This window comes from Prosopis cineraria, unplaced genomic scaffold (assembly GCF_029017545.1).
Source record: "Prosopis cineraria cultivar Desert tree isolate PC_DT_omini unplaced genomic scaffold, ASM2901754v1 PC7, whole genome shotgun sequence".
Lineage (NCBI taxonomy): Eukaryota > Viridiplantae > Streptophyta > Magnoliopsida > Fabales > Fabaceae > Prosopis > Prosopis cineraria.
In genome coordinates, this window is record NW_026555338.1 from 11,055,324 (window position 1) to 11,127,412 (window position 72,089).

The window sequence follows — 72,089 nt, forward strand, 5'->3', positions numbered from 1 at the left end:
GATAAGGGGAAACCATAATTTGAAAGTAGGACAAATACCTTTGGCTGGTGATTTTACCACTGAAGGTGCGCTCAAGTCAATAAGTATGTATTGGCATAATAAGAGCCTATGATTTCAATCGGGGTGATAAGAGGTTCTAATGGTAGTTGATCATGCTAGTGGTGATAATTTGTGGTGAAAAAGGATTTTGTGGAATTGTATCATATGAAATTGTATTATATACTTTATTTGATTACATATATGCTATACTTGCATATAGTTACCTGTAATAGTTAATAGTAGTGAGTTATTCTATTACTAAAATTATTATCTCAGCTTATGGTAATTTTTTTACAAGTTTTGATCTGGACAAGGAAAAGGTTCCGGACTGGCATAGTAGAGCTATCACTGTATGGTGAAGAGCATATGTAATGAATTTGTTTTGTTATGCATTTGTAAAACAAAAGTTTCCATATGAAGTCATATGCATGTTTTAGATTATGATAAGTTGTGATTCCGAAGATCTTAGCCTAATGTGTGTGAAAATGTGATACATGTAGTGAATTATGTGATATGGGTTAAGATCTGACTGAAATTATGTTGTGAATGTGTATATGAGTAGCGACTATATGGTAATATGTGAATCCTAACCCAACTATAGTTTGGGATTGGGATTGTGATGTGTAAAAGTATGTATGTTTGATTATGCTTGTAGTGATGATTTTGTGGTGAAATCATAAATCGAATGGCCTAATAGGTACTTATATATAAAGTTGTGAGAACAGCTATTTATTGAGTAAATGAATGGTTAGGTGGCCAAACCTTGATATATATATATATATATATAAGCTCGTATTGTTGGTCAATCATATATATATGGTCCTTTTGGACTTAGTTTTAGGCCTAAAACAACTTAATGAGATAAAGTGTGCGATTTGAATGCTTTGGTGCTTGAAATTTTTTAGAAAAGTCACTTTTTGCACCCCAAGTATTCAAATTTAGATCAAAATTTTGAATCATGTCTGAACTTATCTCATTAGTTAACCTATGAAACTTCATTTGGGCATTTGAATTACTTCGATCTAACGTCATATAAGGAAACGATGCATACTAAAAGTTCACCTTAGTAAATTGTCATATGAGAGTAAATTTTTGTCATTGGAGTGATGGTGCATGGCACAAACAGGTAGCTCGTGGCTTTATACCACATGTCACAGTGCTTGTGGTGCATGTCGCGGCACATGCCCCTTTTTTAAGTCTTGTTTCTTTTGTTTTAAACCATGTGTTGAGATTGATGAATGCAAGAAATTATCTTTTAATGTGTATTGTCTAATATGTGATTGATTTCATATGGTTTTAACAAAGAAGTCTTGCGTTCCCTGGCATTTTAAATAAATTTCTTTTACTCCCGTTTAGTTTATGATGTGATGATTGCATTAACCCCTTCTTATACCAAATTTGTCATTAGATTACAATTTGGTATAGGGAGAGAAGGATAAAACGATGACCATTCGAAGCCTTAGGATTAATTGGGCCAATGACATCAATGCCCCACATTGAGAATGGCCATGAGGATACTAGAATATGCATAGGAGTAAGGGGTGCATGAAGTTTGTTAACATAAATTTGGCATTTATGACATATTCTTACATATTTGATACAATCTTTCTCCATAGTTATCTTATAATAGCTATGAACACTGTATTTTATTCGAATATTTTTTTAAATTTAATAAAAATAATAATAAATAACTAAAAAATATAAAAATATAAAATGAATTTTAATCTTTTTTAGGATTATATTTTCAAAACAAAAAAATTTAATTTAATTGACAGGGTTTAATTTTATTTTAGATAATCTTTTTTTGTTAGGATTTTATTTCTTTTACTTTATTAAAATAATCAAAAAAATATAAAAATACAAAAATGAAATTTAATCTTTTTTAGGATTATATTTTCAAAATAAAAAAATTTAATTTAATTGATAGGGCTTAATTTTATTTTAGATAATCCTTTTTTGGTTAGGATTTTTTTTCTTTTAGTTCATTAAAATAATCAAAAATATAAAAATACAAAAAATTAATCCCTTTTAGGATTATATTTTAACAAAATCAAAAAAAAATCTTGTTTAAATCTTTTAAAATCTCTCTCCAAATTATCCCAATCGTTCAAAAAATTAGGAGTTAACTTTTGAGAGTTAAATTTCTCTCTTTAAATCTTATTTTTCATTTAAAAATACACACACGTGTGTGTGTTAATCTAAAAAAACAAAAATTAGAAACCAAAAAAAAAGAAGAAGAAAAAAGGCAGAACTAGACTATTATCAGCCAAAACACGCATAAAGAGCAGCCCTAAAGGGCTTCTTGATTAGATGTGTACACAGCCAGACACGAAATGGAAGACAAAGAGAGAATCGAGAAAGAACACATGAGGAAGAAGACCAAAGATGAATAAGACAAGAGATGTGTGCAGAGAGAGTAGAGAAACAGAGATGCACGTGCAGTAGTATGCACACATGAAACACATGCATGCACGCAACAAATAGAGAATGAAGCTTTACCTTTAAAAAAGAAACGCATGCATGTATGAAGAAGCAAAGAAAAATAGAGCCAAAGACACACACATGAGATGATAGTAGAAGAAGAAGAGAAGAGAAATCAGAAGGAGGAGGACAAGAAGGAAAAGCAGAACAGCGTAGATTAGAAAACCAGATGAAGAGAAAAGAAGAAAATAGAGCACGAAAGAGTGAGAGTAATAGAGAAGAGTAGAAACAAAGAAAAGGAGAAGAAAAACGAGGGGATTGTGAGCGAGAATGAACCTAAAAACAGAGCACGAAAGAGAGTAGAAAAGACGAGGAGGAGACAGACAGAGGAGACGGACGGAAGGGACAGAGATAGAGCGACAAGAAAACTAAAAGAAAAATAGAGACTGAGAAAAAGAGGAAGCCGAGAAGAGAAGGAGAGATGGAATCTTTTTTCTTAAAAAGAGAGGCAAAGAGAAAGAAGGGACTGAGATTAGGGAGAGTTTTTCTAAAAAAAGAGAGATCGAGAGAAAGAAGAGACCAAGATCAGAGGGGGAGATTTCTAGAAAAACAAAGAGGAGAGAATAGAGGTCAAGATCAGATGTAGAAGTTAGCTGGAAAAAAACAGAGAAGGACATAATAAATAGAGAGAGGTTTGGAGAAAGGACTTGCGTTTTTCAGAGAGTGAAGGAAGAAAATGTTCTACACAGGTTCTCTAATTTGCTTACTTCTGAATTTAAAGTGTTTTATGTTTGATTTTGGTTTGTCATTTCTAAACGAATTTTATGTTTAAATATCTATAAGTTTTGATCAATGTTGGGGACCATGAAAAATTTCTAAACAAGAGGTTGACACATGCCTGTTTGATCATTTAGATGCTTGCATTTCATTAGAATTCTTGGATATGGAATTTGGCTTTGTTTGGTGTTTCTGGAAGCATTCTTGCTATGAACACTACAAAATTTTACATATGTTCATGTATGGCTTAATGGACGTAAGAGTGTGAAGAAGAATTATAAGGATATTGCAAATAAAATTTTTGCTTACTATCGTAACTAGCCTAATTTTATTTTAGGCATAATCTCATTATAATTTTATCTCAGATAATGAAAGAATTAGTGTGATTGTTAGACATGGTTTTTGAATATGTTTTTAGCCTAAAAGGATATGAGGATAGGTGATGGCTTGGTGTTAATCCTTATATTGATAGAGGTCCTTTATCTATTTGTAATGTCTCAACATGATTCTCTACATTCTTTATCTATTTGCATGCGTATTATGTCATCACCAAAAGGGAGTTCCATTTCTTGTGAGATTTTGAAAATTTCCGCAGGCATTTAAAATAATCTCATATCATGTAAATCAATAAAATTTTATAGGTATGAAGATTCAACTGGTACATATTAATATGGATTCCAAAGACCTATCATTAAAATTAACTCTCCTTTTATAATCCAAATTAATAATTTATTTAAGTCCCACGTGATATTTCAAGAATTTTTGTAGAGACTTAAACTAATCACATATCGTGTGGGATTATAAGTCCTCACAGGTGTAGTATTTCTAAATCTCTATAATAAATAAATGATCTTTGTAAATAATTATATAATACACAATTTAGAAAATTAATTAACTAAATTAATGTATTTAAATTGTAATCACATTTACCGATTATATCTTTTAGTCACGTGAAATTTTTGAATCTCTGTAGACTTTTAAGATCATCATATTATTGTATGAGTTGATAAGACTCTGTAGATATAACGATCAAGTTTTTAAAGAAATATATCAATTATATATTAAATTAATTAAATTAAAAAAGTATTTAAATAAATTTAATTCTTTTATCATGTGAGATTTTGGAATCTCTGCAGATATTTAGGATAATCATATTACCGTATAAGCCAATAAGGCTTTGCAGGTATGATGATTAAGATTCTTTGAAAACATATATATACATACTTAAACAAATTATTACTAACACTCAAAAATATAAATAAATTAAGTTGTTAAATTTTTTTATCGTGTGAGATTTTAAAATCTTCACAAATATTTAGAACGATTGCATTATTGTATAAGCTAATATGGCTCTGTAGGTATAACAGTTAAATTATCAATCATAAAATATAAAATAATAATAATAATCTTACACTCTTTTCTTTCCTTATCCTAAAAATTCAAAAATTGAGAAAATAATTAAAATTCAATTACTTTTTACAATTTAAAACATACATATCAAAATTTTAGAAATTGTTTTATTTGCAAAATGGTAAATTATTTCTAATTAATTTCTCTTCAAAAAAATATTTTCACCAACAACTTTTAGGTCCGAACTATGTGGACTTTGATTCCCATCACAGGGTACATAGGCCTTAGAGTCAAATTCTAAGTCAAGTCCTCCCTCGTAAATAAATAAATATTCCCCACTTTATTATTATCATTTTTTAAAACACATGAATAAAAAAGAGATAATTAAAATAACTTTAAAACCATATTAATATTGCACAATAAATTTCAGGTTACCATTCTTACAAACGGGTGTTATAGGGTGCCTCACACCTTCCCCACACTTAATTAACTCCCAAACCTATTTTCTATTTTCATAGACCATCCTTGTTCTCCTTCAATTGGTTTCTGAAGATTTATCTCAAAATTTTGGTGGCGATTCCTCGCTCATCTGGTTCTCGCCGCGAAGGCTGGAACCTCCACTCACGTGTTGTCCGCATTGCATTTTTCAGGTGCGACAATAGCCATACCTTTGAATTTTCTTGATCATCAAATGGCTATTCATATGTGTGCCACATATTGCTTGAAGGATCCAGCCATAATCTTTTGTGCTTCTTTAGAATCCACATAATATTGCAAGGTCCTATCAAAATTCCTCTTATCTAGGTTGTCATTATTGATAAAGAAACCCAACAAGGATCTTTGTATGCTTTTCTTTTCACTGTGAGTGGCATTAGTAAGGTAAGTTCTGTGTTTCATGTAAGTTTGATATTATAGTACTAAGGTTGATCATTACCCTCTTTCTCGACATTCAAGCAAAAAAACAGTACCTTTATAGCTTCAATCTAGATAGGTTGAATATGGACCCTACAATTGAGTTGAATCATGGCTGCCAAGGTAGCTAAAGCATTGGCGAAGCATTTTGTGTTCCTAGTTATATGGTGAAAATTAATTACTTCAAATTAGTTGATAATCTCTATCAAGTACTCTTAGTAAGGGATCATTTTTGAATCTTTAATGTGCCATTCACTAGTCACTTGATAAATTAGAAGGGTGAAATCACCAAAAACTTTTAAATTCCTTATACCCAAATCAATGGCGGCCTGGAGACCATTAATGTAGGTCTCTCATTTTGCCATATTATTTGTATAGTCAAATTCTAACTTGAAAATGATTAGGAATTGCTTCCCGTTAGGGAATACAATTACTGCTCCAATACCATTCCCATGCAATTAGCAATACTATCAAAATACATCTCCTACTCACTTTCCTTGTATTTTTCTTAGGCTTTTACCATAGTGCATATGTCTTCTTTTGGAAATTGGAATTTCAATGGCTAACGTTCATCTAAAGGATTTTCAGCCAAGTAATCAGCTATTGCACTTCCTTTGATAGATTTTTATACTTAGATATTCTATGTCATATTCAAATAATATCACCTGCCATTTGGATACCCTGCCAATAACATGCAGGCTCTTAAAGTTATATTTAAGCAGATCTATTCTAGAGATCAACCATGAAGTATAATAGAATATATATTGCCTTAGCCTCCTAATAGAATATAAGAAGTTTACTCGACCATTGAATAATGAAATTCACAATCATTGAATTTCTTGCTCAAGTAATAGATTGTCTGTTCTTTCTTTCTAGATGCATCATGTTGTCCCAACATAGCCCCTATTGAATTAGGATATATTTTCAAGTAAAGGATGAGTAGTCATTCTAAGGTAGGAGGAATTAGAATTAGAGGATTTAATAAATACTGCTTAATCATCATTCTATTTTTTAGTGTTGTTCTTTCTTAAAAGCTTGAATATTAGTTCACAAATCTTTAACAATTTTTCAATAAATTGTACGATGTAATTTGATTGCCCTAAGAAACTTCAAACTTCTTTTTTTGTTTAAGGGGATGACATTTCTTAAATTGCTTTTACTTTATCAGGGTCTACTATAATACCTTTTTGATTCACAATAAATTCTAGTAGTTTATCGAAAAATGCCCTAAAAATGCACTTGTTTAGTTTTAACCAAAGTTTATATTTTCATAGTCTTCCAAACAATTTTCTAAGTATTAATACATAACTTTTACCCTCTGCAGACTTAGCTACCTTGTCATCCACATATACCTCATTCTCTTTATGCATCATATCATGAAAGAGTGCTACCATAGCCCGTTGATAAGTTGCTCCTGTATTCTTTAATTCGAAAGGCATGAATTTATAGCAATAAGTACATGGGGATTTGGTTATATTCAAAGTACCCATCAATAAATGAATATATATGGCTTTGCACTATGTTATCAAGTAATATGTTGATATGGGGCAAGAGGAAATCATTTTTTGGACTGGCTTTATTTAAGACACGATAATTAATGCACATTTGAAAATGACCAATTTTTATTAAAACTAGACTAGCCATTGGACCAGTTGAGGCATTGGTTCACAGTTTAAAGGTCAGACTAGGTTCGGACCCTTTATGATTAAATTAATATATTTTAAATATTATATACTAAAAGTTTTAGTTAAATTGATAAATTAAAATAATTAAAAGTTAAAAACATGCAAGATGAATGTCAATGTGCATATATGTGCATATTATACATATATCTCCATCAAATTATTCTAATGATTTCACAAAACCAACACAGGCAAAAAAAAACAACAAAATCCAAAAAGAAGAAAAAAGAAAAGGTGAAGAAAAAGGAAAATAATAATTAATTAATTAAGGAGAATTCTCATCCATCCATAAAACCTGCCAACTCCTACCCTATTTAATTCTTGCTATTAAATATTTCTTGTGTTTCTCATTAGGGCTGAGGAAGAAAGTTGAAGGTTAAAGTAGAACATGGCTAGAGTTTAGAAGATGGACATGAACCTGAGCAGTCGAGCACAACTATGAGTCTCTGATAGTGTGATGATGTCAATGAGGGATAGAGGAGTGTGATTGGATTGAGAAAGATGATCAATGGTCAAACTCAAGCAAGAAGAGGCCAAGGGTTTTGATTTAGCCACAAGAGTTTTAGGTTTTAGATTTTAGGATTTGTGCATTTCCCTTTTGTGCCTTGGTCTCCTAGTAATTTTATTAAAGTTAGAAATGGTGTTGTTTTGTGAAATTAAGGAGGAAAGAGGGAATTATTTGGATAGCTTGTTCTCCCAGTTCTATTCGGTTCACTTCTAGTTTAGGCAGTTCGCTAGTGGTTCTCTTATCCCTTAGTTTTATGTCACTTTCGGACCAATTACTTAGCCAATTCCTGGTTAAATTGGTTGAATTGGCTAGTCTGGTCTGGTATTAATAACAATGAAAATGACCATCTTTTTTTGGAATGATGACAATGTTTGCAATCTATTAGGGGTACTTTGCCACTTCTACAAAACTAGTATGCAATTGTTTCATTACCTCCTCTCATACCACTAAGGACATATCTGTCATCAACTTTCTTATTTTTTATTTCTTTGGCTTAGAGTTATGAAGTACAGGAATTCAATGTGATGCTATCTTTAGGTCAAGGCCAAGCATATCGCAATAGGACCATGCGAATACAACCAATTATTCTTTAAAATGTTCAATCATTTATCCCCTTCCAGGATTATCTACCATTTCTAGCTCTTTCTCACTTCACTAGTCCTTATGCTTATTATCTCAATCATTTTTTCATGCGGGCAGATTCACCTTTTGTCTAAGTCCATGATTTTTTTGTATATTTTGATTATATCATTGTCATCACACTCATAATTATGCATATCAGAGGTAATTGATGAATCACCATTCAGGGGCTTCAGAACTTTCACATTAGGTAAGAGTTCCAAGGAAATTGGTTTCCTAGATTAGATGATAAACAATATAGAAATGAGAGAAAAGAATGGGTAGGAATAGAATGAATTGTATTGCAAAAAGAAAAAATCATTCATAAGTCGTATAAGAGTATGCCCAAAGGATAAGAAATGAAACTACAAAAAGAAAAATATAAAAGGAACAACTTAAACTAAACAAGTTACCCTAAGGTTATAAAATCAAACTCATCTTTAATCTCCCAGTTTTCCAATGCAATTCCAGGAGTGTCCATTAAGATTCATGCATAAGCCCTTTCATCAATTAGAGCGATGATTGGTTTCAGATGATGTTAAGAAAGTGTCTCTAAGGTGAGGGATTTCTCAACCTTCAACCTTCTTGTTCCTTACCAAGTTTATTCATTCCCTTAGTTCTTCTTCTAAGGGAGGCTCATACCCTAATCCTTGATGTTTGCAATTCTCAGGTAATTTGATTGGGGATTTGATTACTTGAAGGCGTGCACCTAGTCCTTTCTCTTACTCAAAACCACTCATTTCCATTACCTTGGTTGTAATAAGCTAACGTTCTTATTACCCTCTAGCCTTTCAACTTTAAATGATTACAATAGTTCACATGTTATATTTTTTTCACTCCTTTTTATTAAAAAAAATTATCTCCCTCCCCATAGATCCTTATTGTATCTCGTGGGAATAGAGTCAAACCACAAATCTCAAGTGACTGGGCCACTGCATCATTAAAGATAAAAAAACTTCTATATTAACTAGTGCAAACCCATTATTAATTATTTTGGTGGTATACAAAAATATTAAAAATGTGCATAAAAAGATTCTTACTTTTTATACACATTTTAAGTGATTAAGGACCCTTAAATTTGATGGTGTAGTAGGGTTAGGAACCCTTAAATTTGAGGGAAGTTACTAGTCTAAATACATTCATTGTGGCACATTTTAAGTGTAATGATATTAAAAATGCTACTTTGATATAGAGTAACAATTTCTTACTCCTAATATGGGAATTTTGAAGTTAAAAATTGATGCATGAAGAAAGTATATTCTCCTTGTGCCTTATAGGAGGCAAATCTTAGCGTACGAGCTTACATGTTGGCTCTTATGGTAGCTACTAGTTTCATGTAATGTGCAAGTTTTAAGGTAGATCTAGCATCTTAAACAAGGTTCCCAAGTCATTCTACTAAAGAGATGGAAAATCTACTTACCTAACTTAACCCTATGAGAGTTTAATATAACCCTTCAAGGATTAAATTTGATAAATAAATATCAACTTAGGTAAAATATCACAATCACTTCAGGGGATTTAGAAGTCCCTCATGGAAATCGTTACTAACTTCTACTAACTCAGGATGCTCTTAAATCTTGATATAGGTGTAACATCTTGATTTTCTTAATCCCGTGATTAGTTGTTAGTTAAAAATAAAGTGGTAATTAGTGTGAGATTAGAGATTTAGATGATTACTTGATAGTTTGATTGTTAAGATGTTGTATGAATAGATATGGGCGAGAGAATCGCATTTCAAGTCAAAGCAACTGTGCGTGGTAAGAATTATTCTCACTGTGCCATGTGTCACAGCTTATGTTGCATGCACCACAGTGCATGGACTAGAAAATGACCCCTTAAACCATGAATTTTGGGCGATTTTCAAAAGGGAGAGATCAGAAACATGCGAGAGGAGAAGAGGAGAAGAGCTGATGTGCTAGGGTAAGCCATTTTGGGTCATTGAAGGTGCTTCTGATCAGTAACTTAGCAGGTAAGCTGTGTATAACTCTTACATTTCATTCTACATAAAGTTCTCTAAATATGAGTTATAGAAAAATTAAATTGGTGAAATTTTAAAGTTTTGATTCTTGGCCGATAGTAATAAAAAGGCTCTTAGGAGTTAAATTAGAACTTTACGAATGGTTTAGAGCTTAACGATAGAGATTTAAACCCATAAGCTCAATTTGGCCCTAAGTTACAGAGAGAAAGCGATAAAAATCATGTTTGAACAAAGTAAGACAAGTTGAGGTGATGTAAGATGGTAATCGAGTATTAGTAGATTTAGATTGGATAAATGGAAAAGAATAGACAGCTAAATATAGCCATAAGTAGTAAATATGTACTTTTGATCAAATTGGAATAAATGACTAAATTATGCCAAATGTGTTCAGATTAGCATATTGAGCATGTGAGTTGAGAAAGGAAGCTAGTGATAAGCTATAGTGGTAATTGAAATTCATGGGTAACCTTTCTAGTGACAAAAAGGTTGAGGCATCCAAATAACTTTCTTTGTTTAACTATTTGTTGTAACTGTGTGTGAGTTTGCTATGTAGTGCATGAAATGGTTTTCAACTAAGAATGATTTATGGCATTTTGTGAATGTTGCATGAAATGACTTTTAATCAAATAAGAATTATTGAAACATATGATTTGATATATATTAGGTGTATATATGTGATGTATTGAAACATGATAAGTGATGATGAGGAACCTATAAATGGTTCGGAAAGCATGATCATAGAGCCAAGAGTTCACCCGATGGGGTATAGTGTTGTAGAATTATGCCTCTTTAGTACCTTTTGAGGTGTGGTGTTGGAGATGATCTCATTAGTGCCTATTGAAGTGTGGTGTTGGAGATCTAAGACTTCTTAGAGTCTGTTAGATACAGTGTTAGATTCAACGACACCCTATTGTGTGTATTGGGGGAAACCATAGTTCGAAAGTGAGATAGAATAGCTACGGCTAGGTGATTCTACCACTAAAGGTGAGCTTAAGGCCAATAAGTGTGTATATTAGTCTAAGGCAAGCCTATAGTTTTGTGTCGAGGTGATTTGGAGGTTTAATCCGTAGTGATCATGCTATGTGTCGCTATATGCTGTATTAATGGAAGAGTAGAGAAAAGTGTAACATCCTCAATTTTATATCCAGATTTATTAAGCTTAAATAGACTAATAAAGTGTATCTATGAGGTGTGTGGCTAGAGAGGCCTAACGAGCATATTTGGTTTTGATTTTAGTTCTAAACGTGGGTTAGAAGGAGAATCGGGTCACTTGAGAATAGAAGAGGAAGAATTTTTGAAAGAAGTAATTTTGTACCATATGCCGTGGCATAGGGTTGGCCTACTATGGTGCATGCATGACAAAAAGCCTAAAAGAAGACCTCTGTGCCATGCATCACGGTGCATTGTGCGTCCACTGCAGCACATGGTCAGATTTTTACACTATTAAGTCGTGAATCTGAAGTGAAAAAGATGAGAAAACAAAAGAGAATGAGAGAGTAGCGAAAAAGCTTAGGTAGGGCTTGAAGAAACTGATTGTTGGGAGTAATTTGGAGCTCATAAACACCAAAGGTAAGCTTCCTTACTTAAATCTTCCTCTCTTCTTTCATTTTCTTGATGGTAGAGGTTAGGGTTTGATTGCTAATGGTGATTTTTAGTTCATAAAAGTTATGGGCCTGAAACCATTAACTTAAATAGAGTTAATGGGAGTAGATTGAGCTAAGTAAACTTGATATTTATGATTTTATGATGATTGGTGCTTGGAGGATATTAAATGTCTAAAATTCTCATAAATTTAGTCATTGGGATTATTGTAGCTTCATTAATGCTCATTTAGGAGCTCAATATTATTAATAAGAGTTAAAGGAAGCTAATAAGCCTTATAGGTACTTCTACATGAGTCTAGAATAAATATTGAGTATTAAGAAATGATGAAATGTTAATGAAAATTAGCTCAAAATGAATCTTGATGTTTTGCATGGTAAATGCTTGTAGTGTAACTACCATTGGCACCATTCAAGCTTCTTGGAAGCTTCAAAAGTGAATAGTTGAGGGGTTAAATCTTTGACCTCTCAAAGGTTTGAGAGAACCGGGGGAATTTTATCTTATGTTTGTGTGTGTCTATTAGTTTATTGATTTATGAATTATCATTTGAAATGTATAAAATAGAAGAAATGCAAGTGTGGCTTAATTTGTGAAGAAATCAACTAGATCAAATTTGTGAGTTTTATGCTTTATGATGCAAAATTTTCCTTGAGAACAATAGTGGTGGATTTTCACATTAATGTTTATTAGAAGTACAATGATTTTTACAAATTGAGAAGCAAAGTGAGTCTTTAGTTTAGGAGGAGTTCAATAATGTTTGAAAATAGGGAAGTTTAATTATTTTAAAAGTATGAGATGCAATGATTGTGAATTGGGAGTTCAAAGATTTTGCAAATAGAGGAGTAAAATGAATCTTTGTTTAGGAGGAGTTTAATGATGTTTAGATTTTGAAAGTGTGAGGTATAATGATTGTGATTTGGGAGTTCAACAACTTGTTTGGTTATGAAATTCCATGAAATGTGTTTGAGAAATCAAATGATTGTGTAATGATGAAGTTCAATGAAAATTGTTAATGTGAAGTTCTATGAATGGTATATGTGTGAATTATGACATAAATGTGCATTGCATGATCTTGAGAGGTGGGAGTTCACCTAGGAAGCAGAGTAGATGATAAATCTATGTGGTAAGGTCCCCATTCGTGTGATGGATTTTCTAGATTAATTCTATCCATATTGTCCCACTGGTTCAATGAGGGACTGTCCTACTGGTTGAATGAGAGACTCGAACTTAGCTAACTATCCACCAATTCAATGAGGATGCTAGTCTAGGGTGTATGACACCTCATGATATGAGAAATAGGGGAAACCATGATCCATAAGTGAGTCAAGTATGCCTTGGCCGGGTAATCGCCTCACAAGTATTTAGGCTAGGGAAGTCAAGAAACATAGACTATCTCATTGAGTTATAGCCCACAGTTTCGTGTCAAAGGAATAAGGAGGATACAAGGGAGGTGTGATCATACATATAGTAAGTAAAGGAAGTTGTTGTCTATATTGAGTCCATAATGATGACATTTTGAGTTGAGTATTAATTTCTACCATTATGCTTGTCAATGATTTGTGTGATCAACTCTATTTATATGAAAGGTGCTAAAAGCCTTATTTTCCAGATAGATGCTATTATGTAAGCTGAATTGTGAATATCTAATTTCAGTGGTCTCATATGGGTTAAAGTATTAATATTAACTGCAACTTGCATTTAAACTAATAGATATGCATTAGTATGGGCTAGTTGGACCTTGGTTACTGAGTAGTTATACTCATCCCATTATCTTCAATATTTCAGGGAATAGCTCAAGAAGTGTGGATAGAGGAAAATACCTCGAGGCTTAAGATCGTGACCCATTTGTAATAAGCCTCCTTGTTTTAGGTAACTTATGTGTATGACAATTTCGATTGCCAACTAGGATTTTCCTTTTTGTTACTTACTTGCATTAAGTGAAATGAAAATTATAAGTTTTTTGGGCCCTTAGGAGAGAGTTGATTGTTATGTGTTATGATAATAGGGCCAAAATACTAATGCAAGTGAGGGTAGTGAATATTATGTAATTTTTTGGGAAATCTTGATGGAAATTGTTGTAAACTCCCCCTTCCTATATTTTTTTATTAAAGGGGTTGAGTAGTGAAAATTTAATCTAGAATTATTTCTTGTGTATTAATGTATTGCACGAGTTAATCTTGATGATTTTTATGTGATCATTTGGTGTCAGTGGCCATTGGTCCTTGACTTTGGTTAGGACACTTGAAATTTGTGAAATCTATTACAAAGGTGTAAGTTTTAAAAAGGGTTTCCAATTTTTGTTTTAAAAAGAATTTGAGTATGAGACTGATGCCATTGGTTAGAGCCTGAAAAGAGCTTCCTGTAGACTCCTAGTTCACATAATTTGGACGTTGGACGGAGATTTGAGACACATTGGAAGTTAGCCCTAATGTTGTCAAATTGATAGTAGAATTCACTATCAAAATTCGTGCATTCGCACCGCGGCGCATGATGTTATGAGCCATGCCGCGATGCACGGTGTCATAAGCCATGGTGCGTGTCATAGAGGTGAACATACCGCGGTGCATGTTTAACGAGCTGCAGTGCATGCCTTATAATTTTTTAGAATTTTTCTTGTTTTAGATTCTTGCACTAATGTACTCACTTATACGATGATCCTTTGCTTCTGCGTATTTGCAAACTTTGATTTGCCTCTTTGTAAGACTTGAATTGATTTTAGTTTTATAAACTTAGGGTCCCCATTTTGTTAACCAACAAGAATTATGTATTTGATGATTTCTATTGTCCCATTTTCCTAATTACTTAGGACTTGAGCTTAATTATGGGATTGAAGGAGGAGGATATTGCAAAAAGTGGTGAAGCAAGTGTAGAAGTGATGAAATGATTGATGTAAGTGATATTTAAAATGAAACATTAGATTATGTTATGACTAAGGATACATTATGCTTTACTTCCATATAGTTATATGTGATAGTCAATAGGAGTGAGTACTATTACTAAGATTTTTATCTCACCCTCGTGGTTTATATTTTTACAGGACGAAGTAGTGATAAGGGTAAAGAAAAAGAGTCTGGACCAACATAATGGTGTCGTGATTGTGTAAAAGCTTTGAGTTTGTGTAATGAGCCGATTTAGGGTGAATTTTGTGTATATAAGTTGCCATAGGGATGCTTGCAAGTTTTGAGTAGTGATTTTGTGAAATCTTAACCCAATTGTATATATATGTCGTGAAATGAATCAAGGGCTAAGATTTGGGTGTATATGTGTTGAAAATGTTGTGTTTTGTGAATCTTAGCCCATGTATTAAAATTATGATGAAATAAGTAATTTGGGGCTAAGATTATATTGTGAATATGTTATGGATATGGTTATATATGAATGTGCTGAGAAAAGGGGCCAAGTAGGTCAAAATGTGCTGATTTGTAAAAAGTTTAGAAATGTGAAAATTGACTGTTGAGGGGTCAAATTTTGATATATGTGTGTATGTGTGATATATTGTGGTTAATCAAATGTAATAGATCCTTTTGGACTTGGTTCAAGGCCTTGTGTGGTCTAATGAGAAAAAGGAATTGATTTGAGTGTTTAAGTGGACAAAATTTTCAAAAAAAAGTGACTTTTGCACCCCAAGTGTCCAAATTTTGATCAGACCGTTAGGTCTTCACTACTACAAAAATGACTTTTTATAGCAGTTAAATAAGCAATGTTGTTACAAGGGATGTAGAAAGTTAGGCTTTCTACATCGATTATAGGACCGTTGTAAAAAATACATATTCTATATCAGCCAACTATAACCGATGTAGAAAATAGATCAACGATTGAAAAATTAAAAATTGGGGTATGGACTTCCAACCAGTGTAGAAAGTTTGCTATTTTACACTGATTATTATCATAACTAGTGAAGAAATTACTATTCTACATCGGTTATGGTAATAACTGCTATAAAAAGTGCATTTTTTTAAATAAATGTCCACATTTTTAAATTTACCCTACTTTGTACAAAAAAATTACCACAGCCAAATCAGACAGCATAATTTATTTACAATTTCCAATATAAAATTAAATTAACAACTATTCAAAACTTAAAGTTATATATAAATTATCTAAAAACTATATATTGAGTTATCCAAAACATTGTGTCAACAAATGTTTTTAAAAGTTGTCTACAACTAACAAACTTCTTAAATTGTATGAAATTTTCTACAAAACTCACAAATTCTCCCCAAAATAAGTTACCCAACGTATGTGAATGTCTTTAATTTCTATTTCGGGGAATGGATTCCAATTGTCAAACATCTAAAATATAATTTGTAAAAGAGACTTATTATGTACTCTCAAATAACATAATAAAATAAAACTCTTAAAAATATATATACCTCTTTTGTAAATTCAGTCATGCCTAATGTGATAATGTTGAGCATATGTCTCATCACATATAGGCCACACAAATTCATCTTCACTGGTTGTCTATGGCTCTATATAAGAATAAATCATAAGAAATCAATAAAAAATCTTAGTAGTTGAACATATTCATAAAGTATAGCATTACCTTTGGCTCGATTCATGTAGGATCCTTGAGCTCATGTTCGTGCTTTTGCAAGACCACATTTTGATATGTTTTCATTTTTCTATGTTCAAGATCACCAAGTTAGTAACTAAAATATTTAGTGTAAATTATATTAATATTTTTGCACAAATATACATACTAGTCTATCGTCTTCTTCATTTCCTTCCCTAGTTTATAATGGAGGGAACATAAGAAGACAATAGTGTTTCTCTTTATTGAAAGAACAAACAACTACTAATGTTCCCTGCAAAATATGATGAGTTAACGTAAATCTACATCGAAAAAACTATTAATTACAAATTAATCCTTATGAGTGCACGTATGGAGCCATAAAAACATCTTTCTTGACTTCACATATTCTTTGCTAGAGATACTGGGCCCTTACCTCTAGAGTATTTCCTTTCTCTATCATGTGATATGGGCAAAGGAATTCAAACTTATCACCTTTGCTCGATGTGATGCACAAATGATGAAGGTACCTACAGCAATGCAATTGTGTTAGATCACTAGACTTGATAATTAAGTTAATTTCATTAAAGAAACACAAACATCATAAATAGTTTAATGTGTGGTGTGGTAAGCTAACTATCTGACAAAAGTCCAAGCAAATCTTCCCATTCAATTTTCACTATCATGTCTTTCTTACCCACAATCTTCAGATCCATTTCTAAATCTTTAAATTTGAATAATGGATCATACGCCATTAAGATCATTCGTTGGTGTAGAGTTAATAAAGGTTTTGAAAGTTTTGAGAGATTTGGCAAGAAAAGCTATTATACCTAATAAAAAAGAAAGAAATAGTTAGTAAGAAAACATTTTAGGAAAGCTGCAACATAATAAAATTGCATACCATAAGTTGAATCATATTCACAAGTCTCTTGGGCCACAGGATAAAATTACCAACAGCTTCTGCTACAGTCTTCACCTCATCAGTAGGGAATGGAACCAACGTGTTTGGCACTTTTGGATCTTCAACCATTGCTCTTACTTGACAATCTTGAATTTTCTTATAGTAGATGGTTGACCCCAAGTTGTAAACGCTACCAAGAACAACCAAGCATCTATTAGGATCTTCTAGAAACATCTCGCATGTTACACTAATGTTGTCACCAGAAGGACCCTCTAACACATGCTTAAGAACATTACTCCCTTTTGTGTTATGAAATCCAAGAGACGTATGAACTGGTTCAGTAGGCATCTCTTGTCATGAGCTCATCATGCTCATCATCTCCTTCTTCATTTGCTCCTTCATTTGTAAAAGCCGAGCCTCGAATGAAGCTTCAAACTCTTCTTTAGTTTGCTGTCTCACAGTGGATATCACAGTTTCAAGTTCTTCTCTAGTCACTATACCTCCTAAGTTGGGGCGTAAAGGTGCTCCAAAGTAGTCTCTTATGCCCACACCATGTCCAATGCCCCTCACATGACCTGGATGCTCTAGTTTTCTTGTTACAACCATCAAGATATCATTTCTGCCCTCTGGAATGAAACTTCCTTGGGCTCGTTGCTCCTTAAGAGCATCCTGTAACATAAAAATAACAATCTTAATTAATATTATATATAATTGTATAGAAATTTAAAGGGACAAGAAATAATAATATTACTTACAATCTTCTTAGCAATCTCACGCGCCATCTCGCTTGTATAGCCTTTTTTGCCTCCTTTTTTGTATTGGTGTCTATATCTTCATTTCTCCTCTCGGGAGACGGGGGATGGTGGAGAAAGGAGTATGGAAGGATTGGACTTAGCTTTTTCTTCTCTCTTCTTCTGTTTCTCCACCATCAATATATTATCAGCCTTAGCATAACCCCCACAGACAGCGTGTGGGGGCATTGATTCTGTCAAGCAATTTCCTGCCCCTTAGCTCGTTTTTTCTATTAAAAAAAGAATTTTAAATTTTATAGTTGAAGTAAAAATAAAAAAAACTTAAATCAATTAGAAATCAACAGACTAAAGCTTTTTTAGAAGTTTGAATCCTGATAAATTCTTGCCAAGTATCTTCATCAAGGAACTGGTATATGTCGAGAGGATTAGGATGAGCTTGACCTTCTATCACCTCAATATAGATATATCTCCTTGCAAGATCAGTCTTGAAATTTCTCCAATGCATTCCACAGTAGGAAATCAACCTGTGTCGGCAATCTTGAGTAGAAGGAACATCGTATGTGATCTACAATTAAAACACAAGTTGATAATCAATAATTTAACAATGATATATAACTACATGCATAAATTAATTACATACCTAAATACTTTCCCATATCTGATCCTTCACATGTTCTGGCATATCAAACTAGTCTTCAAATACAATAGGGGGCTTGGTACGAGATAGGAGGCCAAGAAAACTAACAAACTTGGCCTTGTGTTCCCCTATCGGATTCCATCTCTGATCAAATTGGATTGGTAACCTGTGCCCAACACTCCTACTTAATGTCAAATCTCTCAATCGTGTGCCACATCTACCTCTCCTCACAGACTGGCTCTCATTAGGGTTGCCCTGACTCGAGTCATCACCAAGTGGCTGGCCAATAGTGGGCTGGCTCTGAGTGTCATTACCGTGTTTACTCTAATACTCCATATTCCTATTAATTCAAATAAATTAAATTAACTAGAAAAATAAACAAATATAAGATAGTTCGAAAACATAATATAAATTTAATTGAACTTACAAAACATAGTTTAATTTAAAAACTAAGTTCATATAGGGATATTCTCCCATATCCCTTCATGGTGATCACTTATTATGGCATGTTTGTCATCTATTTCATCTACTACATTTAAAATTAATTGGTAGCCCTAATGAGAAAGTAGGGGTTTCATAAATATCGAAGCTTGATTCTTAATTATCATCACTATCAATCACCATTTTTCTTTTTAGTACTATTGACCAATTTTTATTTTTTGGATTTGTCACATAGAAAAATTGTTTGGCTTGGTTTGCCATGATAAATGGCTCATCCCCATAAGTTAGTTTTTTAAGATCAACCATTGTAAATCCTAACTTATCATTATGAACACTGTTGATGTCAACCCATTTGCATTTGAAAACATGAACTCTAAATTTTGTATAATCAACCTCCTAAATCTCTTCAATAACCCTGAAATAAGTCCTTGCTACTAGTTAAGGTTTCTTATCTTTTAAGCTAGATAAGTGAATAGCTTCAGCTACCTTCATAACCCCACTATTTTGTATTGTACTCTTTTCATCCAAGGACTTTGTGTGAAAGAACACCCATTAACATCATATGCACTCTAACATATAACATCAAAGTTAGGACCTCCTGCCAACCATTTAACTGTATTAGAAATGCTACTTTCATTCAAAACTTTCTGCTTGAACCAATCTACATAAGTTTTATTATGCTCTTTCAACAACCATTGTTCAGTCATTCTCATTCGATAATTTTCTGCTTTTAGAAGTTCTTTATGAGAAGAAATGTAATCTTTAACTTCATCAATATTATTCAAAATATATAAATGTTCTTCTTGTAATTCATCATGACTCATGCTCTTTACTGATACTCCATATGTGCCTTGACCTAATTGCCTCTTCTCACGACGAGATTTATGAAGTCCAATTGATTCTGTACTTGACAAGTAATTAGAACAAAATTTCATGGCTTCTTCGGCAACATATTTTTCAACTATCAATGCTTCAAGTTGATATGGATTCTTGACATATCCTTTTAGTATTTTCATGTATTTCTCAATTGGGTACATCCATCGTAAATAAATAGGGCCATACAATTTTACCTTCCCCACTAGATGCACTATTAGATGAACCCTAATGTCAAAAAATGTAGGAAGAAAGTGTATCTCAAGTTGGCACAAAATCATATAAGCTTCTTATTCTAACTCTTCTAGTTTACAGGGATCAATAACTTTACTGCATAAAGCATTGAAAAAGAAACAGAGTCTAGTTATTGTAAGTCTTAAATCTTCTTTTAATATATCTCGAATAGCCAAAGGTAATAGTTGTTACATCAAGACATGGCAATCATGAGACTTTAAGCCTACCAGTTTCAACTCTTTCACAGACACAAGCTTTCCAATATTTGAAGAATACCCTGAAGAAACTTTAATTCCATGTAAACACTCACAAAAATTTATTTTCTCAGACTTGCATAGTGTATGAGAGGCTGGGGGACAATAAATTCGCTTACCTTCTAGTCTTGGGTGTAAATCCTTTCATATTCCCATTTCTTTCAAATCCAATCTTGCGTTCACACCGTCCTTGGTGTTACCTAGTATGTTTAGAAGCGTTCTAATAATACTATTACACACGTTTTTCTCCATGTGCATAACATCAATACCCTCACTTCAAGATTGTGCCAATATGGAAGGTCAAAAAAAGTAGACCTTTTTTACCATATGTTTTTTGCACTAATGATCTTTTTAGTCTTACCAAAGACAATATTTATGTCTTTCACCCTTTTAAACACTGGATCCCCAGTCGAAGCATCTGGAGAATGATTGTGCTCTTGGCTGCACATTAGTAGCATTAAGGTAGAATGCCTTGAGGCATATTGCAAGAAGCAGCTGAAAATCTTTGCTTATAAATGAGTCTAGGGGGTTGCAGTGGGTGAAAATGATCTTCACTGGGGAGTGATGCACCCTCAAGATCATAATCTACAGGCTCTACAGGCAACTCACTAATTGGGCCATGCACCACATTTGCATCATCTAAGACAAGAGGCCTCTCAAGTTCATTAGCCTACAAAAGTAGCATTCATTAAGGATTATAGTGTACATATGAGACGATGAATGTTGTTTGAACTTCAAACTATGATGCATGAAGTACAAATCATGAAACAAATTTTTCAAGAGAGAAGTGGTCAAATCATTTTTCTTTGGTCATGAACCATAAGCATAACATGTTTCTTTCAAAATACATCCACTCCTGCATCACTGATAAACTCATATCATATAAAAGAAAATATAACCAAGATTACATCGAAGATATAGGCACAAACATTAAAGCTACAACCAATAGAGAAAGATGTATGGAGCTAGCATTGGATGGTAAGATATAAAGTTAAACATAAAGTTTAATTAACTCCAAGCAAGGATTTTCTAGTTTAATCCGTCCACTTGAAATTTGGAAATCACCAAAACAAACAGGAAAAATGAAGTAAGCAACCCCAGATCAATATTGAACCCAAATATGTTTGTAACCCACAACCTCAAATAAATCACTTCAAGGATGCTTCAACAAAAAGTTTCATAGTTGTCTAAGAGAATCCCTAGAGAAGAATGATGTTTCCCCCCTTAGTGAGGTGTCTAGTAGTAATCAACTCTCATGTGCTGTGAGAGGAGCACGTGACAGGGAAGGAGATTCAGAGAAAGAATGAGTTGTTAGTATAAGAATGTAAAGATGTGCCTGCTATGGCCCATAGATAATAAGAAAGGTTAGAGGCTTGGAATCATCAGAATTCAGAGTTGGGGGCTGCGTAATCTTCCTCCAACTTTCCTCATGTTACGTCACTCTCTAAGTTGGCATATAAAGATCATTGAAGTGTCAGGGTTTATTAAAAGTTATACATTAATCTAATATAAGATAACTATTTATTATCTTATATTATCTTATATTAGAATAATGTATAACACAAATTGAAGTGTCAGGGATACAGAACATCACGTGACACAGTAATTTAAATTAACACTCAAAGCACTTAATTTTACACAGTATATTTATCAATATGCAACAGTAAACTGAGTATTCACCAAAAAAAGTTAACTAAACATTAAGCATGTCTCCTAATGCCACAAACTGAACAACTCCTACTCTTTATCTCACTTAACTCGTAGGCCATATTGAACACTAAAACAGCACACTAAATATTGAGTAGAATTCTGAAGGGACTAATTGTGTCATTAGGAGATTGTTTAGGTATATCAGTAAGGGAGACAGTGGATGGAGATTACATACTTAAATCTACATGCCATGAAATCTGTTTTATCGAGCTCATGGTTCATTAACATGTCTATTTATTGTCAACAGAGAAGAAAGGAGGAAGAGGAAGATAAACTTACAAGATATCGATGAAAGCCCTCATGAAGAAAAAGAAATTGGACCAATTGAAAATGCATCTAGTAAAAATCATCCAGTCATGCTCCATCACTTTTACAATTTCTTGTCAATTAAACTTACTCAATTGACATAGATCACAAAGGGAAAGGGATAAATTTGGAAGACGAAGTACCTCACGAGCTCTATAAGTTGTTGCTCTAAGATCTTGTGTTTGCAAATCACATTTCTAAACACAAATTTTCTGAAGCAAAAGTATAGCTAACAAAGAATCAGAGAAAAAGAGTCAAGATCATGACATAGGTGTGAAGTTAGAGTAAGGGCTTACTGACGCCACCTAAAAACGAAACTCACGTGCCAATCTCTGTCTCAATCTTAGATCGGGCTTCTGAGCTGCCAAATGTCTCTCTCACGCTTTCACATTCGTGACTTTATCTAGGAATGAAGATGGAGAAGTTGTGTGATGATAACAGAAGAGAAGTTTGGTCCACGAGAGAGATGGTGAGAGGATGGATGATTGATCCCGATGATAGAACGGCCTAGAAGGAGAAAGCGAGGAAGACAGAATAATTTTTTGGAACAGTAATAATGGATATAGAATTGATGGGTAAGATACTCAATACTGCTAAGAGTGAGGGAACCTTTCACAAGGAGACCTTTAGGATGGGACGTGGGCTCTAATAGACTACCTTGACAACATTAGAGAACACTGCAGAGCTTCTTTCAATACCAAAAGTCGTTAAAAGTTCAGGCAGATTCATTACTCCACCTGATAACATGCCACCTCTAAAATGAAGAGTTGTAAAGCACTAAAAATTCCTAAGTGCCTTAACAAAAACTTAGCAACCACGCCTTTAGTGCAAAAGGGTTGCACAAAGGTACTCCAAGCAACAAAAGGTTGAGGCCTAAGAAAGCACTAATGGGTAGGAATCCAGTAAGTTCAGGAGAAGGTCAACAGAAGATCAAGATGAGGTGAGTAAGAATGAAAACCAATGGAATGGGACCATTCACATCAGGGAAATACCTCTAAATCTTTGCTATATGGTTTCATTAATGTTCCCTTCCTAATTCAGGTCTACCACTAATAGGGCCCAAGACTAATTTGATTAAAACAACCTAGGGACAATGTATACAAGTTCATATCAATATTGCCTGATGGAACCTAAGGAGGATGAGGAGCCTAAACCAGAAAAGATCCAAATGCAAGTAGGGAAGGCTAAAGTAGAGCCCGTGTGTTAGGTCATACTATAGGCCATAAATGGAAAGCCAAAACAAGCTATCCTAGAAAAACCAAGCATTAAAATGACTCAACATTTAAAGCCCTTATATATTAAGGGCCATTTCGATAGGAAACCTATGACCAAAGTACTAGTGGACAATGGTCCATCGATAAATATACTACCAGCCCGTGTAATGCTCAAAATGGGGTGGGAAGAACATGACTTAATGCCAACAGAGGTATCTGTAGTGGGATTTATTAGGACTACTTTGAAGGTTCTCGAAGTATTTCCATTACAAGTTAATGTCAAGTCTAAATCCTCTCTAATGGCTTTCTTTGTGATCAACACTATAACACTGTGTCAGGCCTTGTTAGGGCGGGACTGGATTCATGCCAACGAATGTGTCCCATCCTCACTACCCCAAATGCTTCTTATATGGAAAGGGGAAGAAGTGGAAGTAGTCTAGGCTGAAGACAAACCCTTTATAATAGTCACAAACTTTGTAGATGCGAGGTACTACGATGCTAATGTGGGCCCTTTTATGTTTCGAAGGTTAATTCAGTAGGAGACCCTGAACAAAGTTCCTCCATACAAATCAACAACAGATGTTGTCATACCTCTAACATCATAAAGGCGAGGACCCATCGTAGAATTGATGAATGATTAAGCCAGACCCCAGAAAGGTTGTAACAGCCATGGCCATTCAAAAAATATAGTTGTAAACCATGCAAGAGCAATTAGAAGGCTATAGGCTTGAAACTCTAGGGACTGGGTCAATTATGAAGGGGAAACCCAAAGAATAACACAATTGCACGAGTTAGACCCTGCACCTCTAACATTTAAAGATAAAGCCCTAGAGGTATAGGATCTACTAGAAGAAGTAAACCTCGATGTTCGTCAGGAACAATAAATTACCGAGCATGCTAGAGACGCTAAGTCTCAATTGATGACAAAGGGTTCCCGAGCTCCCTTACCAAAATTTACCTGAATGTAAAAGATACACAAGAATTGGTAGAACAAGTATTTGATTAATATTAAAAGGTTACAGAGTATAAATGTTTACAATTCTGGAATCAAAATAAAACTAGCTAATAAACCTGAGAACTATGGGTGCAAAGTAAAAGTCTTTAGAGTAATCTTTGTGTCCAACTTCTATGATTTGGTGCTCTATTTATAATGACAAAGTGACGGTAGTTTCTCCCTTGGAATCTGGAATGTTCTTGCAAATTATCAGGGATTCCTTATGCATGATCTGTGAAATTTATGGCATGGTCTTTTATTATTGCATTCCATGTTTGAGCGAGAAGCCCATTTCTTCGAGATACTTAGGCATAACAATTATGTTCTTGCAAGATCCAAGATTGTTCGAGATTGTGATTTTATGTACCAATGGTCTAAGGAGTAGGTTTATGACTAGCAAGATTTCGATGTGTTTATCTAGCTGAGGCTTTCTATTGAGATCTAGGCTAGCCCTTGTGTTTAGATTTTTGATTGGGCTTGACTCTTCAGTTACTTAGCCCATATGAATTTATGGCATACTCAAACGCTTTGGCAAGCAACATTTCATATTTAACACAAACAATACCTCCTACATACTAATGGCTGATAAACGTAAGCCACGTGGCACGTTTGAAAAAGACTAAAATGTTGCTTCGTCTCTAAGCACCCTTTTGTCAATATAAATTTTTGTTTCTTTTCTTAGTTGTTTACCTTGCTCTCCTTATCGTTTCTTGTCATTTAAGTTTCTTCCTTTCTTGCTTTGGTCATTCCTTTTCTCAATAATGGCTTCTTCTTCGGTTGCCACTGCATCCACTGCTACACCATCTAATACTTCTACTAGAAGTTTACTTGATTCCTTGGTCACAATTTGGAACTCTATTGCTTCGTTAGGAGGATTGACGATGGTACGTACTTTATTTTAAATTCACATTTTTCTAGATTTAGTTCTTAATCTAATGTCTCCCTAATTTTTGCTTCAAGATGATTCATATTTTCATTCCTTCATCACTTTCTGGAAAGTCTCTCACTTTCTACTTGGTCCTCATATTTTAGGGATAAAATGTTGACTATTTTCTATCTCTCCAGTACATCTCCCTTAAGCTTTCAAGTTTCCAATAAGAGTGACATTGAGTATTTGACCATCTCCCCTGACCTTTCTGATGTGACCCCTCAAATCCATGGTTGTTAACCTCAGTTCACAACCTGATTTTGGCCCGAGCAACTTTAGCCTTCACTAAATCCTCCTATTAGAAACTTTAGAACTAGCTTTGGTCTCCATACGCTTAGTCCAATTAGGTTAAACCTTTAACCTCTCAAAGGTTTGAGGTAACTAGGGGAAACTTAGCTTTTATAGTTGAATGTTAATTGTATTTGTGAAATGGGTTTGATGATTTAAATCAATGATGCATATGGGCAAGGAATTTGATTGTGAAATGGTTTTGGAAAGGAATATTATGCCATTACCTATGATTTATAAATTTACTTATGGCATGTTATTGTAAAAGTAATGATATGTGATATGTTGAAAGTATGGAGTGATTGAATATGAGTATATAAGATTGTTTGCTATAAATTTATTATTTAAAATGCATATTATGTGAAATCTATATAGCATGATCATTGGTGGGAGTTCGCCTAAGGAGAGGAGTAGATTGGTTGAAATTCACGTGGTATTGGCAGTGACCGTTGGAATTGGGAACTAGCCTTGGTACCGGCTGTTGGAATCAAGAGGTAGCCCTTATCCCATGGTTGATTCGAGACTGTCCCACTTGTTCTATGAGAGATCGAACTTAACTAGTCTCCACTGATTCGTGAGGAGGCTAAATTAGGGTTACAACACCCCATGTTTGTTAATATTGGGAGAAACTAGATTACATAAGTGAGTAAGTTTACCTTAACCCAGTAGCTCCTCACAAGTGGAAGGCTGGGTTGATAGCCACCAGTTTCGTGCCGGAGGTAACGGGAGGATATAAGGTTGGCATATGATCATGCATATAAGTTGGCCACTTGGTCGTTAGTTTTATAGCTCAGCATGTGTTGAGGGTGTATGGTTGTTATTTTTGCAACTCTGTGTTATGTTTTGTGAAATATCATGATAAAGTGTGCTATAATAAGCCTAGTCACATAGTTGTTAGTTTTGTGAACCGTGGCTGAGTGTTATATGTCATATATGTGTTTTTGCCTAATTGCATCTATTTACAATTAGTATGCAACTGTATGGGTTAGGTGAAACTTAATTACTAAGTGGTTGTACTCATTCCTCAATTCTCAATATTTTCATGACCTAACTCATCGGATCCGAATCAAGGAAAATACATAGAGGCCTAAGATTATAAAGTAATCCTCTTTATGCCTCTTTTTGTTACTTTCATGTGTATTTGTTGATGTAATTGCCAACTAGGATCATTTGACATGATTTAAGCACTACTTGCAAGATTCTATGTATATCTTGTGTATTTTGTACCCTGGGTTAGTGAGTTTTGGTTGCAAACTCGTGGTTAAGGCCAAAGTACTTGTGCAAGTAGAAATATATGTATTTTGAAAGATTTGGAATGAAATTGATGATTTTGTGCAACATCCCCTCCCCCTAAATGTTTTGTGAAAATGGGGCTTGAGTGGTGATTTTATTATATGAGTGTTTTTATTTGTGTATGGTGCATTGCATGGGTCTGTGAGAGTCCATTGAATGTGGTCGGATGTTGGTGTAAGCTACTGGCATGAGTGGTTGAGTTGGGACACCCATTTGTGAAATTTTGTAAAAAAGTGGTCAAAATGGGTTTTAGTGCCCAACTTCTTATGAAAAATGAGTTTGAGTGTGAAACTAATGCCATTAGCTAGAGCTAGGAAAAAGCTCAGTATAGACACTAAAACCACCTCAATCGGACATTAGACGGAGATTTGGAATGCATTGAAAGTTCGCTTCCTGTGCTGTCAAATGACAGCACTGATGCTGTCAAATTCGTGCAATACACCACAGTGCATGGCACAAAGAAGACAAGCACAGTGCATATGCCATAAGCTGCGACGCACATGTCATTTTCTGCACAAAATCTATTTTGAGTTTTAAAACTCATTATTTTAGGTCCCAATTGATTTCCAAGCTTCTGCATTACTTTTAAAACTCTGATATGAACTTACTAAAATAATATTTGAGATGTGAATTGTTGACATTGGGATTCTTTTCAAAAAAGATTTAAGAGATCCTCTTTTTATGAAATTTTAAAATTTAATAATCCTTTAAGAGTTAAACTCTAGATTGCCATGATTTGGAGTTGCAAGTGGTTTAGTAAAGGAGACCTTATAGTTTGGTCTCTTGGTTTGTACAGTTTGGTATCAATTTCTCTGGTTATGAGAACTGGACTGTAGATTTGTGAATCAAGTGTGAGTTTGCTTGTGAATGATGCATTTGCATATAGAAAATTGGCAATTAACATTATACAATGTTCTTTTCCCCTTTGATCTAGTGTTAATTATTTTTCTTTTGTAGGATAACTTCCATCCTTAAGAGGGGAGAATGGTGCAAACAAGAAATACGGCTAGCAATATTACAGCAAATGTATCAAGACAAATGTGGGAAGTCTTGGTATAAGAAGAAAATATTGTCCCCAGTGAGCATGTTGAGATAGGACAAGGCTTGGGTCAAGCTAGAGAGAAACTGAGACCTACAATGGTTAATGAGAATATATTGCTCAAGCTGAGAAGCATGATGGAAACAATTGAACAGAGAATAGACGAGCATGATAAAATTTTAAAGAAAAGACTAAAAAAAGTCAAGTAAGACCGTAGAAAGAGTTGGTGGTCATGGTGGAGTAAGACTAGAGAGGGAAGCACTCAACCAATAAGAGGAGGATTACTACAAAGAGAGTGGACTGAGGAGGCTTGAACCAGTGAGGCCTAGAGGAAAAAAGAAAGAGAGCTCTATTAATTTAGCTTTAAAGAAGTTTACAAGGTTGAATCCTCTATCATTTGAGGGTTCAATGGAGAATAGAGCAGCCAAGAAGTAGATAGATCAGTTAGAGATGATCTTTTCTGTTATGACCTACACGTCTAAGCAGTGGGTATTACTTGCTACATTCCTGCTTGAGGATGCTACCAAGCAGTGGTGAGAGAGTGTGAGACCAGCAAATAGGTCTCAAATGACATGGAGTAAGTTCAAGAGGAGATTCTTCTCCTACTATTTTCCTGCCTCCTTCATAGCTGAGAAAGAGGCTGAGTTCTACCGACTGCAGTAGGGAAACAGGAATGAAGAAGAATTTATAGCTAAGTTTAACAAGTTTTCTAAATACTCAACATACTTGAGGAATCATGATGATGAGTATTAGAAGGCTAAGCAATTACTTAAGAAGATGCAACCTGATTACAGACAGCAATTGGCACCCTTCGACATTGTCTCATACAGTGGCATGTGTACTAAGTTGAGAGTAGTAGCTAGACGTGGTCATGAGGCTAAGGACAATCAAAGGAGAGATGGTAGGGGCTGTTTCTCTACATTTACAGGTCTTACTGGAGGTGTTGGAAAGAGAGCTGGATATAACCCTGTACCATCTAGATTAGGCAATGGTGGTAGTAAGAAGATAAGCTTCCAGAGGGGTTCATATTCTAGAGGATCCCAAATAAGGAGTAATGCCCCTAAGAGCATAGGTGGATGGAGTCAAGCCTCGAGACAGGATTCTGCTCCTACAGTAGCTGGACCGATTAGAGCCCCATAGTGCAGCAAGTATGGGAGACACTATACTAGGGATTGTTGGACAAGTTTCAAGTGCCGCAATGTTAGGCACATCATTTGGTATTGACCAAGAATGCTTCTCACATCGATTAGAGGTCTGCCATTCCTGGTCGTGTGTTTGCTATGATAAGAAAAGAGACTAAAGCTTCCCCAAAGCTTATCTGAGGTATGATTTCTTTAAGCAATCAATAAATTTTTATTTTGTTTGATTCTGGTGCCACTCACTCATTTGTTTCCGATGAGTATGCAAAAAGACTAAGTTTACATATTGTTAAAAAGCCTTTCATGATGAATGTGTCTACACCAGCTGGTGCTTCAGTAAGAACTAGTCGGGCTTGCTTGAAAGTAGAGTTGAAATTTGGTGAAATAGTTACAAGTGTTGACTTAATTTGTTTACTCATGTTAGGAATTGACATGATAATTGGCATGGATTGGTTGTCTGTCAATGGAACGACGTTAAGCTATAATAGAAAGATGGTTTCATTACTAGTGTACACAGTGACTACAACAAATGATACGATTGCACCGCCTGTACCTGTGACTACTCTGGAGACTCCTAAGTTCCTATCAACAATACAAGTAGAGAAATTAGTGAGAGAAGGATGTCAAGCCTTCTTGGTGTACTGCTTAATACACAGAGTGTATGATGGTACATTAGACAAGATTGGAGTTGTCCATGAGTTTCCTGAGGTGTTTACAGATGAAGTGTCAGGATTGCCACTAGAGAGAGATTGAGTTCTCAATTGATTTGGTACCTAGTATTGAGCCAATCTCTAAGGCTTCGTATTGGATGGCTCCAATAGACCTGAATGAGCTTAAGAAGCAGCCAGAGGAGTTTGGAGAAGGGGTTGATTAGACCCAGTATTTCACCTTAGGGTTCGCCTGTTCTGTTGTTAGGAAGAAAGATGGTAGCATGAGATTGTGTATAGACTACCAGTAGCTGAACAAGGTAATAATTAAGATAAATACCATATGGCAAGGTTTCCTTAGTACCCGATAGGGTATGATGTTGGAAACAATTCTCCTTAGTGCCTTATAAGGTACAGTGTTGGAGAATATCTTCTTAGTACTTATTCAGGTGTGGTGTTAGAGATGAGAGACTCCTTAGTCTTAGTGTCTTTCTAATATGGTGTTGGAGTCAATGACGTCCCATTGTGTATATTAGGGGAAACCATAGTCCATATTGTGCATTAGAATATCTTTGGTCAAGTGATTCTACTACTAGAGGTGAGCTTAAGGCTAATGAGAGTATACATAGTGGTCTAAGATGAGCTTAAGTTTCGTGTCGGGGTGATTTGGAGGTTTGTTTGATAGTGATCATGCTAGCATGCTATATGATATGTTGAAATATGTTATGAGTATTGGATAGAAAGGCACAGTGGAAGATTAAAATTTTAAAGTCCCTATCCTGATATAGACCGAATGAACTCGTTTAAGTCAAGGTGGATAGAAGAGTTACCTTTTAATTCTTCAAACTTGGTGCACGTTCTCTTTAAGAGTTTGGATCTCAGGAGCTGATAGCGTAGATCTGCTCTATCTATCGATATCCACACAAACAGCTCTCTAATTCGAACAGTGTGCTAGTGCTCCCGGTGTTCGTTCTTCTATAAACATTAGTTTTCTTTCTATAGAGTGTTTCGTGGCTTTCAAATATTTTTGCAGTAAGAACTTTTCTAACTCTCTCATCCTTCAAAAAGGACATCCTTATCTATATATAGTATATAGATAAGGGTTTTCGTCTTTCACTTAAAAGCCAATGAAAACTTAATTAAATTTATCTCATAAATTTAATCCATAATATCATATCTAATTTGAATTTATCTTATAAATTTAAATTATAAAACTGACATGATAACTCTTATCATGTTAGTTATTAAATTTAATCTATCATATAAAATTAAATTTAAAACTAACATAATATCATATAATATAAAATATATCACATATACATATTATATTATATATATATATATGAATATATATATTTTGCATGTGTCATATATATATATATATCTATATATATATATATACATATATGGATATATATATATATATATTTCAAATATATATATACATATATATATATAATTATATTTTATATTTTATATTTCACATAAATATATATATATACATATAAATATTTATCAAATAAATATTCAAATATATATATAATTGGCAGTACTAATTACACTATTAGCCTACAAGTCACAAGTGGCCTCTAGCAAGACATTACAACTATCTAATTCATATGGGGATCGATGATCTGATATAACCTATCATGCAACCATAACACATCCCTTTTGTCATATGATATTTTAGTCAAATATGAGACAGGAATTGTCATTCTCCTTTACTTGACTGTTACTTTCTCAATCTCTGAGTAGATTGACAGTAGCAATGGAAAAAACCATTTCCATTGAAGTATGACCATACATTTTCTTAGTCTTGCTCATCGAGAGGCCAGTAATATCTCTCACTTAATGTGAGGAACAAATTCCATCTTGACTACTCATATTTCTCTGCATAAATATCACTAAACTCAATGATAGCCTTTATGATCACCCGGTCAAAGGTGACTTTTGACCAGGTCAAAGCTTAGTGTTCATCATGTAGGAATCCATGATGATCTCAAGTCAAAGAGCTTAGTGATATAGTTACATATGAGATAAGCTTATGACTTGTACCATGCAGCTTTCTCATAGTGGGTCGGTCCAGTACCTTGTACTCTTTCAAGTGCCTATGACTTTAATTTATATCTTTATAATTAATCAAAGTTGTACTAGTCTTGTTTCATCTATGATCCCTCAAAGATGACCAACTAGGGATATTTAGGACAATCACTATAGTTTGTCCAAGAATACAGTTATCATATTGAACATGCAATTGTTATGATAATAAAAGAGAAATTCATTAAATAACAATGTGCATAGTACAATGATTGGCCCTAGGGCACAATTTCCAATAATAAGATGGCATGGAGTCCTATATGAATGATGAAAAGTTGAGAATGAAATGAGATATATGATATAAATGTTATTTTAATGAGATTTGAATGATATACTATGCTTTACTTTCATATTGTTGCATGTGATAGTCAATAGGAGTGAGTTACTTTGTTACTGAGATTTTTATCTCACCCTTATGGTTGCATATTTTCAGGACCGGGAAGTGATCTAAGCAAGGGAGAGAGTCTAGACCGGCTTGAGTTGTGAAGCCATGTACCCTGAGTTGTGTAATGAACTGAACTAGGAATTGTGTATATATGTGTATATAAGTTGTCATAGGGTTACATGCATGTTTTGAGTAATAAATTTGTGAAATTGTAGCCCAATTGTGGATATTTGTGATGAAATGAATTAGGGGCTATAACTTGAGTATATTTGTGATTGAAATGTGGTTGATTGTTGGTGAATCTTAAGCTCAAGTGACAAATTATAATGAAATGAGTGATTTGAGGCTAAGATTGTATTATGAATGTGTCATCTATATGAATATGTTGAGAAATGGCAAAGTAGGTCAATTTATGCCTAGAAATGGCAAAGTGTGTGAAATTGTGAAATGTGAAAATTTGCCATAGAAGGGTCAAATTTCAATATATGTGTATGATTGTGATAGAATATGGTCAATCAAGTATATTAGATCTTTTTGGACTTGATTTAAGGCCTTGTGTGATCTAATAAGAGAAAAGGATTGATTTAAGTGCTTGGGTGCGCAAAATTTTTAGAAAAACTGACTTTTTGCACCGAGTGTCTAAATTTTAATTAGACCATTAGATTACATCCAAACCTATCTCATTAGTTAGCTTATGAGCTAAGCTACATGTGAGCGCTTGAATCACTCCAATTGGATGTCGTATGTGAAAACGGCACATGCCAAAAGTTTATCATTTTTGCTGTCAAAATGGTAGAAAATTGGACAAGCGCATTGCATTGCATGACACAAAACAGGTTAAGTGTGTGGCTCTGTGCCACATGCTGCGATGCACTACTGCACACCACGAACGGACCAAATCTCAACTTTATTTTCTGATGAAAATGCATGCAATTGAGATAGGAATGCTGGTAGGTTATGCCCACTACGTATTAGAGTAATGTGCATATTACTTCTGCTATGTTTTTCTCTAATGAATTTATGATTTTGTGAAATGAGTCTTGGGCTCAAGCTTTTCAAACAAAACATTCGTTTACTAATTATTATGAATGATGTGGTAATACTATAATCTTCTCTTATATTGAGTGGATATAAGAGGAGGTTACAAGATAGGTCTTTATGACTTTATCCAACTTTCATTGACTAACGTCGACATTCCTGTTAATTTATTGATGACCTTTCTGAGTTTTTGGGCACCCATTGCGATGCCTTTTGCTTCAAGTTGAGCCTATGTTGATCACACTCTAGGACATGTTCATGTATCTAGGGCTACTGATCATCAAGGAGGAGAACTTTTTTACTATCCCTAAAAGGCATGACTCTTATGTCACTCTACCTAATGACCTGGAATCTAAGATTAGGGGTGCTGGCTCCTATATACGGATCATGGAGTTGTTTTCTAAAAAGCTAGCTAACAAGCTCGTAACCCCTACAGAACACTTGGTCTTCATTTGGATCTTACTGAGCCAGTAGATCTTGGCCCCAAAGGGAGGCAAGCTAGTACAATTTCACTTGTGCATTGCTAAGTTTCTACTCTACGATAATTAACTAGCCTTAGGGACCATATTTCTATGTCGTCTATATGACGGCATGAGGGAGTCCTTCCAAAAGAAGCCCTTCAGTAATTTTCACGGGCTTATCTAGTTTTTAAAATTATGGACAATTGCTTACTTCCCTCTACTCCATCAAAAACCTTTCCCAAGGAGTCCCACATTACTCACCCCTTCACTGGTCTATTGGTCGCCCTTCCTCTTAACGAATCGAAGAATTTCTTTGATTTTTTCTATTGATAAAGCTAGTCCTTGTAAAAGACCTTGAAGCCTTTCAACATTATGAACAGCCACCTCCCTACTTGGTACTGATTTCTAGTAAACCAGAACAATGAGCTGGCCTCATTGCTAAGGGATGAGATCTTTCTCCCAACCACCACCCTTAAGAAAATGTGGCTTCCTTTTACTGGCTCCTCCTCTAAGTCCTTAAGGGTTTTTATAAAGTCTTGTCATCCCCAATTGGTGGCAGGTCAATTCAGGTTGAGCCAATGCATACCGCGGGAACTATCCCCCTAAGTTAATATGGAGTTACTGGACAGAGAAGCCATCGACCAAGGGGCCATTTCACACTACTCAAAAGTAGTGTAAGGTGGAGTTAATGGACAAAGATGCTTGCCTCTATTTCAATAAATGATGGCCCCAATGCTTCAAATGCATCATCAAAAGTCATACTAGTAAGTAATTGCTTATTATGTGTCTTTTTATTACTAGTGTATTCTAACCTATTCCTTATTTTTGCAAACCATGATTAGGCATAATCTCCTATCTTTGTGAATTTCTTAAAGGGAAACATCTATAGCCCGGATCAGCTCTTTGTAGCCTTGCTCAAGTAGCAGTAATGGATTCCAACTAAGTTAGAATTAGATGACCTTCCATGCATCCAAAACCACTTCCTTATTAGGAATACAGAGATAAGCCAAAAGGCTGTTAATGAGGGCTGCCATCATTGAAATAGGTTGAAAGGAGACCCAGCGAGTAAGTAAAAGAGAGAGAGAGAGGAAGGAAGAAAAACTACAATAGGAATATGCTTGACTCACCACAGGGCCTTTATTTGCAGAATGAGGGATAAGGGCAGATTGCAAGGCTTTCTCTACTTAGCCTGCAAGGGTAGTGGGCTCAAACTCATCTCGGACTAAGGCACCTTGAGTAAAGGTTAAGGATTGAGGGGCTAACAGTTATCATACAAGCATTGATAGCTTCAGATGGCTCCTCCATGAGTCTTTCAAAACTTACGACCTTAGTACCTCCTGCTAAAGTAATAATGGGAGTCACCTCTGGGGCCATAGTAGAGGCAACCTCTTGAACTTTGACAAAAACCTTGAGGACCTCTGAGTCATTAGCACCCTCTAGGGCTGTAGTAGAAGTGACCTCCTAAACCTCCGTAATGACCCCAAACCTTTTGAGCCTTCCATCACCTCTCAAGCCACAGTACAGGAGATCCTAATCAAATCCTCAAAAATCCTTAAATCTTCTGGAATTATCTCTAGAATGGTAGTAGAGGTGACTGTTTGAATATCTGAAGCTTGGGCCTCTAATTCGCTAAGAAGAGGAGGTCTCATTCTGCCATCATTAGAGTCAGCAAGCAGGATCGAGGAGCAGTGGTGCTTTTACGAGAGCTTGTCCCCTTGAGAATTGGGTTCAATTGGAGGAGGTATGGATGAAGGCTAATCAGGAGACACCAAAGTGGGTGATATCTTTTTCCTCCTCTTGGGATCAGGCAAAGGAGACAGGGCCCATTTCCTCTTATCAAATTCATCTTCCTTGTTTGTGCAACCTAGGGGATGACTCTTTTTAAGTCTAGGCTTCTTCGGGACTAAGATGTGAGAAGATGCATCATCCTTCTTAATTTCTCTAACCACGACCCCTAGCGAAGGGACTGTCTTGATCTCAAAAGTAGCAGGAGCATTGATGTTGCCCTTTAAGAAATTCACCAATGCAAAAGATTGTGCCAAATCATGATCTGTAGAAATAAGGAACGAGTTAAAATATACTAGTAACAAAAAGACACACATAGTAGGCAATTACTTATTGTTATGACTCTTAATAATGCTGGGCCACCATTTATTGAAATGAAAGTAGGCATCTTTATCCACTAACTCCACCTTACACTACTTTTGAGTAGTGTGAGGAATGGCCACTCAGTCGATGGCTTCTTTGTCTAACAACTCTATACTAACTTGAGGGGATAGTCCTTGGGGTATGCATTAGCTCAGCCTGAATTGACCCCCCAACAATTGGAGATGATAAGTCTCCATAAAAACCCTCAAGGACTTAAAGGAGGAGTTCGTAAAAGGAAGCCACATTTTCCTAGGGGTGATGGTTGAGAGAAAGATCTCGTCCCTTAGCAATAAGGCCCGCTTATTCTTCTAGTCCACTAAAAATCTATACTAAGTAGGGAGGTGGCAGTCTAGAATGTTGAATGGCTTCAAGGTCCTTTGTAAGGACTAGTTTTGCTGATAAAAAAACTCAAATAAATTCTTCAATTCATTAAAAGGAAGGGCGCCTAACAGACTAGTGAAAAGGGTAAGTAATGTAGGACTCCTTGGGAAAAGGTTCCCAATAGAGTAGAGGGCAAAAAGCAATCATCCATAATTTCAAAAACTAGATGAGCCCATAAAATTACTAAAGGGCTTCTGCTATAGGGACTCCCTCATGCCATCATATAGATGGCATAGAAACATGGTCCCTAAGGTTAGTTGATTATCGTAGAGTAGAGACTGAGCAATCTGCAAGTGAAAATGTATGGCCTTCCCTTTATCAAGGGCTAGGATCCACTGGCTCAATATGATCCAGATAAAGACCAAGTAATTTGTAGGGGTTATGGGCTCATCAACTGGCTTCTCAAAAAACAACTCTATGATCCTTGTATAGGAGCCAACACCCTTAATCTTGGATTCCAAGTTAGTAAGTAGAGTGACATAAGAGTCATGCCTTTCAAAGATAGCAAAAAAGTTCTCCTTCTTAGTGATCGGTAGCCCCAAATACATGAACACATCTTAGAGCATAATCGAAATAGGGCTTAACTTGAAGAAAAAGGTGTTGCAACTAGGTGCTTAAAAACTAAGAAGGGCCGTCAACAAATTAACAGGAATGTCAACATTGGCTAATGAAAGCTAGATTAGGTCATAAAGATCCATCTCCTTCCACTACAGTTCATAAGTTTGCTTCAGATGCTTAATGCAGTTAAACCAAGTGAGTAAAGATCGGGGCCAATTTTGAAGCTTCTGATAGGAGGATTCAGTAAATGCTGAAGTCGCTTGGGCTAAAATTAGGTCGCAAATTGAGGTAATGGCCATGGATTTGGCTTGGTGGGAGCGGTCACATCAAAAAGGTTAAGGAAGATGGTCAAATACCTAATTTCACTCTTATTGGAAACTCAAAAGCTCCTAGGAGAGGTACTCGAAAGATAGAAAATAATTAACATTTTATCCCTAAAATATGAGGACCAAATAGAAAGCAAGAGGCTTGCCAGAAAGCGATAAAGGAATGGAAAGATGAATCATCTTAAAGGAAAAATTAGGGAGACATCAGATTAAGAACTCAATCTAGAAAAATGCGAGTTTAAAATAAAGTACGTACCATCGTCAATCCTCCTGACGAAGCAACAGAGTTTTGGATTGTGACCAAGGAAAGGAATGCAAGTGGCACTAGAAGAAGAAGTCATTGTTGAGCAAAGGAATGATCAAAGCAGAAAGACATAAGCTTAAATGATAAGAAACGGCAAGGAGAGCAAGGGAAACAACTAAGAAAAGAAACAAAAATTTATATTGATAAGAGGGCGCTCAGAGACGAAGCAACATTTTAGTCTTTTTCAAATGTGCCACGTGGCTTACATTTATCAGCCACTAGCACGTGGGGGGCATTGTTTGGGCTAAATGTGAAAGGTCGCTTACCAAAGCATTTGAGTATGCTGTAAAGTCATATAAGCTAAATAACTAAAGAGTTAGGCCTAATCAATAATCTAAACACAAGGGCCGGCCTAAATCTCAATAGAAAGCCTCGGCCAAATAAACATGTCAAAATCCTACCAGTTGCAAATCCACTCCTAGACCATTGATACATAAAATCACAATCTCGAACAATCCTAGATCTTGTAGGAACATAACCATTATGCCCAAGTACCTCAAAGAAATGGGTTGGTTGCTTAAAAATGGAACGCAATAATAAAAGACCATGCTATGAATTTCACAGATCATGTGTAAGGAATCCCTGATTATTTACAAGAACGTTCTAAATTCTAAGGGAGAAACTACCATCACTCTGTCATTACAAATAGAGTACCAAATCACAAAAATTAGACACAAAAAGTGGGCTATGTAAACACATCAAACAACTTAAAACATAAAAATTCACACAAAAAGTAGGCCATAAGCTACAGAATATGGCACAAAGACCTTAGCTGCATACTCTGTGCCATGTGCCACGGCACACATACCAAAATCTATTGTCAAATTTCAAATTCTGATACAAATTTTGAAAGTGTGTTGTTTTCACATCTAATGTCCGATTCGGGTGATTTAAGTACCCACATGAAGCTTATTTCAAATTTTAACTAATGACACTGATTTTATTTCAATTTGATATTCTATTTAAAAGTTAGATACCCAAGTGCATTTTGACCGTTTTATGTCAAAATTTACCACTTAAGCCTTTCCAATCAAAACCATATGTCATTAGTCACTTTTAAGGCCTTGACCACGTCCAAATGGATAATATAGACTTGATTGACCAATTATACATGCAATATAATACACAAGCACACGTTTGGCTTATATGTTGCCCACTACACACTTTTGGGCATAATTCTTATTTCTTAATCTCATTCATATCTAAGGCCAAATTTCACATACACATCAAACATTCATCATATCCATACACATTACCATCCATCCACTAGCCCACACTATTATTTCATCATGTACACACACATACATGTATGCACTTTTGATGAGCTTTGAATTTGAGGCTTATGGATCAAACCCTAAACTAGATTTTTATTAATTTCAAAAATATATATTGATTTATAAAGGTTTAAATGATTATTTGGGATGAGAAATAAATTATTATGGCTATGGGATGATGATTCTAAGCTTGAGACTCAATTTTTAATTTTTGGGTATTTTAGGTGCGAATTTATGAAATAAAAAGGAAAATTTTGATAATAGAAATTGGTTTAAAGGTTGATTTTAGCTTATTAATGTTTATTGATAACTAAAATAGGAGTTAGAAATTTTACTTAATAGTACTAACTATAGATTTGTATTAAGATTGAGATTAGAAATTATGTTATATTCTCTAATTCTATTATTAGAGTTATTTTATTAGTTTCAATAATTGAAACTAATATTTATAAATAATATGGTTTATTGAAAAAGCCACGAGATAACCATGCTTTTAATTTGTGATTAGTATTGCTTCATGTTTATTGGGTGATTATTGAGAGAATTATGAATTATTGTTAAGAAATTACCTTGTTATGTTTATGAAAAAATTGTGAAATTATGGATATGCATTTTGAAGTATTTTTTCCAAGTGAGATGTCATATTGTAATATTGTTGAAAATCAGGAAATTGTGAAGATTGTAATATTGTATAATTGTACAATATTGTTATGAATTTGTTTGATTATTGTGGGAAATGTTGGGAGACTTGTTATTGTTGTTGTATTTATATATTACATGGTATGCCCCTATTGGAGCCTAGTAGGTAGCTTGTAAGGGTTAGGGCTAATCTACCTTTGGCCAAGTAATTTAGCACCGAGTGAGAGCTATAGCTCAAGGTTAATGGAGGGAGATAAAAATGATCGTTTGTTATACATTGTAATATTTCTTGTATTTTTGGTGGAATTATATGACGGTTGTTTCCCCACTTAGCAAGCACACATTTAACTGTTTATATACACTATCATAAATTGGTATTAGTTACTCGAACTTTTGAGTCTCATTATGTGGTTAACATATTTCAGAAGAAGAGCCACAAATGGCGCGTGGAGGAGTTTCTGAGGCTTAATGGCATAGATCCACTATCTCTTTTGGGTATTTTATTTATAATTTTTAATGTGTTATATTGCTAATACTAGGGTTTTTTGTTTATTGACAATTATATGAATGTAATGATGTAATCATGCCCTTTAAACTATTTCTACTTTTGGTATACTTTGGATGACTATAACTTTGATATCTAATTTATTTTGGATGGTTTGAAATGGCATGATTATGAGGACAAATAATTAGCTTGTTTTGAAAATTGATTAAGTTATTTATTTTAGTTGTTGTTCTATGGTTTGCACTTGTTGGGAGTATAAGGATGAAAAAAATGTGGTTTTAGCCTAATGGCATATAGGAGGTAAAAATTTATCTGAGATGTTGTATTGTGCAAGTTTAAGCCAATTATAAAATATTTTTATATTGAATTTATTGATATAAAATGTGTTGGGTGACTGTAACCCAACTATGGTTGTAAATGTGTATTAGTTGTATAATATTATTTTGTATTATTTGAAAAGGAGTTTAATCTTTTCTACCATGGTAGTTAATTTAAAAGATGAAATATTTTATAAGGCTATGTTTTATCGTTTCTTACCATGGTAGTATTTTAAATTATAGAATTGTTTCAAAAAATATATATAGGATAAGTTGACTTTTGTTTACCATGGTAGACACTTTTCTACCATGGTTGAGTTAAATTCTTTTGAAAAAAAATTAGGGTATTACATCTTAGTATCAAAGCTACATGTTTCAAGTTTCTTATTGGCAATAACCTAGCTTATTAGCAATATACATTATTAAATCATAATGCTTCTCCATTATTTTTTCTTGTCTTGAGATTAGTATTGACTTAATTGTGTGACTTCTATCCTTTAGGAGGGGAGAAATCGTGTCCAAAGAGGTGGCAAAAATTTCAATGATTTTATAGAGTCAATGGGACATGACATACCTTCATTGCCACAACTAGAGCCCATACAACAACAAATAGGGCAGGGTGAGCCCATACAGCCACAAGCAGGGCAGGGTGAGCCAACCATGAGGCAGATGATAGATCTGCTGTGGGATCTTAGTGACCGCATAAAGAGGCAAGAAGAAGAGTTAGCCACATTGAGGCAACAAAAGGAGAATGTCAACCGAAAGGGAAATGGCCAACAAGAAGAAAACCATATCAAGGTATACAATATGAGCCAATCTGCTGGTGAAAGCTCACCTTCCTATTCTCACCATGAGACTAGTTCAAAGAATGAGAGTCTCTACTTTTATCAGCAGACATCCAGAATCATGAAGATTTGGAGTACTTTTCATAAGTTCAACCCTCCTACTTTCGATAGGAATCTTAAGCCAACGTTGGTTGAAGAATGGATAAATCAACTAGAGAGTATTTTTTATATGGTTGTGTGCACTTCTAATTAGAAGGTGCAGCTGGTGATTCCTGCTAGAGAAGGGTGCTAAGAACCCGTATTTCACATTTTGACCCCCATTTCTCAAGCCCGGCCCTTATACTCAGGGCTCAGGGCCAGGCCCGTAAGCCCTTTCTTAAAAAATAAAAAAATTAAAATAAAATTAAACATTATAAATAAATTAAAATATTTTAAAATTAAAAAAATTAAAATCATCATAATTTTTTAAAAATTAAATAACATACATTAGAAGTCTAGTAATAAAATTTAAATCTTCATTTAAAAAATAGTTTATTTTTTTATAAATATACAAACATAATAATTATAGAAAAATAAAAAATATCATAAATTTTATACTATACACTGATATTTATTAAATTAGATTAAATTAATTTTAGAATAAATTAAAATTAATAATAATATAATGTGTGTAGGATCAAGTGAGCAGGTCATTGATTTCAAACACGTGTTTTACTAAAAAAATAATAATAAAAATAATATAATAGGGCTTGAAGGGCAGCCCAGGCCCGAGCCCTATTTTACAGGGCTTATCAGGGCCAAGCCCTCAAGCTCGATTACTTTAAAAAAAATTTATTTTCAAAGCCCGAACCCTTATTTAAACAGGGCTTTCAGGCCCGGCCCTCCAGGCCCGGCCCTTATTCCCGGCTCTACCCCTATCCACCCTGGACCTATTGGTAGAGTAGGGAAGAGGAGAAACCAAGTTCTTGAAGGCTTTGGAAATCAGAAGAAGAAGGGTCACTACTATAAGGGCCAAAGCTATATAAGAAATTAGAGTAGGAGTCAGGGGTCCTACAGGAGCCCAGCTACCTCTGCTCCTACTTTTGGTGCGGCTAGTAAGCAAGCATGCAATAAGTGTGGGAGGTTCCATTTTGGTGATTGTTGGGTTTGTTACATCTGTCAGAAGCCTGGTCATATCGCCCAATTCTACCATCAGAACAAGAACAAGGGTAATGATTAGAGACCTACAGTACTAGTATGAGTGTATGCCCTTTCCAGACTGGAGGCTACTAACAACCTTAATGCTATTCGAGGCATAATTTGAATCCTTGATAATGATGTTTATGCTTTGTTTGATTTAGGTGCTACGTACTCCTTTGTGTCTGATGAATGTATGAAAAGATGTAAATTGCCTATGTGTACCTTACCTTTTGATGTGGAAATTTCTACTCCTACTGGTTTGATTGTAAGGACTGCTAAGGCATTTTTAAATGTAGAGGTTGAGTATGAAGGTCGAAAGACCACCATAGACCTCATTTGTTTGTCTTTGTCTGGGTCTATGTTGTTGTCTGCAGCTCAAGTAGAATAGTGTATAAAAAATGGCTGTCAAGCTTTTATGGTTTTCTTCTCAATCAAGGCAGAGATTAAAGAAGGTATGGGTCAGATTTCAGTAGTAAGAGAATTCCCTTATGTCTTTCCTACTGAAGTGATCAATTTGCCTCCAAAATGAGAGGTTGAGTTCTCAATTAAGCTCGTACCTAGTACGAGGCCTATTTCTAAGGCACCTTATAGGATGTTCTAGTCGGAGTTAGCTGAGTTGAAAAGACAAATTGAAGAGTTGTTAGAGAAGGGGTTTATCAGATCGAGTGTATCGCCATGGGGTCGCCAGTACTATTTGTGAAAAAGAAAGATGGGAGCCTCAGATTATGTATTGATTATAGACAGTTGAATAAGGTAACCATCAAGAACAAGTACCCTTTACCTCGAATTGATGATTTGTTAGATCAATTAGTCAATTCAGCGGTGTTTTTTAAGATTGATCTGAGATTAGGGTATCATCAACTGAGGTTTAAAGCAGAGGATGTTCCTAAAATAGCTTTCAAGACTAGATGTGGGCACTATGAGTTCCTTGTGATGCCATTCGGGTTAACAAATGCCCCAGCTATTTTCATGGATTATATGAATTGAATCTTTAGGCGTTATATTGATAAATTTGTTGTAGTCTTTATTGATGACATACTTATTTATTCTCGAGATGAGATGGACCATGCTAGACATCTCAGAATTATTTTAGAGATATTAAAAAAGCACAAACTCTATGCCAAGCTGAGCAAATGTGATTTTTAGCTTAAAAAAGTTAAGTTCTTAGGCCATGTTTTAAAAGAAGGGGTAATAGTGGACCCTAGTAAGATAGATGCAGTGATGAAATGGGAACAACCTCAAAGTGTGATAGAAATTAAGAGTTTCTTAGGTCTTACAGGCTACTATTGTCGCTTCATCAAGGGTTTTTATCAAATTGCAGTGCCCTTGACTAAATTGACCGGGGAGGATGCTCCATTTATCTGGACGAACGAGTGTGAAGTTGCCTTCCAGGAGCTAAAAAAGAGGTTGACCACCACACCGATACTCACCTTACCTGTTCCAACTGCTCCTTATACCTTGTATACTGATACTTTTGAGAAAGGTTTAGGTTGTGTATTAATGCAGGAGGATCGAGTAGCGGCTTATGCCTCCCAACAGTTGAGGCCTCATGAGGAAAATTACCCTACTCATGATTTGGAGCTTGTTGCTGTGTTGTTTGCCTTGAAGATTTGAAGGCATTATCTTTATGGTTCTTCCTTTGAAGTCTTCAGTGATCATAAAAGTTTAAAATATTTATTCATCAAAAGGAACTCAACATGAGATAGCATAGATGAATTGTGTTTTTAAAGGATTATGACTTTGAGTTAAAGTATTATCCAGGGAAAGCTAATGTAGTCGCCGACGCTCTGAGTAGGAAGCTTGTACATACTGCTCACATGATAGTTAGAGAACATGAATTTTGGAGTAGTTTCCATGTAGAAAACGTAGAAGTAGTCGAGAATCGTTTAGCTGCTCTACACATTACTGAATTTGAGAATAATTTTTAGAAAGAAATCATAGTTATGCAGCAAAAGGATGATCATTTGAATAAGATTAAGGTAAAGATTTAGGCCAGAATGGCTAAACATTTTTTATGTGACCGATGATGATGTCGTGAGATATAAGGGTAGAGTATGTATGCCTAATGATGCTCGATTGAAAAATATCCTACTTGAGGAGGCTCATTAAAGTAGATACACCATTCACCCAAGAGCAACTAAGATGTATCATGACTTAAGACGTGGTTGGTGGTGGCCAAGGATGAAGAGAGATGTAACTGGGCATGTAACTCATTGTTTGACTTATCAGAAAGTCAAAATTGAGAATCAAAAACTAGCTGGAATGTTACAGTCTCTTGATATTCCAGAGTGGAAATGGGACAGTATTTCTATGGACTTCATTACAGGATTGCCTAGAACATCTGCTGGTCATGACACTATATAGGTAATTGTGGATCGACTCACCAAATTGGCTCACTTTCTTGCTACCAATATCACTTATCCTCTTAAGAAATTAACTGAAATCTATATAAGAGAAGTGGTGAGATTGCATGAAGTGTCAACTAATATTGTATCTAACCACAATCCAAGGTTCACATCAAACTTTTGGAGGTCATTACAGGAAGCCATGGGTACTCATTTGAGTTTTATCACCGCTTACCACCCTCAGATTGATAGGCAGATGGAACGAGCCATACAGACTCTTGAAGATATGTTAAGAGCTTGTGCCATTAAGGTTAGAGGTAATTGGGATAGTCACTTGCCATTAGCTGAATTTGCCTACAATAATAGTTTCCACTCTAGCATTCAAATGGCACCTTATGAGACATTATATGGAAGAAAATATAGATCACCACTATATTGGACAGAATTGAGTGAAAGAACTGTTTTGGGGCCAGACATTGTTAATGAGACTACCTGAAAGATTGCTTTAATCAAGCAAAAATTACTCACAGCTCAGAGTACACAGAAGAGTTATGCGGATAAGAGGAGGAGACCGCTTGAGTTTGAAGTAGGCGACCATGTATTTTTGAAAATCTCTCCAATAACTAGTGTTGAAAGAGCTATTAAGGCTAAGAAGTTGACACTAAGGTTTATGGGACCTTTTGAGATCTTAAAACGAGTTGGACTAGTAGTGTACCAAGTAGCACTACCACCCCAAATTGCTGGTATACACAACGCATTCCATGTGTCACAATTGAAGAAGTATCAATCGGATCCCTCCCATATTATTGAACCCAAGGAGATTGAACTCAGGGAGAATATGACAGTTAGACTTGAACCAGAAAGGATTGTGGATTACAAGGATAAGCAATTAAGAAATAAGACCATTAGATTAGTAAAAGTAACCTAGAAGGACACAACTCCTGGTGATGCTACTTGGAAGACCAAGGAGAGTATGCGACATGATTATCCTCGTCTTTTTGACTAGGTACATAGTTTATAGTTACTAACTTTAAATTTTGAGGACAAAATTTTTTAAAAGGAAGAGAGAATTGTAACATCCCAATTTAAATTTTAATAGTCGATTTGAGATAATAGAAATTTTGAAACATATGTAGAAGTAAATAAATTATTTGAGAGATAATTATTAGACTAATTCAAGAAATAATTCTAAGCTAAGATTTTTTAAAAAAAATTATTATTATTATTATTATTATTATTATTATTATTATTGGGAAATGATAAAAAGAAATGAAAAAGTGAGAGTGAGAGAGACTAATAAATTAAAAAAGAAAGAAAGAAAAGGGTGGTAGATTGCGTGCATGAGTGTAGACACACACACACACACACACACACACACACACACACACACACACACACACACACACACGTATATAAAAGAAAGATAAATGAAGGTAAAAAAAATGCTATGGGACCCACACCTTTTTAAATATCCCCCACCTCTCTTACCTTTTCTCATTCCTTCCGTCTAGCCTTTTCCTTTTCTTACGCGAGCAAAGATGAAAGAACACGAGCCGCCGGTGAGAAGGGATCTGAGTTTTAAAGGTTAGGGTTCTTGATAGGATATTTAGGGTGAGATTTCAAGATTTTTAAGATTAAATAAGTGTTCTAAAAAATTTTCTTATTCATCTAGCTCCTTTCGTTTCTGATTTTGTGATGGTGGAAAATCTAAAATTTGGAAGAGGGATGAATTTTTATTGAATGAATGTGGTTGTTGAGGTTGTTAGAGTATAAATGTGGTTGTTGATGGTGTAATAAATGTTCTAGAATATAAATTTATTGGTGATCATTGAATTTGAAGCTTATGGATCAAACCCTAGACTAGATTTTTATTAAATTCAAAAATATATGTTGATTTATTGAGGTTTAGATGATTATTTGGGATCAAAAGTGGATTATTATAGCTATGGGATGATGATTCTAAGCTTGAGACTCAATTTTTAATTTTTGGGTATTTTAGGTGCGAATTTTTGAAATAAAAAGAAAAATTTTGACAATAGAAATTGGTTTAGAGGTTGATTTTAGCTTATTAATGTTTATTGATGACTAAAAGAGGAGTTAAAAATTTTATTTAATAGTACTAACTCTAGATTTGTACTAAGATTGAGAGTAGAAATTATGTTATATTCTCTAATTCTATTATTAGAGTTATTTTATTAGTTTCAATAATTGAAACTAATATTTATAAATAATATTTTATTTATAGATTGTGTTATTGGTGAAGATTATGGTGGGGGAGAAATTATGAGGAATAATTTATTGAAAAAACTACGAGATAATCATGCTTTTAATTTGTGATTAGTATTGCTTCATGTTAATTGGATGATTATTGAGAGAATTATGAATTGTTGTTGAGAAATTACCTTGTTATGTTTATGAAAAAATTGTGAAATTGTGGATATACATTTTGAAGTATTTTTGCCAAGTGGGATGTAATACTGTAACATTATTGAAAATGAGAAAATTGTAAAGATTGTAATATTGTATAATTGCACAATATTGTTATGAATTTGTTTGATTATTGTAAAACTTGTTGTTGTTGTATTTATATGCCATGTGATACGCCCCTATTGGAGCCTAATAGGTGGCTTATAAAGGCTCAGGCTAATCTACTTTTGGCAGGGTAATTTAGCACTGAGTAAGGGCTACAGCTCGAGGTTAATGGAGGGAGATAAGGATGGTTGTTTGTTATGCAGTGTAATATTTCTTGTATTTTTGTTGGAATTATATGACTGTTGTTTCCCTTAGCAAGCACACATTTAACTATTTGTATACACTATTATAAATTGGCATTGGTTACTGGGACTTTTGAGTCTCATTATGTGGTAAACAATTTTCAAGAGAAGAGCCATAAGTGGCACGTGGAGGAGTCCCTAAGGCTTAGTGGCATAGATCTACTATCTCTTTTGGATATGTGATTTATGATTTTTAATATGTTATATTGCCAATACTAGGACTTTTTGTTTATTGACAATTATATGAATATAATGATGTAATCATTCCCTTTAAACTATTTCTACTTTTGGTATATTTTAGATAACTGTAACTTTGATATCTAATTTATTTTGAATTGTTTGAAATGGCATGATTATGAGGCTGAATAATTAGCTTATTTTGAAAATTAATTAAGTTGTTTATTTTAGTTGTTAGTCTATGGTTTGCACTTGTTGGAAGTATAAGGATGAAAAAAAAATGTGGTTTTAACCTAATGGCATGTAGGAGGTAAAAATTTATCTGAGATATTATATTGTGCAAGCTTAAGCCAATTATAAAATATTTTTATATTAAATTTATTGATATAAAATGTGTTGGGTGGTTGTAACCCAACTATAGTTGTAAATGTGTATTAGTTATATAAAATTATTTTATATTATTTGAAAAGAGATTTAATCGTTTCTACCATGGTAATTAATTTAAAAGATGAAATATTTTATAACGCTTTGTTTTATCGTTTCTTATCATAGTAGTGTTTTAAATTATAGAATTGTTTCAAAAAAAAATATAGGATAAGTTGACTTCTATTTATCATGATAAACACTTTTTTATCATGATTGAATTAAATTGTTTTAAAAAAAATATTTAAGATGTTACACCCAACAAACAATTACCTTATTATGTAATGCAATAAGTCCATGCATGCACTGTTCAATGACGTAAAAAGATTTACAAAAAAACAAAAGGAGGAAGAAAGAAAAAGCACTATATATTAATAAACATGCTGCCATTGAAAACATATAACAGAAATATAATGAGGAAAAGGAAGGAACAGATTAACGATATGATTAATAGACCTGATTCAATAAAAATTTAGAAAGGATAGGAGTGAAGATTGCTAGGTTCAGGGCTTTTCTAGTTTGCAGCTCGTTTTCTCGCTTCCGATAGACAAAGGGATTGGGTTTGACCTATGACCTAAAAATCAGACTATAAAAACTGTGCGTTAGCTAGCCATTATAACCCCATCTCCATAACCCCATCCATAATGCCATATTAACCACATCCGTTCCATTGATGTCTGTTTTACGTTCAGTGCCAATAATGAATATAAACCCATTTATCATGCATGTAACCTCTGCCCCTTTTAGTTTCAGATTGTTCAGTATAAATAGGCTTGTTTCCTTACACTTGGGAACACAAGAGAATTACTTAATAACAAGTTCTTTCAGAGAATTTCCTTTCTTTCAGTTTCTATACTAGATATTTCATCATTCTAGGCACGTTAAGAAAGCCCTTATAAATGAGTAAGGGACAATATGTATGTAGGTTTCTCTTTTGATTCTACTAATTTTTTTTTTTTAAGAAAAAAAAGTTATTCAATCTTTCGTACAGAACTACTGACCTTAGATAAAGTTAAATCAGCAAAAAAATGAGGAACTAGTTACATAATTAGTATGAGTGCTCTTGGATGCTCAAAGCCTTGCATAAATTTAACTTTTAATTTTCTATTCTAAAATCAGAGCATCATAGAAAATAATTGCTTTTCACATTTGGTTGAACTGTCCTTGGAGACTACCGCTGTTTTTAGAGTAAAAATTGATTCAAGCATCACTATGGTGCTACTCGGATTAGCTTTGAATCTTATTCTCCCTTAGAAGATTCTTGGTACTTTAAATCAGGTATTTTTGGTTAGTCCAAATCTTTTATTGTTCCACAAATAATTATATGCAATATACTCTAGCGTTAAGAGCCATAGATGTAGGCAGTGATTATGAATAATATTTTCGGCCGGTCTAAGAAGACAGTCTTTCAGCTTTATATTGTGTTCTAGTTAGACATAAAGTGGAAGCAACCTTTTTATAGCATCACTTAGATGGTGATAGTTTCATCTTAGTAGACTGAGGTGCTTATATTGGAAATCCTAGCTTGTTTTATTAGACATATTCTTGTGATTCTATTCCAGAGCCACTTGGTTTTCATCAATGTTTATTCTGAAACATAAACTTGGTGGTGCCACTGCTAGCTTTTTGCCTTTCTGGATATTTGTAGAGTGGAAATGATGATTTCGCTTAAAACAGCAAATGGCCATGAGGAAGTGGTTGTTTGTGAGGACACTGATTAGGAGAAGTTTAGTTTTGCTTCTCAACCTTGTGATGTTTGAGCAACAGGTTTATATTTAAGTACTTTATTTTCCACTGGTTTTCACTCCCATCTTTTTCATTTCATTAATTCTGTCTTCACAGGCCACAAGGCATGCATACAAAACTCTCAAGCCGCAGCCTTTTATGTTACTTGTGAACCATGCATAATGTGTGTCTTAGCTTCATCAATTATTTTATGTATAACAATCACATTATTAAGTCATTTGACACTATTTTTATCCATTTGGTGGTATATTTACTCCTCAAGTATAAGGAAGGATATCATGGATGAGCAAATGATAAATTTAGAGGATGTGGATCAATAATACAAATAAGTATGCCACTATGGCTACCAGCATCTTTAAAAGTTTTATTATATTTAAGTATCAATTATGCTAGGTTTTCTCAAGTGGAAGCCATTTTTGTTGTTTGTGAATCTTTGTTTATTGTTTGGTTAATCCAAGATTGTTGGCTGGAAATTATCATGTTAATAAAGTCCCTTGGAATATTGTTTTCTCAAGTGGCCCATCCGATAACATGTTTTCATAGTAGTTTTTTGTTTTGAAAAACGAAAAAATGAAAAAGCTTGTTTGAAAATATGTTTTCTATTATCTTACTATTTTGGAAAATAAAAAAGTTAAAAAGCTACTCTGAAGAACTAAAAAACCATAATATATTTTAAATTTTTTGTTATTTTTGCTCTGCAAAACTAGAAAAAAGGCATAAAATTTTATATTTTCATTAATGACAATTATGTTAATAAAAGAAATTGTTATTTCACCTTTATTTAATCAATTTAGATATATTTTTTAAAATAATGATTCAAGCACCTTTTTCCCCCCCAAAACTTGATCTGAAAAGCTATTTGTTACTGTGTTAACTTAACCAATGCCCCACACACACACTGTAATGACCAACATTCTCATTCATGACCTATCACAGTTTCCAATTGAAGGCTTAAACCACTGTCGTTACTAATTCTCAAGTGAAGTAAAAGGGCTTTCTAGCAACAATCCTAACCAAATAGGTCAAATGGACTTACAAGATCGGACAAATCACCAAACGTTGGTGGCAAACGCAGTTGGTGGGGATCATTGAATTCTAATGTGTGTGCAGATCTTTTTTTTTTTTTTTTCCCCCGGGATGAAAGCTGAAACACCATATTAACAGAAACTTACAGCAATTACAAAAGTTCATCACAGCAAAGCTTCATCTTTTCGTCATCCATAAACTCCGTACAAAAGATACATTCAATGACATGAGATAACTGATTGGCTTCTCGATAAACAAAAGAGATGGAGATGTCCCAATCTCTTCTAAAGAAAAGCCTAGCAATTTCAACAATGTCGCTAAAGGGGGGGTTTATACAAATTCCACCGTTAATCATACTCACAGCTTTAGCCCTCCTTGCCAGCAAAGGTTAAATGCCTCGTTGATCCCCACAACTGCTATTGCAGAAGGAAAAGAGTCAATTTTACAAGCAAAACGCCACAACCAGTCAGCATTGGAGTCGCAAATAACTCCCCTACAACTACAGAACTATCAATGTCTAACCTGACATAACCCTCTCTAGGATCGGATCATCGGGTTCTAGCTTCGTTGACACATGGATCTAAAGATTGTGCGTGGAAGAACTGGAAATCAGCACAAGCTTTGTAAAAGCTATTCAGGCAATGTGTAGGTTCCATATGCTCCTCAAGTTCAAAGATTCTCTCACATCTACTAGTCCAGATGTCCCAACAAAAATATCCAAACACTGTATCCCACGGTATTTTCTTAGTAAAATCTCAGCCTGCCAGGTTTTCCAGATTCCAGACCAGCCATTCCATACCACTTGGCCTTTTAAACTTGCTCCACAGACCTGGTTGGATAAAATCACGCAGCGTATGTCTTATGTCCTCCAAGTTTGCAGATTAAAAACCCCGATTGGGAAGAGGCTTACAGGCCTCACATGCTTGCGGTCCCCCCGAGAGGTGGTAACAATCTCAATATGAAAAACAGCAAAATGAATAAACAATGCAAAGCTTTTTATGGTAATTTTGGTGCCTTAGAAAATGGACTCGAAGCATAAAATTTTTCCTAAACTTTTCATTCCTTTCCATGGCATTAGTAAACATAACTATCTCGTTCCATTACATTCCATTCTCATTCTCATTCTTAACATCATTCAAAATTCCATGAAAATCACTCCACAAACCAAGCAAGGCGTAAGGTTTATCCCATGCTGAAATATGCATACAACTTTCGTCTTCTAGTCATTCTTTGTAGGCCTGAACTCAATTCCTTCAACTAAAATGCCTTCTTTAATATAAGCTTCAGTCTGCCATGCTCTAAACTCCACGAAGCCATCATCATCACTATCTTCTTCTTCAGTGAAAAATTCCCCACCTTAATTTCCATACATCCATCTTCTCTCTGCGTAACATCAAAAAGTCCAGAACCACTCCCAGAGACCTACACTGACCTCCTTTAGTGAGACTGAAACTTTCCGGTGCATCTGTGAATCCGAATCTGTCGCTTCCAAACTTGAAGATGAAGAACACATCATATGATGTTTTTGGGGACAGAAGCCTAATCTTTAAGTTGCCCTTCACTTCAAACCACCATACATGGTTGAGCTCTGCTACTTGGGAAAATCTGTAAAATATGTCAAAGATATATGTACATGTCACCAAACACCAGGCCCTCAACTACTATAACATAAGTTAGACTATCAATACAGGCACGCTATAACACAAATTGAAATCTGAAGTGCTATAAATGTAAAACAACAAAGAATAAAGAAAACCTGGATTCTGGAATTGAAATCCAATTTCAGTAGCAAGGCGTATCTCCCCAGATAATGCAAAGCCCCTTTGCCCCTATCATGTAAAACTTCTTGCCACTCTCTTTTGTCAGGGAAAAACTCTGTTCTATCCACATCAATCATCAACCAATAGCACTATTTTGCATAAAAGTGATTTCAAATGAAATAGAATCCCAAGAAGTAGAGGAGCGAAAATGCAGTTTGGATAACAAGAAAGTTCCGATCAAGCAAGACGAAAACAGAAAGTTAAAGTGGGAATTGACCTTTACCTTAGTTTTATCGGCCACAAGAAGGGGGTGATCAGAGACGTGAAGGCAGAGTTGTTTGTTCGGAAGAGATATCAAGTTCGGAGAAGATGATTGGGAGACCAAGTCTCGGCAATCGGACGGCAGAAAAGCTTCCCACGTCTCATCGGAATCTGCAGATTCCTTGAAGGCCGAACAAACGGCGAATGATCGACAAGCATTCTTGGCCGTTGTGAATGAAATGATTTAGCAAATGCAATCCCTCAGCTAAACCCCCGTTATCTCCATCCTCTTCTTCTTCTCTCTCTTCCCTCATAACAGGATAAATGAGATCGCTCAATATGCACTGCACTGGACAACCAAATGGGCTCCGACAATGGGCTGAACCAGATATTTCTCACAAACATAAATTAGATCTTTTTGTAATATTGGTTGCATGATTTATCACAGATACTTGTTTCAGTTTATTTTATAAAAAAAAAGTACTTATTCTTCAAAAAAGGTTACACTATAAGTTTTAAAAATATTTATTTAAAATTTTAAAAATAATTAAAATATGAAAAAAAGTATATTTTTAATTATTTTAAGAAAGTATTTTAAGTAGCTGCTAATAATAATATGATAATGTAAATAAGGAAAAATGTATTAAAAAAAAAAGCAAGATACGCGAAGTTATCAAAAAATTTTAAAATAATTAAATAATTTTTAAAAAAAAATTAAAAATAATTAACTAATAGTAATTTTTTTATAATTTTAACTAAACATAAAATAATTTTTACATTTATAAAATCAAATCTCTTTTCATAAAATATTTAAATTATCTAAAAATGATTTATTTTTAAATTTTAAACAAACCAATCTTATATTCCAAGTTCAAAAGAAAAGGCATTCAATAGAAATGTTATCTATCAAAAATACAAGCACATTTAAAAAAATTATATGGTCATACAATATTACAAGTATAAAAGTGCTATATATATATATATATATATATATCATTTTCTTAACATATTTCTCAATTTCTATGTAAAAAAAATTATGTGCCAAACATTACTTTAAAAATAGTATGGTTATTTTGAAACTTTTTTTTTCTACAATTAACTTGAAATATTATCTCTCAATTTATATATAAAACTAATGAATTTCAAAATATGGACAATTAATCTCCTAAATTTATTTTTCATTTTATATTTTTATTCCTTGATCAAATTTAATTACAAATTCATTCCTTAATTTTATACAAAAAATTATCTCTTGGTTCTGTTCTTGTGAAATTTACTTTTATTTATCTAATTATCTTCTTAACTGTATTGACAAGTCAATTAAAAGTTAGTTTAATATTTTATCTTACAGTCTTAAAGAAAAATATGTATTCTTTTTATTTTAGTATTTATATAAAAATAAAATTAATAGCTACTATATTCTATACTCTAAAATAAATTTGACATATATCATGAGGAGGTTAGCCATTTCGAAAAGAGTTGTAGGAAATTGGGGCAGGCAGTAATCACTTTTCTGCCTCTAAGATGGAGCTTATTGGGCGGCACTGTTATACTAAAGCTACCTTGATCCTTTGACTTGGCCAGAACAAGGTGACAACGAACATGGCACCCCTTTCAGTCACAAAGAGGAAGATCGGGCTATGAATAGGAGCACTGCAGCCTTTGGTTGGACATCAACTTTTGTATAGCCTACGACCCTAGCTATTGATTAGAAAAAATATATATATATATACATACATTAAGGTTTGAGTAGGAGCACGTGACAATGTATAATCTTAAATTCATAAGTAAATAAATAAATATTTCTCATAAATTGACAAAGTAACTTAATTTTAATGTAATTAACTAGTCCACACCACACCCCAAATACAAAATTCCAGTCCAACACACTGAGAAATCATATCATGTATTAGTGCTTCTAGGCCTAAACTCAACTCCTTCAACAAAAATGCCATTTTTAGTGTAATAATTATCAGTCTCCCACACCCTGAAGGACAGAGAGCCATCATCATCATCATCTTGTTCATGATCTTCAGTGAAAAATTCCCCAACCTTGAATTCCATCCATCCATCATCTCTATGTTTAACGCCAATTTCTGGAGGGTCGAGCACCACTTGTCCAATAGTGTTCATACCTCCTTGAGTAGCGAGACTGTAATTCACTTGCTTGTTTGTGAATCCCGATCGTCTCCTTCCAAACCTGAAGATGAACAACACTTCATACGTTGTTTTCGGGGACAAAAGCACAGTGTTTAGGGCTCCCCTCACATCAAACCACCACACATACTGGAGCTCCGCTACTTGAGGGAATCTGCAAGTGTATGTATGCAGATGTGTAAAGATATTTGTATGCAACCAAAAAAGCTGCCGGCCAAAACTCTAGCGACAGGAGAGTGATTGGGAGGGGGGGTACATGATTAGTTAAGTTAAAGCAATGATTATTTTATTTCAACAAATGACCAAAGAAAAAAGTTAACATGCAAAAATACTCAGAAACTTCTTATCTAGAGGTTTCTGGAATAATCAAGTTATCAATGATACATGGATATCTATAAACTTTATAAAAGATATTAATCTTTCTCAATCTGTTAAATCAAACTATTCTAATGGTTTGAGAAATGGTGATTTCTTTTATAAGGTTAATGGATACCATTGATGACTTCAGAATACTAGAAATTCCTTAAAAAAAATATTTTTGGATGTTTTTGAACATTAGCCCAAAACAGACTTAATTAGTGACTTAGGGCTCATTTGGTTTTGTTTTCATTTTTTGTTTTCAAAAACCATTTTGTAAATCAATTTTTTTAATTTTTTTTAAGACAACACAAAATGAATATTTGTTTGATTATGTTAATTTGAAAACAATTTTGAGTTAAAAAAGCAGCCAACAACTATAGTCAACAATGGTTAACGATGATGGTCTTTTATAGTAGTTAATTATAACTAAAGATAATTTTCAAGTTAATGCGTCCTTGCAACTCAATGACTAGTTAATTAAAGCAATGACTGTATATGTTCATAAAACAAAGTGATGACTATATATTATTTCAGTAAATGACAAAAAAAATTCTAAAAGATATTTGATTCGGTGTTTATAGTTTATACATGCCAAGAGAGCTGAATTGCTTTGATTTTCTTTTTATTCGTGTACGTGAATACACCTATATTCACATAGATTAAGAGCCCCACAAGAGTCACTTGACAATGACTCCATAGATAATCCTATAATTACACTAATAACTAATTATGAAATCTTCCTACCACAAGTCCGTCTAATTATAAAAAAGGGAAAATTTTACTGCAAACTCCTCAACTAAAGATAATAAAAAAGAGAACTCTTGAATTTCTGAAACTTCACTGCAAGTTTAAGATATTAAATTAAAATTAAAATTACATGGAAATAACAAAATTATCCCTAATAAAATTCTCTAGCAAGACTTGTCCCTTCTACATGTTGTTCATTATCCTCTATACAGTGTTTATTATCCTACTTCACTTGCTCATTATAACATTTTCACTTGAATTAATTTCAAGTCTTGCTTTCATGTCAACATGACTTGTTCATATTTATACTGTATGCATTTAATTACCCTTTAAACTATTGTTCATTGCCCTACTTATTACTTAACTTGTTCATTACAATACTTTCACCTGAATTAATTCCAAATGTTTACTTTTATGTTAGCATGACTTGTTTGTGTTCCTATGATATGTGGTTCATTATCTTTGAGACTGTTGTAATTGTTTTATGCTTCACTTATTCATTACAATACTTTTACTTGAATTAATTCTAAATTTTGTTTTCATGTTAACATGACTTATTCATTTTCTTATTGTACGTGGTTCATTATCCTTCAAACTGTTATTCATTGCTCTACTTCACTTGTATATTATAATACTTTTACTTGAAGTAATTTCAAATATTGCTTTGATGTTAGCACAACTTATTTGTGTTCCTAGTATATACTGTTCATCACTCTTTACACTGTTGCTCATTGCCTTGATTTACTTGTTTATAGCTCTACATATCTATATTTCATTTTTTCTTGTTAAAATTCTTTTCTCTTCTTATAAAATATTCCTATAAATTTTCTAAGAGAGGTCAGCAACTGTAATAATCATTTTCTAACTAAAGTATACGCCGGAGTGCCGGATCATCAGATTCATACTAATAATCAAGAAGAAAGAGATATTATTTATATATATAGATAGATATAAGGGCAAAAATTGAAGCATACCGAGACTGTCGAGGAGAAACCCAATTCCAGTAAGGAGGTGTGTCCCCCCAAGCAATGCCCAGGCCTCGTGCACCTATCATATAACACTTCTTCCCACTTTCCTTTGCCAAGGAGAAACTCTGTTCCATTCACTTCAACACCATCAATTATACTTTTCACTACGGTGATTTCATTAGACAGTAGAAAAATAGAGAAGCATAAGATAATATAAAAATTAAAATTAAATCAAAAGGGTTTGAATTTACCTACCTGGTTCAAAAACATATCATCTTTCCTATTCAAAATATAAATGGTTTTTAATAATAATTTGTATATCAATAAAATCTTTATTTTCATAACATATATATATATTATTTTTTTACTCATAATTTCAATTTTTAATTACAAAAATTTAGGTTAATAAATATAAAAACTAAAGTGAGATTTTTTTTTAAAAATTATAAAGCAAATAGCCATATACACTATCCATATATATAAAGCACTGCATTGTGTCACGGGACCAGTCTTTTGACCCACGCGACACTCGGATCTTTTTTAGTGGAAGATAGAAAGTAAGTCTGATTTGTTGAGAAGGAGGGTGCTTGACTAAATTAAGGAATAAAAATCTTGAAATTAAAGAATAATTGAGAGAGTTATGGGAATGCGAAACTTGTATTGCTTTTGAAATTTAAGGATGGTTACAAATGAGTAAGTTAAGAGCCTGAAGGTATTTATAGACCTCCCTTTTTATCTAAAATGTTCTCACATCTTTCATGCATGGTGAAAATTAATTTAATCCTACGGTTGTTACTATTTCTCTAAAATTCTCTACATAAATATCTAGAGACTATAAACTTTTCTAGATATCTAGAACATTTTAGAATGTCAAAGGATATCCCAAAATATTCTAGATAAAATATATCTAGAACATTTTAGAATGTCAAAAGATATTTCAAAATATTCTAGATATCTTTACATCCTCCTATATGTTCCTAAAATCTTCTAGATCTTTTCAAATTGTTCTATATATTTCTAGATTGTTTCATATGCTTCTAAAATATTTCGAAACATTTTAAATTCTTCTTAAATGTCATGTAATTCTCTCTTAATCTCTTAAAATTCAGGCAATGTGACAATTGGCTCATAATATCACATCACTTCTGCGTTATAACAAAAGCAAGGATGAAGGTAGCCAGAAATATGCAAGCCTTAGAGATACTAAGAGTCTCCGCCGAACAGTGCGGAGCCCTATGCCCCAACGGCTTCTGCTGCAGCCAATACGGCTGGTGAAAGTGAGAATTTTGTATTCAAGTACTAAATTACTTACATTTTGGACAAGATAAACTGGAGAAAATGCTTATATTTGACCGAGGAGTACTTAGTTAGCATCATATAAATGTCAAAATTAATAATGTCTTAAAATATCTAAAACTAAAATAAAACAAAAATTTTCTGTATAGGAGATTATTAAAAACATAAAAACAAAATAGACCGAGTCAGAGTAAATTTACCATGGTTTGATTCGCTAGGAGAAGGGGATGATCAGAAAGATGCAGGTAGAGTTGTCTCTTGGGCATAGAAATCAAGTTGGGAGAAGAGGACTGTGCGATCAAGTCTTGCCAATCGGACGGCAAAAAAGCTTCCCACGTGTCATCAGAATCTGCAAGTTCTTTGAAGGCCGAGGAAACGACGGATGATCGGCAGGCGTCCTTTGGAGTTGTGAGTGAGATTAGTTTGCAGATGCACTCCTTCGGCAAAATCCTTGTTATCTCCATCTTCTTCTTCTTCTCTCCCAAAAATATTTCAGATTCTTTTATAAAGCTGTTTGTCTTTTCTGCCAATAGATTTATTATATACAGCTTTTCGTCAACCAAGTCAATGGTCATTCTGGCCAAAAAAAAAAAAAAAAAAACCCGGTCAATGCCAGTTATGGGAATCTGGTTGCCGTAGTTTCCAGGCTGATGCTTTTGCGATGAAAGACAACTATTTTTATTTCATCATGTTACCGTGCTTCATCTGGTAGAAACAAAATTGAGCCTGCATGGCTGCATCAACAGACAAATATAAATCCTGCTGCCTTCATAGCGGAATTTTTGGGACATGTCCAATATCAAACAGCAAACCAATGACTGCAACTCAGACGCCCAACAACAATGAAAATTTTCTCTTAAATTTAATCAAGCAAGGATGAACCGTATGGGACCAAAAAAAAAAAATCAGAAATAAAGCTACCAAGGAATGGGTGATGCTTACCAGGCTTTTTGGAGAAGAAATACAAATCTTTCAACAGAGAGGCAGATCTTCAAAATATTTCAGCCTCAACGGTGCTCTGAGATCTGTGCTTTGCTGGATCCGAAATTTTTCTGTGGATTGGAGACTTTCAAGAATTCCCATTGGTATTATTGGATTCCGGAACTGCAACTCAGACGCCCAGCAACAATGAAAATTTTCTCTTAAATTTAATCAAGCAAGGATGAACCGTATGGTACAAAAAAAAATTCAGAAATAAAGCTACCAAGGAACGGGTGATGCTTACCAGGCTTTTTGGAGAAGAAATACAAATCTTTCGACAGAGAGGCAGATCTTCAAAATATTTCAGCCTCAACGGTGCTCTGAGATCTGTGCTTTGCTGGATCCGAAATTTTTCTGAGGATTGGAGACTTTCAAGAATTCCCGTTGGTATTATTGGATTCCGGAACTGCAACTCAGACGCCCAGCAACAATGAAAATTTTCTCTTAAATTTAATCAAGCAAGGATGAACCGTATGGTACAAAAAAAAATTCAGAAATAAAGCTACCAAGGAACGGGTGATGCTTACCAGGCTTTTTGGAGAAGAAATACAAATCTTTCGACAGAGAGGCAGATCTTCAAAATATTTCAGCCTCAACGGTGCTCTGAGATCTGTGCTTTGCTGGATCCGAAATTTTTCTGAGGATTGGAGACTTTCATGAATTCCCGTTGGTATTATTGGATTCCGGAACTGCTACTCAGACGCCCAGCAACAATGAAAATTTTCTCTTAAATTTAATCAAGCAAGGATGAACCGTATGGTACAAAAAAAAAATCAGAAATAAAGCTACCAAGGAACGGTTGATGCTTACCAGGCTTTTTGGAGAAGAAATACAAATCTTGCAACAGAGAGGCAGATCTTCAAAATATTTCAGCCTCAATGGTGCTCTGAGATCTGTGCTTTGCTGGATCCGAAATTTTTCTGAGGATTGGAGACTTTCAAGAATTCCCGTTGGTATTATTGGATTCCGGAAGAATTCTTTCAGGCGACAAGGTTTGGAGAAGGAAGTACTGTGGACGAGGATATTAAAATCTTCCTTTCCTTTTTGTCCTGATGATATCTTTCTTTCATGTAAATTTGAGGCAATGTTTGATATGCAAGTCTCAATTTTAATGAATTAAGATTAAGATTAAAATTAAAATTAAAATTAAAAATAAAGTTTTAAAATTATATTTGATATGTAAGAATATTATTAGAGAATGCCTTATCTCATTTTATTTTTTAATTAAATATAAATTATAAAAAGATAAAAATACCTTTTAAAATAATAAAAATATAAAAGAAAAACCCAATAAAAACATGATCACTCTTTCATCTTGTCATTTTTTCTTCTCGCCAATGAACTTCTGTGATACTGAACTCAAGAGATCACCGACTTCCATTTCCAATCGTCAAGCTCCATATTGTGAAGGGTTTCATTCGTGCCGTTCTAATTTCTCTTAGCTCTATCAACTCTTAAGCGCCTCCAAGATGAAAATGAAGAGCTAAGGAGAGCGTGTTAGGTATGCTTTGAACCTTTCGAACAAAGCCTTTGATTTACTTTGCTTTCCCTTATTGGTTGTGTACTTTAAGATCTCAGTAGGTCTTTATTCATAATCAGGTGCAATTTTTAGTACTATCAAGAGTATTGATCATTAGAAATGTCTTTTTCTGTTGAATTTCAACCAAGAATCTCTCTATATTTATTCGTATTTGAAATGCTCAAAAAAATATTTCTACCTTGCACTTTCTCGATTATCCTTACCTATTGCGATGGCATTAAAAATGTATTGGAGCATGGTGAAATTTTGACTGCTATCGATAGGCTTAGTAAGGATGATGCATACTTGTCATTTATCACTTATTTTATAAAAAAAAGTCTTCCTATTTATGTAAATAGAAATCACTTCACAAAATCAAGAACTATTCAGAGCTATACATTATTTCGGTGCTAGGGAATGCTGCCTCTTGGTAACATTTAATTAATTTGTATTGTATTTTATTCTTTTATCCTCTGAGAGATTAGGTTTGGAGCCAAAAGAATTCCCTTATGTAGCTTTATTCCTAGCATGCCAAAGCTTAAAAGCTATTGAAAGAAAAGCTCATACTGATTCTTGTTAGGCTTTGTGAAGGAGAATAGTCTTTTCTTATTCCTTTTGCTGGTACATGTTTAATGACTTTTTTTCTTGGTTGAAAATTCCTTTTGCTGCTGTTGCCAACCATCATTTGGTTGAATCTAAAGCTGCTCGTCAGTGGGGATCACAATTACATACCTTTTCTATTGGTTTAGATGTTTGAATACTTTACTCATGTTTGTTGAAACAGAGTGGTATGTTGATAATGTTTTCTGACAACTCATATGCTTGAAGTTTTAACTTAACTAATATTTAGGGTTCACCAGATTTGAAAGCTGCGAGAGAGGTTGTAGATTATATTGGGGCTCGTCATCATGAATTTCATTTCACTGTTCAGGTGGTGAATGTTTTCATTATTTTTTCAGTATAAGGACGAAAAACTATACATTGGACAAGTGGCTTGGGGTTATACAATGTATATTGTTCTTGTGTAGAAATGACAACAAAGAGAGGAAGAGTTGAAAGTAAAGGAGGTAGAGCTTCTGCGTGGAAACCTATTGCTAAATAACCCAACAACAACATCTTTTAACGTAAAAAGAAGGTGTGAAATTTGAATTGAAACCAACATGAGGAGAAACCAAGACACCCAATCAAGGAAGGACTTCCATAGAAAGTTCCTGTAAAAATACATGAAGTTGTTGTATTGTTTATTGACTTGATCTCATATAAATAAAATGAGCTGTATGTGTGTGTGTATATATATATATAATATAGTATTTAGATTATGAAGTCTGTAGCTATATGGCTCCAATCTTGTGGTTATATCTCTGATTCTGTGGAATCTGCAAGTGTTGTATCATAAGTTTTGGTAAATTTTGGTATGAAGTTTGTACCTTATTTAAATGCTCCCTCTACTAAATTGAAGTAAATTTCATCAAGTTCTAACTGTTATTAGTTTCCTCTTAGGAGACTTTATTGTCATTTTCTAATTTATTTTAGATTAGAAGTTTTTAACTTTGATTTTTTGCCTATATTCTTCATATAAAGGTGGAAACATCAAGCCAACGAATAGCTTCTCTTCCTTTGGTTAAAATAGGCCCTGAATCTTGACTCGTCATCAACGAACACAAATGAGAAGAACATGTAGCAATAGAACAAAAAGTTCTTTCTCTTCCTACTGGACGAAAATAAGTGCTCTGTGCTTTTTCACAAAGTTGGGTCCATAAAAGATACTATTATTCTTTTTAGAAGTGACATCATTTGAAGACTTTACTTGTATATATATGAAATTAAATATATTTTCCTATTTTATTAACAAAAGCATGAGAAAGTGCTATCAATAAGAAAGAATAATATAAAGCTTGCTGTTCTAATCTTTCTGAAACAACGAGGACATATAATTTTGAATTAACTTTTAACAGGCACAACACATTTGATATGTTGATATAAAAAGTGTGTATGTGAGCTACATGAGTTTCAAATCTTTTAATTCAAACTCGACTATATAGCTAAAGATCATGAAGCTCACTAGTGCTGAGAAATCTTAGCCATAAATTCTGTAATATTTTGATCAGAACTTCCCCCCTTATTGACAGAATTCCTGATCAAATTCTTCCATTTGATGGCATTTTCCTTCATTTCTTTTCCTTTTTCACTTTCTATTACTTCCTTGACACAATGTTTCAACACTTCTCATCTGAGAATTCCTTTCTCATCCATTGAAACTCTGAGTCCCACTTTCCAAACATCCACAATAGTCTAAACGTGGTCTTTGAAATGGGAAATGAGAGGAAGAGGATAATAAAAATTACTTGCTAAACTAACGAACCAAGTTGCAACTTCATGAGCAAATTAAGCATAGGGGCAAGGACACATGATAATACCAAGACATGCTTATCTTTAAAGGTTTTAAATTTATAATTCATGAAACATGACTCAATCTACACAAACACATACTTGTATATATACTACTATCATATAAAATTCCAAGATATGCTTTATAAAACATGAAAGAAGGGATGTCATTTATCATATCATAATTAATAAGGTCAAGGAAGCAAGATACTCCATATCTTACTTTAAAACAAAATATAGTTAATGGTGCTACTCATATATCCAAGCACCCAAGTAAGATATGTCATATCTTACACAAAAAATTAGACATCCAAACATGACATTATATATGAAGGATCCTCTTGCAACTTTACTAAGGATCACCAAAAAATCAAGATACACCAAAAAATCAAGTGACATCAATACTAGCTTATGCTATTATTTCATGAATCACATTAGCTTTGTCCTCTTCAAGCATGGAATAAAAGCCAATCAGCATATTCTCATCACCAATAATCTTCACATATGCCTTGAGACGTTCTTGGTGGGAAAGTCCTTCAGCCTTCTTCAACTCAATAAGGAGAGATGACCTCATGCCATCAATATGTTTCTCACATTCAACTCTATCAAGGTGCATGCCAAAATGCTCAGATGACTCCTTCAACCCATCAGCTAGTGTTTGAACAATCATTTTCATGCCTTCAAGCATGGAAGGTTCAGCTTTAGTGCTGTTTCGCTTCCTTTTTTTCGCACCGAAAGTTACATTAGAAGGGGATAGCATAGTTGGAGAGTTCTCTTGTGGTGAAGTATTCGCATGCGATCCATCCATTTGAGAATTAGTTGGAATGTGCTCAGTAGGAGTATCTTTTATGGATGAAGCAAATCCATATTGATTATGAATCTCTTCAGCGGTATCTTCATACGTTTGAGCATCCTTTCCAGTTGCCTTAACCTTCCCAAAGATATTGGATAGCTCATCATAATGGGGAAAAGTCTTGTTTCTCTACTTAGTAGCTTTCTTATTTACTTGCAATAGAAAAAAAAAGAAATAGCAGGAAAAGCAGAAACAGCAGAAACAACAGCAATTTAACAGCAAAAATAGAAACAGCCGTAACTAACAGCAATAAAAACTAGAAAAAACAAATCAAGAGCAACAATTTAATAGCAAAAATTGAAACAGCAGAAACTAACAGCAATAAAAAATAGAAAAAACAAATAAACAATAAAAATTGAAATAGCAGAAACTAACTGCAATAAAAACCAAACAAAACAAATAAACAGCAGAAACAAATAACAAAAATTGAAACAGCTATAACAAATAGCAATAAAAACTAGAAAAAAAACAAACAAACAAACAGCAGAAACTAATAGCAAAAATATAAACTAACAGTAATAGAAACTAGAAAAAATAAATAAAGAGCAACAACAAACATAAAAAATAACAGAATTGAAACAACTGTATCTAAAAAGCAGCAATTTAACATCAGAAATTGAAACAACAATAAAAACAAGAAAAAAAATAAATAAACAGTAGAAACAAACAGCGAAATTAGTGGAAACTAATGGCAGCAATTTACCTTCACATACTCATCCCAAACAATCTTAGGAGTTGTCACACATTTCTTTTTAGGGTCCCAACTAAAACCAAATAAATTGAGAAGGTCAAAAACCACACTATAGTTAATTTTTAACTTATTGACTCTTGACTAGATATGGGGATGGGCCTTAATACCACTTTCAGGCATCAAACCAAATACCACTTCCAAGTATCAAACCATCAAGCATGTCTTTCCAAGTGTTTAAGACACGTGGCCTTAAACCATTGTCAGATACTAGTTCTCACTTATCATGTAACACCATAATGGATTGGATTAACAATTCATCCTCTTCGAGTGTCCACATGTGCTTGTCTAATTTTCTAGACCTACTTGACATGTTTGTTTAACTATAAGAAGAAAATGTTAGAACTTGAGAAGAGGTTAAATAACAATATAACAATATGATAATATATTATTATTAAGGACATAACAATAATACATGCTCTATCATACCATACACCACACTCAAAGAAACAAAGAAAATTGACATATTCAAACAAACAATAATGTTTAAATGAAATAACTAATTCATTTAGATGTCCTATTAGAGGAAAAAGTAGTGAACATTTCATTAGTAAGAGTATCCCTAAAGGTAGCCCATTCATTAGAAGCATCTATGTTTTTGAATTGGGGTGTTTTCCATCCTGTCCACATCAACACCCATTTTTTGAACTTCATTTTCAAGTGGATCCATACCTTCTTGATGAATTAAGTTGTGTAGGAGGCAACAAGCAATTATAACTTGGTTATGTGTTCGAATGGGATAAAATGATGTGCTTCTTAGTATAGCCTACCTTAACTTCAAAATGCCAAAGCATTGAATTTCGTGCAAAAGAGTGTCTCATACTAAAGCACTCTTGTGCACTTCTAGGATGTCGCCCTTCTCTCCATTCGCTTAAGTGGTATCTTTGCCCTCTATACGGTGCAAGAAATCCCTCACAGTTGGTGTACCCAACATCAACTAAGTAATAGTAACCTTATAGAACTCTCAAGCCACTCCTTCTACTCAGAGCATTATGAAGAACCCGTCCATCTACTACGGACCCTTCCTACCTAGGCAAAACATATATAAAGAAACTATCTTATAAGCAAACACCCAACACATTTGTAGTTATCTCTTCTTTCCAATTCCAATATCTTGCCTTGTTAAGAGAAGGAACTCTTAACTTGATATGAGTTCTATCCAAGGCGCCTAAACAATTCTATAAAATAGAAAAATAGAAAAAAGTTAATACAAATTGTTCATACGATTTTCAAAAATAATGATAAATATATAACATGTATATTTAACTTAAACCACTTCTACCTTTCGTAACTGGAGTTATCGACCACTAGCTCTGGTTTCTTCAATAATATATCTCCAAGTCTCATCATAGTAGTAAGTACTGAGTTGAAATGCCTACTAATAGTTTCTCCCAATCTACCAAAGTTATGTTGTATTACTTTATTCTTCACATGATCTGCTAGTATGTGTAAAAACATGGCAACTTGTTCATCTACAAGCATGTTCTTACTAGGTTTAAGACCACCCACATCCGTTAGCATAGAACATAACTTATCAAATGTTGATCTATGCATTCTAAGTAAGTTGTAACATGCTACATCACTGCTAGACATCATTCTCTTTAGGTAAGATCTCTTAGCAATAAAATCCATTTTGTAAGGTATATGTTTGATTCTTTGTCTCCTTAGCATGATAGTCATACACATACAAATACAAAATGCATACACTGCCTTAGTCATGCTCATCTAGAAGAGAAACAAACATAATAGTATTCTCTTTTCCTCAGATAGTGCCATAATTGTGTACCAATTATGCAAATATATAAAAGATTAATATTTAACATATATAATGAAGTAAAGGTAATTAGTGGTTAACAACAAGTCACAATGATAACATTATTCAATAAAATCATAATAAATGTATTTTAGCTGCTGAAAATGAATAGTAAATAGTACTACAAAATATATTTCCGATTGGAAAACTACAAAGGAAAAATGAAACAAAATCACAGATGCAAATCATTCTTATTTGGTCTCATTTATGAAGTAATCAACTATTAATAGTTAACATCAACATGTGTCGTCTTTCAGTTTGTCTATAAGGCTTAGCATCTTAGCTATTCTAAAGATTACAGGCACTAGAAGAAGTGTCTTTAGTCAGATAGGGACACTCACAATCCAAAAAACAAAGGAAAAGTAGCTAATGAATAAAACAAAGGAAATCGAATCTTAGTTAACAAATAACAACATCTCAAATAAAATGAAGAATAATAAACAAAGACACGATTAGCTAGAAAAATGCACACTAAATTAGAACTAGAGGGATCAATAGCTAACGGAGCGAAAAAGATGAAGAAACAAAAATATAGAAAAGGAAAAGCCAGATACTAAGAAGATGGGAGAAGATCGATGAAGGGGGAGGATGAAGCAATAGTACCTGAAGGCATGATGAAGGACATAGCGATAGGTTAGATCGATAGAGGAGTCTCTTGTGGCAACGATGGAGATGCGTTCTAACTTGAGGTTTGTGATATTGATGACTTTTATCAAGGCAAAAACTCAACAGGGGCACTCTTGTTCAAAATATTATAACCATGGATAATGTTGTCATAAAATGTTGCAAACCCAGGTTTAATTTTTCAGTACCAAATGGGAGGTAGGTTTGTATAATCCTATCTAAGTGGGTTTCAGTAAACCCAAATAAGAGCCAATGCTTTGTACCAAACACATTAAATTAGGCCTTATTCAATGCCAATCCCAAACCCAACCCTTCAACGCTGCATACCAAACATGGCCTAAAGGTTTTATCCTTTTCTTGTTTTCACCAAGGCCTATACGACTTGGGTCCATACTGGGACTCACCAAGGCCTTTACATTTGTTAGTTTTTAAAAAAATTATTTTCATTTCATTTTATTTTTTATTATTTATTGTTAATGCTTTTGTTACACAAATTACAAGGTGATCCCTGGAGATGCTGTAACGACACAACATAGGGTCCTAGTCCTTGATGTGTGTATTATGAGTAAAATCCAAAAACGTCGACAAGTAGTAGCACCAAGGATTAGGTGGTGGCAATTAAAAGGTGAGAGCAAGATATTTTCAAGCGAAATCTTTTGGATAAAGGAATTTGAGAATCTTAGGGAAGTGCTAACATCATGTGGGAGGATATGGCTAAAAAGATACGGAAGGTTGCAAAAGTAGTTTTGGGAGAATCAAAAGGTTCTGGTCCGAGAGATAAGGAGTCTTGGTGGTGGAATAATATAGTGTACAGGACAAAATTAAGTATAAGAAGAACTGTTTTAAAGCCATACATTTGTGTAAACAATGAGGAAAATTGGGAGAGGTACCGTATGGCTAAGAAGGAAACTAAGAGAGCTGTGGATGAAGCTCATTCTAAAGCTTTTGAAGAATTTTATAAGAGCCTTGAGATGAAGGAAAGAGAGTGAAATATTGATAAGATTGCCAAGAGTAGGGAAAGAAAATTAAGAGATCTAGAACAGGTAAGGTGTATTAAGGATGAAGAGGGAAGAACTTTAGTTACAGATGATGAAATTAAAAATAAATGGGAGATTTACTCTTCTAAACTTTTCAATGAAGGAGAGGGTTCATCTAGTAACTTGGAGGATTTAGTAACTGGTGAAGGAGAACAAAATTTGTCATTCTATCAAATAATACGTGATAAGGAGGTAAAGGAAGCTCTTAAGAAAATGGCAAATGGTAGAGCCAACAGACCTGATTGTATATTTATCGAAGTGTGGAAATATTTAGGTGAAGAAGGGGTGAGATGGTTAACTAAGTTATTTAATGTGATTTTATGGTCCAAGAAAATGCCTGATGAGTGGAGGAGAAGTACATTAATTCCTATTTATAAAAATAAAGGAGATATTCAGAATTGTACTAACTATAGAGGAATTAAGCTCATGAGCCACACAATGAAATTGTGGGAGAAAGTAATTGAGCACAGGTTGAGATTAGAGACAAGTATTTCTGAGAATCAGTTTGGTTTTATGCCAGGTAGATCAACTACAGAGGCGATTTATCTACTAAGGGAATTAATGGAAAAGTATTGTTGTAAAGATAAAGATCTACACATGGTTTTTATTGATTTGGAAAAAGCTTATGACCATATACTAAGAGAAGTGCTTTGGAAAGCGTTAGAAAAAAAGGGAGTACGAAATTAATGGAAAAGTATTGTTGTAAAGATAAAGATCTACACATGGTTTTTATTGATTTGGAAAAAGCTTATGATCGTATACAAGATATGTATGAGGGGGTAAAAACTAGTATAAGAACGCCTAGTGGTCAAACAAAGGATTTTCCTATAAAGATTGGACTACATTAGGGATCATCTCTGAGTCTTTATTTGTTCAACTTGATCTTAAATGTTTTGACAGAACATATTCAAGGGGAAATTCCGAAATGTATGCTCTTTGCGAATGATATAGTTCTTATAGCAGAGACAAGAGAAGAGGTTAATTGCAAACTTGAGTTATGGAGGAGGACATTAGAGTCGAAAAGTTTTCATCTGAGTAGAAGTAAGATAGAATATTTATATTGTAAATTTGGTAAAGGACTATTCGACAATAATTTGGAAGTGAAATTGAGAGATCAAATTATACCTCAAGTGGAAAAGTTTAGATATTTGAGAGCCATTATTCAAAATGATGGAAAAATCAATGGAGATATTTCACATAGAATTCAAGCTGGGTGGTTTAATTGGAGAAAAGCTAAAGGAGTTATTTGCGACCGTAAGGTGCCTAATAAACTTAAAGGAAAGTTTTATCGCACTGCTATCAGACTGGCAATGTTATATAGTAGTAAATGCTGGGCTTTAACAAGACAGCAAGAGCATAAAGTTGGAGTAGCAGAGATGAGAATGTTACGATGGATGTGCGGACATACACGTAAAGATAAAATTCAAAATGAGCACGTATGCAAAAAAGTGAGGGTGGCACCTATTGAGGAAAAAATGGTAGAAAATCGGTTGAGATGGTTTGGGCATGTACAAAGAAGACCAAGAGAGGCACCAGTGAGAAGAGTGGAACATATAACTTTGAATCCGATTAAGAGAGGTAGAGGAAGGCTTAAAAGAACACTCTTGGAAGTTATTGAACACAATCTCTTAATTAATAATATTCCTAAAAGCTTGATAAATGATAGAGCACAATGGTGTCTTGCAATCCATGTAGCTGACCCCATCTAGTGGGATAAAGGCTTGTTGTTGTTGTTGTTGTTGTTGCTTTTCTTCATAAATATAAAGCATTTTTAATTAAATCTTACTTTAATAAATTAATTAATTGTGTTATAAGTAACATAATGTTTTCATAAGTTTCTAGCAAGAATTAAAACCAAATGAATTGTTATATTCTGATTAGCCAATCCATATATGATGTGGTGAATTGTATCTATCTAAAAATTTCTAATTATTAAATAGGATATTTTTCTTAAAAATAAATATAAAGTAATTTATTTATTAAGAATATTTTAAAAAAATACATTAATTATATTTTAAAACACTAAAATGCATTATATTTTTATGATTACTAATGAAGGGGATTAAAAAATATATAAATTTAGAAAAATTAATTTTAAATTTTAAAAAATGAGGGAGGTTTTGTACATCTATTTTAAGATTTAGAGAAGCTTTATATTGTTAGATTTAATATCTCAATTTATATATGATCAAATAAGATAGAATAAAGTAACATGTATGTACCTGAAGAATCTATGATTGTTTACTAGAAACACCTCGATTACCTCAAGTGTAAACAGATGCACAACCCACTAGACCCCTGTGGTCTTCAGAGAGTGTAAAGATAATGAAGTAGATGAAGCTATCATGTGTTTTTTGTGGTTATCGATTGATCGACTTATAAGGATCAGACTAATAACCGCTTTATTAAAATAATTAATTAATTATATTATATTATCTCTGACTTAGTCAGTTAAGAGATAGGGAATAACTAACGGCTATTGGGTTGTAGGTTGGGTAGAGTACCCATTGGGCTTACTTATGTGGTCCACCTATTACGGTCCACTCAAGATCATAAAGACCAATCTGTTTGGGCTTATTAATTAATGTTAATCCATAAATATAAATATTCCAACAATCTCTCACTTGGATTGCATTAATTAAGCAAGTTGTATAAACAAGCCACAAATAAAATTTTAAAAAATAAAACTTCACAAAATCACTGCATCTTATGGCGAAATAAGTAATATAATATCTCATAATTTGAATAAAATACAAAATTTTATTCCAACACAGATCAGTAAGATAATAGCATAAATCATCACTTATTCCTATCGGGAAACAAATAACATGCATAGTGTACCACAACAGAATCATTGAATCCTATGGGGATATAAATGATATAGACGTATCTAACTGAATTAAACATAACTCAGAAAAAAAAAACAAAGCCTAAAGAAATTGCAACACAAAAGATTCTCAGACTCCCATTAAACTAAGGTATCAAAAGGAATTCACAATATCTATACAAGTTATATGATTTTGAAAAACTTCTACAAGTAAGCCCTTGGCCAATGGATCTACAAGAATTTAAGTTCCAGGAATGTGTACCACACGGGTTTGAGACTTAGCAATTTTTTTTTCACAAACATAAGTTTGATATCAAAATGCTTTGTACAACTGGAATTTCTGTGGTTATTAACATAATATACTATAGATTTGTTATCATAGTAAATGATTAGAGGACGTGATATTGACTCAACTAAGCGCATGCCAGATATCAACTTTCTCAGCCATATAGCTTGATGTGTAATCTCAAAACAAGCAATATACTCAGCTTCCATAGATGAAACTACTGTAAGTGTCTATTTCATACTTTTCTAAGAAATAGCTCCTTCAGACAATATGAAAATGTAGCCGGTCGTGGACTTATGATCATCCAGATAAGAGGAAAAATCCAAATTTGAAAAGCCAACAATTTCAAGATCTTCTAATCCCTTAAAGTCATAATCAGAATACCTAATAACCTTAAGAGAATTTGACCTTCTGTAGGTCAACATATAATTCTTTATACTTTGAAGATACTTTATAACTTTCTTAGCAGCCTTCCAATGATTTGGACCTAGATCATTTAAGTATTGACCTAGCACTCCAATGGTAA

General features: G+C 33.9%; 2 protein-coding genes and 2 long non-coding RNA genes across 8 annotated transcripts; 2 read left to right on the forward strand and 2 right to left on the reverse strand.

The window, feature by feature from the left end:
* Positions 1-3,084: 3,084 nt before the first annotated feature.
* LOC129315252 (uncharacterized) lies at positions 3,085-15,321 on the forward strand. Its single transcript, XR_008594426.1, has 5 exons — positions 3,085-3,209; positions 10,099-10,276; positions 13,673-13,756; positions 14,694-14,776; positions 14,925-15,321. It is a non-coding gene; the product is annotated as an uncharacterized LOC129315252 (long non-coding RNA).
* A 14,388-nt stretch (positions 15,322-29,709) lies between these two features.
* Positions 29,710-30,156, forward strand: LOC129316469 (uncharacterized). The gene has a single exon (XM_054960894.1). The coding sequence runs from the start codon at positions 29,710-29,712 to the stop codon at positions 30,154-30,156; it is 447 nt and encodes a 148-aa protein (XP_054816869.1).
* A 20,946-nt stretch (positions 30,157-51,102) lies between these two features.
* On the reverse strand, positions 51,103-53,518 carry LOC129315006 (uncharacterized). 2 transcript variants are annotated; one of them, XR_008594359.1, is made up of 3 exons: positions 52,982-53,394; positions 52,695-52,813; positions 51,103-52,543 (listed from the first exon to the last, which is right to left on the reverse strand). It is a non-coding gene; the product is annotated as an uncharacterized LOC129315006 (long non-coding RNA). The 2 variants fall into 2 exon arrangements; XR_008594358.1 differs by having other exon boundaries at positions 52,695-53,518.
* Positions 53,519-54,724: 1,206 nt separating this feature from the next.
* On the reverse strand, positions 54,725-60,527 carry LOC129315928 (F-box protein PP2-B11-like). 4 transcript variants are annotated; one of them, XM_054960093.1, is made up of 8 exons: positions 60,279-60,527; positions 59,996-60,157; positions 59,713-59,874; positions 59,430-59,591; positions 59,183-59,305; positions 58,688-59,063; positions 57,198-57,316; positions 54,725-55,270 (listed from the first exon to the last, which is right to left on the reverse strand). In XM_054960093.1, the coding sequence occupies exons 6-8, from the start codon at positions 59,060-59,062 to the stop codon at positions 54,862-54,864; spliced, it is 903 nt and encodes a 300-aa protein (XP_054816068.1). In that variant the 5' UTR covers position 59,063; positions 59,183-59,305; positions 59,430-59,591; positions 59,713-59,874; positions 59,996-60,157; positions 60,279-60,527; the 3' UTR covers positions 54,725-54,861. The 4 variants fall into 4 exon arrangements, with proteins under 4 accessions (XP_054816068.1, XP_054816069.1, XP_054816066.1 ...); XM_054960094.1 differs by having other exon boundaries at positions 59,183-59,221; positions 59,996-60,160; XM_054960091.1 differs by having other exon boundaries at positions 59,996-60,160.
* Between the last annotated feature and the right edge of the window lie 11,562 nt (positions 60,528-72,089).

Excerpts from the sequence above, each read along its gene's own strand:
- LOC129316469 (XM_054960894.1), top strand. The coding sequence starts at position 29,710 with ATGAATGTGTCTACACCAGCTGGTGCTTCAGTAAGAACTAGTCGGGCT.
- LOC129315928 (XM_054960093.1), bottom strand. The coding sequence starts at position 59,062 with ATGACCATTGACTTGGTTGACGAAAAGCTGTATATAATAAATCTATTG. Across the intron at positions 57,317-58,687 it reads TCCTAGCGAATCAAACCATG|AGTTTCTCCTTGGCAAAGGA; the intron begins GTAAATTTACTC and ends TGAATGGAACAG. Across the intron at positions 55,271-57,197 it reads GTTTCTCCTCGACAGTCTCG|ATTCCCTCAAGTAGCGGAGC; the intron begins GTATGCTTCAAT and ends ATACACTTGCAG.